The 72089-nt window shown below is 37.8% G+C and overlaps 1 protein-coding gene and 1 pseudogene across 6 annotated transcripts; both read left to right on the top strand.

Moving 5' to 3' along the window:
- Nucleotides 1–14534: 14534 nt before the first annotated feature.
- Nucleotides 14535–63633, top strand: VGLL3 (vestigial like family member 3). 6 transcript variants are annotated; one of them, XR_007125939.1, is made up of 6 exons: nt 14535–15204; nt 28777–29062; nt 36790–37317; nt 55808–55844; nt 61729–61806; nt 63434–63633. XR_007125939.1 is itself a non-coding variant. In XM_047722188.1 (5 exons), coding segments are annotated over exons 1-5 (978 nt in total). In that variant the 5' UTR covers nt 14535–15078; the 3' UTR covers nt 61730–61859. The 6 variants fall into 6 exon arrangements, 5 of the variants coding, with proteins under 5 accessions (XP_047578144.1, XP_047578135.1, XP_047578126.1 ...); XM_047722188.1 differs by lacking the exon at nt 63434–63633 and having other exon boundaries at nt 61729–61859; XM_047722179.1 differs by lacking the exon at nt 63434–63633 and having other exon boundaries at nt 14537–15204; nt 28780–29062; nt 55808–61859.
- On the top strand, nt 61776–64195 carry LOC125094400 (uncharacterized; annotated as a pseudogene).
- The last annotated feature ends 7894 nt before the right edge of the window (nt 64196–72089 follow it).

Raw genomic sequence — 72089 nt, 5'->3', positions numbered from 1 at the left:
AATAACCTAATACTATTTCAGGAGAAGGGGAAAATCTGAAATGTCCACTTTAACCTGAAATCATGAATGTACCCAGAAAAAGTTGAGAAAACCTGTCAGTGACTGAATTTGCTGTATTTGACTGAGATTACCTTTTCTGCCTTTAGGAGGACTGAATGCTGTAATGGGGAATAAGTGGTGTCTTAGAAAAACACTACCATCAACAAAACAAAGAGGCAACCCATGGAATGGGAGAAGATATTTGCAAATGACAGTACAGACAAAAGGTTGATATCCAAGATCTATAAAGAACTTCTCAAACTCAACACACACAAAACAGATAATCATATCAAAAAATGGGCAGAAGATATGAACAGACACTTCTCCAATGAAGACATACAAATGGCTATCAGACACATGAAAAAATGTTCATCATCACTAGCCATCAGGGAGATTCAAATAAAACCACATTGAGATACCACCTTACACCAGTTAGAATGGCCAAGATTAGCAAGACAGGAAACAACATGTGTTGGAGAGGATGTGGAGAAAGGGGAACCCTCTTACACTGTTGGTGGGAATGCAAGTTGGTGCAGCCACTTTGGAGAACAGTGTGGAGATTCCTCAAGAAATTAAAAATAGGGGCGCCTGGGTGGCTCAGTGGGTTAAGCCGCTGCCTTCGGCTCAGGTCATGATCTCAGGGTCCTGGGATCGAGCCCCGCATCGGGCTCTCTGCTCAGCAGGGAGCCTGCTTCCTCCTCTCTCTCTGCCTGCCTCTCTGCCTGCTTGTGATCTCTCTCTGTCAAATAAATAAATAAAATCTTAAAAAAAAAAAAAGAAATTAAAAATAGAGCTTCCCTATGACCCTGCCATTGCACTACTGGGTATTTACCCCAAAGATACAGATGTAGTGAAAAGAAGGGCCATCTGTGCCCCAATGTTTATAGCAGCAATGGTCGCCAAACTGTGGAAAGAACCAAGATGCCCTTCAACGGACGAATGGATAAGGAAGATGTGGTCCATATACACTATGGAGTATTATGCCTCCATCAGAAAGGATGAATACCCAACTTTTGTAGCGACATGGACGGGACTGGAAGAGATTATGCTGAGTGAAATAAGTCAAGCAGAGAGAGTCAATTATCATATGGTTTCACTGATTTGTGGAGCATAACAAATAGCATGGAGGACATGGGGAGATGGAAAGGAGAAGGGAGTTGAGGGAAATTGGAAGGGGAGGAGAACCATGAGAGACTATGGACTCTGAAAAACAATCTGAGGGTTTTGAAGGGGCAGAAGTGGGAGGTTGGGGGCACCAGGTGGTGGGTATTATGGAGGGCACGTATTGCATGGAGCACTGGGTGTGGTGCAAAAAACAATGAATTCTGTTATGCTGAAAATAAATTTAAAAAAATTAAAAAAAAAAAAAAAAGAAAAACACTACCAACTTTTTAGCATTTCCAAGGACAGAACCTAAAAATATTCTGACAACTGCAGATGGTTTGCTTGTGAATGGGAAAGGTACTGGATTTGGATTTAGAAGATCTAAATCACCTCTATGTGTTTGGCCCCTTTATATAAAGCTTTTCTCTTAGCAACAGTTTCATCATGAAAAACATATATTCTGATTTTCTCATAACAGAATGGGGATATTAAGTGAGCTAAACACCTGCAAAATGGTTTTGTAATATTTAAATTTTCAAAAATATATCACCATTAGTCTATTTCTACCAGCTGGTTGTAGGTCTTAAAATTATGCTAAGTTAAATGTAAGTGATTTGACATTACATGTTGATATTGAGCATAGAGAGATACTGTAGTTCAGTGCTTCTCAAATTTTAATGTGCATGGTAATCACCTGGCAGATCTTACCAAAAATGCAGATTCTGTTTCAGCCCCAGGTTTGGGCTGGGGCCTGAGATTTTCTACTTCTAACAAGCTTGTAGACATTATTCTGCTGGACTATAGACCATACTTCAAGGAACAGTGCTTTAGTTAACGACCAGTTTTTGCACATTTCCTGAGCCCAAAGCAACATTCAACAGTACACCTCACACTGCCTCAGAATAGCTCCCAGATTTCTTTATCTCTCCCATCTGTTCATATCAAGTTCTTCATATTCTCAGCGTATCTGAAATTGATGATGTCATGACCTGATTATCAAATACTCTGAAATTTCTTTTAGGGTTTTTTTTTTTAATATTTGTTATTATCCATAAAGAACATGATGTGCTTCCAGGGAATGTCTAAACAAATAGTTCAGTCCTTGAGAATTTATGATATTTAATCTCACAAAGTTGGCAGTAGACATACCATTATTTCAGTTATTCACTTTTAAGAAATGAACAAAATTTATGTTTGAATATTATAAGAAAGAAAATGAAACAAGTGTTAAGGCAATAAAGATACTATTTTTATTTTGTTTGGTGTTACTGTCTCTATCTTTTTGAGATTCCAGGAAGGTGTTATGTGTGGGGACAGGTTGTTTTCACCCATCTTTCTATCCCTCTGGTGAACACCACTCCCGTCTAGAGTACAGAACATCATTGTAAACATTAGGAATGATGTCATTTGTCAACTACAAAGAAAAAGTTGTAGACAAGAGACCATGGCTTCCTAGGATAGAATTGGTAAAATCAACCAGAACTGCCAAAATTCCACTTTTTTTTAACATCCCTTTTGAGATACGGTATGCACACTTGTGAAGAGCTGGACTGTAGAACCAGATTACCTGGCTGAATAATGTTGAGCAAGTCACTTAACCACCTGAAGCCTTGATTTCCTAATCTGTGTAATGGAGATAATTATTGTATTTACCTCATGAAGTTTTTATGAGAATTAAATGAGTCGATATATGTGAAGTGCCAGGCACATAGCAGGTACTATATAAAGGTTAACTATTATTGTTATTATTATTATCATCACTATTATTACTGTTACTTTATTTCCTTATCCTGATCAAATTTCTGTTATGGTTAGATAACTTTAGGGAATCTATCTCTACTTACTACCAGGGTAGACTTTTTTTGGTAATCTTTTTGGACACTAACATATGAAGGATAAATGACTATAATATATTGTCATTGGAGATGACATGAATCTCCTGAAATCTCAGTGGATTTTGTATTTTTCGGTTGTACTACAGTTATACTGTATTAAAGAAACTGCTCACATTAAAATCCTTGGAAAATGAAAAAAAAAGTGTTTTTAAAAGTGTTGAAAATATTCATCACATCCAACATTTTGTCTTTATTCTATAGACAATACAAAAAGAGACATGCATTTAAAGACATTATTGTCAAAGAAGGGACTGAAAATTAGGGTAAACAGTAATTAAAGGTATATTTTCTGGGTAGAGTTCACATAAAATATTCTTAGTGTCCGTGTTCTTCCTATTTGGCGTTGAAAGAGACGAAAACATTGTAGATTAACAATTTCACAACATTCATAGATCACAGAGTGAGTTCAATTCAAATCAACTACAGCAGGCTTACGCTGTACTTACTTTTGATGCTGTGTGAGTCACCAAAGAAACATCTAACTCTGCCATTTCCCCCATGGAATTTATTATTTTATCTTTTCATAAGGGAGGCAGTTATGGTAATTTAAATGATCAGGGCGAAATAAGGAATAACAATAATAATAATTGCATACAATCAAGCCACAAAATATAAGGTGCAGGTAATAAAAATTATAGTGTCAATTTTTAAATGTTAAGATAATGCTTCCTAGAATAGGTGCTACTTCTAATGGGCATTGGAAGTAAGTGGGATTTTGAATATACCCCAGGGATCTAAAGCCACTGGGATAATAATGTTGATATATCTTCTCCAGTCGTTTATTTATATAATAAGAATGAAATAGGCAGTTGAGAGCCAAATAAATCACTTTCAGGATTTGAAGTACCATGCGTACCTCATTTTTGGATCAAACACCACGCAGGAAAATTTGGCAAAACCAAACAAACAACAAACGGTGGAGTAATTTTGTTTGTTTGTTTCACAAAAGTTATGGGCCTTCAAAATGATCCAAAAAGGTTTCCTTAAATGCAAAACCTCTTTTGTGTTTATTAAATATAAATTACTTATAAAACTTGTGATTTACTCTCAAAGTGCCAGGTTGACACCTGTTGTACAAAGTGACAATACAGCCCTTAGTGCCAGTTTGTGCCTGTTGATCATGGAAAGTTGTATGGCATAGCATTTCCTCTCTGCTTTCTCTCTTCTGAATGACAGCAACATGGGACTTTGGCTTCATTAATCCTAAAATATTTAAATCAAATTATAAAACCAATGTATTAAAAATGAGAAATAAATTCAAACCACATTGTTCTGGCTGCTGTGACTTATTAGTCCAATTGGTCTTTGTCTGTGGCTAGTTAGTCCAAGGGGTTAGAACAGAGTGTTAATGATGCCAAGATCAAGGGTTTAATCCTCCCTTGCTTGCTTGCTTTGTTCCATTCCATGGATAGAACCATACCCACACCCAGGCCAGATGCCATGTGATTGTATTCTACTTGTCAGAGGCTGACAGAGACAATGTAGTTAAATTAACCCAGATCTACCATGACTACCAGGAAAACCAACAAAGAAATAGACAAGGAACTCAAGGTACACAATGAACTAATGGTCTGTCATTATCTTCCATGAGGACAAATGATTCTATTTTATGATAAAGTATGTACTCTTTGCTGATTTTTTTAATACAGGCTAAGAAGTGTCTTGATATCTCTTCATCTATTCTGTTTCCTGACTTAAATTCCTCTATTATTAAATCTCTGTAAAATACACTAGATCAGGAGTACCATTTAATACCACAATTCCAACCAAAATCAATTAAAAACAAAACAAAACAAAAAAACTTAGCAAAGAGAACATGTTGACTGTTTACAGAATACATTCTAGGTGGTATGTAGAGGTACTAAGAGAGGGTCATGGCAAACCTCCCATGTCGGAACTTGGGAAGCAGGTGATGCCATTTGCTATGTGTCTCTGCCAGATCAACCAGAGATATTTAAAATACCACTTTTTGTTAAGCAAACCAAACTATAAAGATTAGAAATAGCCTCATTATTAATTGCAAATAGGTGGAACTTTATCCTCAGAATCTTTAGGTGAGGTCTTCAACCTGTAACTAGCACTGCATGCTCTAACCTAAAGACATTATAAGATGAGTAAATATGTCAGAGAAGGGACCACTTTACTAGATGTTGAAAACCATCAGGAAAAAAAAAAGTGCCACCTTGACTCAGATACAAATAATATCTGTAAGAAGCACTAATAAATTCTTACATGGATGTTTTTAAAATACTCAACAGAGAGAACATGCTATTACAAGCTCACCAGGCAAATCTTACCAGGCTGAAAGTGAATAAAATAGTGCAAAACATAAAAGGTATGTGCCGTGCATAACTCTCATGTGTCTTCCACTCTAGATTGTCCTTGAATTTACAGGACTGAATTGTTGGCTTGTGCGTGTTTAGATCAGAACTCTTAAAAAGACTACCACATTAGGTTGTTTTTTAAGTTTTTAATTGTTCTATGATAGGTCTTGTTTTTGATTTTTGTCTGTTCTACTACTTGCCAAGGTAGGTTTGTGACAGGGTAAGTCATTAATATTTTGAAGTTCAGCATGGGTTAGGTTGTACCTTATGAGCTTATTTTTTTTATGATTTTATTTATTTATTTGAGAGAGAGAGAGAGGGAGCACACCCAAGCAGGGGGAGCAGCACAGGGAGAGGAAGAAGAAGGCTCTCTGCCCAGGGATAGGGAGCCAGACTCGGGACTTGATCCTAGGACCCTGGGATCATGGCCTGAGCCAAAGGCAGATGCTTAAACTGACTGAGCCACTCAGGTGCCCCCCTTATGAACCTTATATACATTATTTACTCATCCTCAGAGAAGTCCTATGAATATGGTTATCTTTGCTTGACATGAGAAAACTGAAGTTCAGTGTTTTTTCAGAAGGCAACATTTACAGTCTTTTCAGTCTTCATGTGGATATCTGAGGGCCCAATTGTGATCCTGAATTTTCTAGTCATTTCACAGCATGGCCAGCTTCTTCCCTCCTGATAAGGAGGTCCTCTGCCTGTGACTTCTCTAATCACCGTCTCCTACACATCTTGTTGTCTTGTCCACCTGCCTACTCTGGTCACTCTTCTTTGCTCCATTGAAAGTCCTTGTTTCCTGAAACCATGCCATGTTTCTGAATATCAAAAGCTATTCAATTTTTAATATATTATCAAGGAACCAAAAAAAAGAAAAACTGAGCAAAAAAGTACTTTTGAGATAAAAGTTCTCAATTCTACCCAAAGAGAAAATTTGGAAGTTGCTCCTATAAGCCCTTATAATTAATTCTTCCATTGCACTTGGGAATTTTCTGGAGCTCCTTATACACTTCTTTCCAAACCAGTTCTTAAAGCTGGAAACCCAGAATCAGCAGAAATTTTAATTAAACTGACCCATTAGACAAATAATTGATCTAGAGAGTCTACTCTGAGGCTTGTTAATTCTTTGGTGAATCTATTTTCTTACCTCCTTCATACACATATGTGAAATTTGATTAGACTTAGTGCCCATTCATTATTAGGTAGTACGGGTTTTTTTGTTGTTTTGTTTTTGTTTGTTTGTTTTTGGAGCGTTCTGGAATCAAACACTGCAGTCAAATCCTGGCTCAACAACTCACAAACTAGGTGATATTTAAAATATTTAATTTTTCTTCTTTTCAGCTCTTCCCTATCTAAAATGATGATAACAACTACTGCATAGGATCATTGTGAGAATTAAATGAGTGAGTTAAAAACAATTTTAACATAAATGCCCGACCAACTGCAGAGCCTCATAAGTGTGAGTTCCTTCTGTCACTGTTTTCTCCATGGAAGTACAGAAGTCCTAAATACCTGATCTATATAAACCCCTTCCATTATCCTTCATCCTCTTATAAAAGCCCATGCTTTAAATCATCTAACCAGTCTATAACCTACATCTCAAGTGTTGAAAATTGTCTTTAAAGCTAAGCCTAGGGTGCCAGGGTGGCTCAGTGGGTTAAGCCTCTGCCTTTGGCTCAGGTCATGATCTCAGGATCCTGGGATGGAGTCCCACATCGGGCTCTCTGCTCAGTAGGGAGTCTGCTTCCTCCTCTCTCTCTGCCTGCTGCTCTACCTACTTGTGATCTCTCTCTGTGTGTCAAATAAATAAATAAAATCTTAAAAAAAAAAAAGCTAAGCCCATCCCAACTGTGACTATGTTGAACCCCAAAGGAAATTATCCCTTAATAAAGCATGACATCATTACCTCATCCAATAAATATTTAATGAATATCTATTAGGTACTATGATATAATAGTGAATAAAACATATGTGTTTTATGCCTGTATGAATCACAATGGAGAGACAAGGGGGAAAAAAGTTGAGGAAAAAAACCCATATTTCAAAAGGAAGGTCATAAGCAAGCAGGTATTGGAGAGAATGGTGGGGATGGGATGGGGTGTACATTAAATTGGGAGGTATCTTTGACAAAACAAGTTTAAGCTAATACCTAGATGGCAACTAGACCAAGTGTGGAGGGAGAGAATTTTCCAAATAAATAGTGCACGCAAAGACGAAGGAAGAGGGTTCATTGTACTGAAGCGAATGAATGGATGGCATGTGTTACAATGAAGTCTCAAAGTGGACAAGAGGAAGTGGGTAGGAGGTTATGGAGGTAAGTTGGCAGAGGAAGAGAGACAGGAGAAATGAGAGAGAGAGAGAAAGAGAGAGGAAGAGAGATGGAGAGAGAATTTATAATAAAGAAGCACTGTATCCACGATTCAACTCAGTGGACATTGATCTAGCCCAGAGTAAGAGTAGATGGGGCACAGGAATCTATTATACCTTGAGTTGATCTAAATTCTCATATACCACTCTCACATTAAGTGTATATCTTACGAATTTGAGTATGATTTTAGCATTTAAAAATTAGCATAATTCTTAAGAGACATTACTCCTTAAACATGGGCCATACTTCATCTGGTGTTCAACCCAAGGAAAGCATTTTCAATGCTGACGCTCAAATGATCTGTGTTGAACTTACTGAGACTCAGTACCTGTGTATCCAGTTTATTGTCGGATATTGAAGAAATTTTCAGTTAGAATTTGGGCTGCATATCGTTTCATTTGCTTTATTTATTGCCTTTAGAACTCCAAATAAGATACGTCTCCACTCCATAAGTCTTGGGTTTTGAGAAATGCCCTGGGTTGGAGGCTAATTTTTGTGAGTTATTTGCATATATATAGGTGATTTGAAGATGGATGAGATCTCTTAAGATGAGAGGATAGAGTAAGATAAGAAAAAGGCCTAAGACAAAGCAACCAAGAAACTCAATATTTAGAGTATAAGTGGAGGAAAACTTGACAGAGGATTTTGAGAAAGAATAACCAAAATGTAAGTAGACAGATTAAGACAGGGGGATGTCATGGAAGGATGTCAAGAAGGAGAGAATTTTAAGGAGTGATGAATCCTTGATGTCAAAATTTATGAAGCATCAATTAGGATGCAGTTTAGAAATGAATTTTGAGCTTGTTAACATGATCATTACTGGACTTTAATAAATTTTGGTGGGATTATGAGACAGAAATCTTATTGCAAATAAACTCAATAAGGGAATGGGAAGGGAGAACATGGAGAAAGTGATTTTGAGGGATTTGAGATTGCTGGAGAGAATAGGAGGCAATAATTACAAGAGGACATGGGTAAGCATGTTAGAGAAACATGTAAAGCTGCTGAGCATTGAGGAAGGCCCATTTAAGGCAGGTGATCCTAAAGGACAACTGAATAAAGTGGCTTATTGCTTTACATGTGAGTTTTAACCTTCTGTTTTTACAACCATTCCATTGCTATTACTGGAACCACTCCTAGATCTATGCAACCAGAGCCCCTCTCTGGCCTGTGAGTTTTAGAGGACTCCCCACTGGCCCTCGTCCCAATTATGCCTCTCCTCATAGGAATCTGTAGGGTAAAGGGGGCGTGTTCACCAAAAGCCCTTTCTTCTAGTCCCTCCTTCCCCATTAAACTATTATATTAATTTCCTACTGCTGCTGTAACAGATTGCCACAAATTCAGTGACTTAAAACTATCCAACTTTATTATCTTACAGCTCTGGAGGTCAGAAGTCCAAAATGATATTAACGGGGCTGTGTTCCTTCTGGCAGTCTTAGGGCCCCCGTCTTGCCTTTTTGTAGCTTCTAGAGGCTGCCTGTGTTCCTTGGCTCATTGGTCCTTTTCATTTTCACCGTTATCAATGGCCCATAGGATCTTTCTCACTGAAGATCAATGTGACACTGACTCTTCTGCCTTCTAACTCCTTCTTAAAAAGACCCTTGTGATTATACTGGGTCCACTCACATAATCCAGGATAATTTTCCTGTCTTAAAATCTGCTCATTAGTAGCCTTCATTCTATCAGCAATCTTAGCTCCCTTTTGCCATGTAAAATAAGCATGTTCATAAATTCTAGGGATTAAAGTATAACCTCTTTGGGAGCTGGAGAAACATTATTCTGCCTAGAACCACCATGTTTCCTACTAAAGACCTGGGAAATCCCTGTGCAGATGACCCAAGCCTACTTCCTATGAGCCATAATTTCTAGAATGGACTACATTATTAGGGGGCTCCTATCTATCTCCTATCCTAACCTATCAGGTTAGGCCAGAGGGCGAGTAAAATCAGCTATTTGGGGAACTGAGAGGAGGGTTTGGATACACAGGTTGAGAAAGCCTGGTGTGTGTATTGCAGATTCCATATGTTTTCTTACACTGATACCCCAAGTTAAAGACCAAGCTGGCTGTCATCATTCAAAAAAATAAAAGCTGCTTTCCTTTTTGCCTTATCTTATCCCAAGGGATATTGGGAAAACCCACTTCACGTTACCCCTCTAAATAAAACTGGTTTGGGGAGTTCACATCACCAAATTCCAGCTGAAAATGGGAAACATTCTGGGAAATTTGGTGAGTGGGGCCAAAAATACAGTGAGTATAAACCCCTGACTCAGAAGAACTGGGAACATTTAAGGTAATTTTGGTATTCTTTTGGAACTGCAGTGGCTGGAACAGAAAGGAGTGAGAGTTTAAACACCAATGGGTAATGGATCTAGTTCCACATCAGAACTGAACCCAAAGGGAGATGGGACAATTTGAAAGAAGGGAGAGAAAAGATAAAAGGGTAAAATTTCAGGAACATTAACTCAAAAGTATCAAAAACTTTAACTCCAAATTATCAAGTTCCATCTCATTATTATTTTATTCCAAGTAATTGTGACACCTGCACATACTAGACATGACAATGAGTACACCAGTGATCAGATCACATTCTCTGATCTGAGTGACTCACTACTGTTAAATGCAACTGGCCTACATTTTTTCTTCCCCACCCCTTTTCTGAAACTCCAAGATGACCAAAGAATGATCTAATCTAAAACCTCTTCTTTCATGTATATATATATGCATAAATGGATATATATGAATATGCATGCATACATACGTGTGTGTATGTGTGTTTGTATATATATAGAGAGAGAGGCATAAATAAATGTGGCATGTATGCACATAAAATACATATGTGCTTATTTACATAGACTTAGCATGGGGAGATAGGGAGAGAACTGAATTGATTTTGGTTTTAGTGTGCCTTCTGTAGGAGACATGGATCAGACCACGTGTTTGTGTATCATTGAAAGATGTTGTAGACTAGATGATCTTTTTTATTCTTTTCCACTCTAAAACCCTAAACATCTACCAGGGAAGGCAGGTACTTTCCTGACAGGAATTATCCTACATTCTGTTAATGAGCAAATAAAGCCTCCAGGCCTTAACAAGTTGTCATCCCTCTCTGTCCAGTCCATTCTTCTTCTATATTCTAATTCTGGGCAGAATTTTTCATTAGTCTTTCATTTTTCCCCTATCAGTACAATTTAGAAATGAAGGAGGGTATCAAAATAAAGATACTTCATTATAGAAAGATTTTGCCAAATACCTCCAGACTTTTGGGTCTGTGACTTATTAGTATTCAAGTACTACATCTTCGTCATATAATAAATATTTGCAACATACTAAAGGCCATATGGGGAACAAGGAAGATACAGAAATTGTGGGTATGGCATTTTGGATTTAGTTTTGTTTTATTTTCTGAGTTAACAGATATATACTGAACATCTTCTTAATGTTAAATATATAAGATATAAATGCTCTCTGCAAGTCTAGTAGAGGAAATATATTGAACACATGATTATATTAAAAGCTACAGATAATTAAGTTATTTGAAGATACAGTTGGAACTCTTTAAGTGTTTAAAACAGAAGGCTTTCCGTAGAGGAAAGAGTGCTCTTGCAAACTAGTTTTGTGGCCTAATTTAGTCACTTTCCACTCCAGGTCTAAAAGTTTCTCATATTACAAGGTTCTTCTCATTCTAACATACAGTAGAAATCCTGATACAGGATCTGAAACCACGTTCCATGTTCTAACCTTCACTGATGTGCTTGGATCCTCCATGAATTTGTAAGCTCCTTGAAGAATTTTTTTCTCCTTTTAAAATATTTTATTCAATGAATGCTTATTAAGCCAGGCATTACATGATTGAGATTCACAGATAAAAAAATCACAGTCCTGGGCGCCTGGGTGGCTCAGTGGGTTAAAGCCTCTGCCTTCAGCTGGAGTCATGGTTCCAGGGTTCTGGGATCAAGCCCCGCATCAGGCGTTCTGCTCAGCAGGGAGCCTGCTTCCTCCTCTCTCTCTCTCTCTGCCTGCCTCTCTGCCTACTTGCGATCTCTATCTGTCAAATAAATAAATAAAATCTTAAAAAAAAAAATCACAGTCCCTGCTCTCCAGTGGCCATGGTCACGTTGGGGAAAAAAGCAAATAGACCATTTCAAATCACGTAATCAGTATGGTGATAGCAGGATTCATAGGGTGCTGGAGTTGCAAAGAGTAGAGGCGTCAAAGCTGGTCTTCAGTGGATGTTTTGAAAGATAATCCCCTAAAGAACAAAAAGGAGTTTGCAAGTGAAGAAAGTTGAGTTTGTTGGTACAGAAGTTCAGGTCATACATAAAGAGGGAAGGTCATAGGAGAAACCACATTCTTTCCTGGAAAGGAGGTCTCAATTCATGTGGCTGAATGGATAGTTTATAGAAGAAGATGACAAAGGGACCAGAATTTGAAGGTTAAAGAGTTGAGGTTGTGGAGGCTATTAGGAATGTTTTTTAAAGTTAAACAAAACATTATTACTCTGTTGGATTTGCAGTGGCTAGGACAGAAAACAGTAAGAAGATAAATTGTGGGGATGCCTGGGTGGCTCAGTGGGTTAAAGCCTCTGCCTTTGGCTCAGGTCATGATCCCAGAGTCTTGGGATCAAGCCCCACATCTGGCTCTCTGCTCAGCAGGGAGCCTGCTTCCCTTCCTCTCTCTCTGTCTGCCTCTCTTCCTACTTGTAATCTCTGTCAAATAAATAAAATCTTAAAAAAAAAAAAGAACAGATGACTCAAAAAAAAAAAGAAGATAAATTGTGTGAAGAATGGATCAGAAGACAAGACTATTAGGGCCTGGAAATCAGGTAGAAGCCGCCTTCAGGAGTCTGGGAGAAAGATGCTGCATGAACTAAGGATTATAGCAGGAGAGATAAATGATGAGGGAAGAGAGTCAGTACAAGTGTAAAGTTGGGGTCAAGTGGACTCAGATTGGGACTGTGGGAAAATATCAGTGCTATCATGACTGAGATTCCTATGGAACATCTGTGTGGAACCATCTAGATAGAAGTCAAATAGATGAACCTGGAACACAGGAAAGGATGACCAGAGGATGTCATTTTTTGAAAAGGCAGGGACAACATTTCAAATAAGTTCGTATATGTCTTATTGATAGGAATACTTCTTCATTACAAAAAAGCACAAAACCTGAACTGTGAATGCCCTTAATAAATGTATTTTTAATATTCAGTAGATGAAAGAATGAATGAGTGAATAGGAGCTGTTATGAGTAGCAGAGTTCCTATCAAATACTATAGTTATATATTTGAGTGTGTAAATGTGTATATGAATGATTTATATGCATTTATGTATGTGTGAATGTATAGTTATGTATACACACATACACATTCATATCAAGTTAGCAATATATTAATTCTGTATATCTGTGATATAGTATAAGAATCTGCTAGGGCTGCCATAAAAAAACCGCGAGACTGGGTGCCCTGAACAACAGATATTTACTTTCTGACGTCTTTGGAGGCTAAAATTCCAATATGGGGCTCCTGGGTGGCTCAGTTGGTCTGCCTTAGGCTCTGCTCATGATCCTGGGGTCCTGGGATTGAGCCCCACATGGGGCTCCCTCCTCAGTGGGAAGCCTGCCTCTCCCCCTACTTTTGTGTCCTCTCTCTTTCTCTCTCTCTCATGTACACTATCTTTCTCTGTCAAGGGAATGAATAAAATCTTAAAAAAAAAAATCCAATATCAAGCTGCCCTCAAGGTTAGTTTCTAGTGAGAAGTCTCTTCCTGGCTTGTAGACTGCACCTTCTTACCGGCTGTCCCAAAGCCTTTCCTCTGTGCCAGGGCAGACAGGGATCCCTAGTGTGACTTCCTTTTCTATAAGGATACCAGTCCTAGATTAGGACCCCACTCTTAGGACCTCACTTAATCTGAACTCCCTCCTGATATGTCTTGTCTCCAAATACAGTCACATTGGGGGTCAGACTACAACATATGTATCTGGGGGGAGGGAAACACAATTCAGTCCATGACAACATCAGTACATATGACATTCAGCTTGTCTTTTTCTCAAAGGATAGTCTCTGTGAAAACAAAGAAACTGTTCTGTGTCATAAAAGAGGATACTTAAATAGAAGGGGAGAGATATAGTTAAAGTTCAAAGAGTTTGCTTATTTATAAAATAATTACAATTCTTTTCTACTTCACCTGATTTTATCAAAATAGTTATATTCCCACAAAGAGATTTTTTTTTTTAATTTTGGAAAGGATTATAAACCACTTGCAAGTAGGTAAACCTTAAATAGCTGAATGAGCTTAATCAGTTGTTATTGTCTATTACTCTATGGAAACCAGGCAGGAAGAGCCAGAAAAGGTTGACGTCCCACAAAAATTTCATACTATGAAGGTGTAAATTTAAAGCGAAATTACTTGTAGAAAACTGTGTTGCATTCTTGGCGTGTGCGCGTTTGTGATAAAGTTAACTTTCACTTACGGTTATATTTAACTCAGGGGCTAATCCCAGTTTATTTTGCGCCTGTTCTGTTTAACCTCTTTGCACACTTGGCTTTGGTTTAGCGCTGGTCTCTGCGTTGGTGTTCCCCCCTAAAAGCTCCCTGGGGTTGGGAAGCCCTCGCCGGGACAGCCAGGTGACACAGGGTGCAAAGCCTGAGCTCTCGGGCGCGGAGCCTCTAGCATACCGTTCCCCTCCCACCATCATCCCACCGCCGGGAGGCGGAGAGGGCTTCAAACTTCGCTCCAATCCGCAGCCGGCCCTCTCCGGGGTCCCCCGCTGGGCGACCCGCCCGCCGAGGACCGAGTTGGAGGAACTTTTGCACAGCTCCGCGCCAGAGCCTGGAGCGGCGAAGTGCTCCCCCTCCTCCCCAGGCCCCCCTCTCTCTGCCCCCGCCTCCCGGTCCTCGCCCAGGCGCGAGCTCTGGTGATAGGACGAGCCCCGGGCGTGCATTGTGTATATGCAAACCAGAGCCCCGGCTCCCCAGGGCTGCCCAACCCGGCCGGGGCTGCGGCGGCGGCTGGCGCTGCAGTGGGCGCTGCTGTCCTCGCAGGAGCCGGGCACTGTCATGCCCCCGCCGCGCGGCGGACCCTTGCGTCCCAGAGCCGCTATATAAGCGCAGGCAAGGGGACACTCGGAGGGGCTGAAGATGAAGGTGCCCGCGCATGGGCCCCCACTGATTGCCAACCCCTCCCGAGCCCGCGCCCCGCGCGGAGCCCGCGGCCGCCGAGGACCCGCCTTCGCCGCAGTAGCAGCTGGAGCAGCGACAGAGGAGGCAGCTGCGGCGGTGGCGGCGGCGCCGGTCGCCCGAGTACGCAGAGCGGCGGCGGCAGCTCGGGGGCCGCCGCTGCCCCGGCTGCCATGAGTTGTGCGGAGGTGATGTATCACCCCCAGCCGTATGGAGCGCCCCAGTATCTGCCCAACCCTGTGGCAGCTGCAACCTGCCCCACAGCCTACTACCACCCGGCGCCCCAACCTGGCCAGCAGGTGAGTCACCGACCGGGCAGCCCGCCGGGGGCGGGGGCGGGGGCGAGGGGCACCGAGAGTATCTGTCTGGGACTCGGGCGACGTCCCGCCGGGACGGGTGGCGCGGAGGATGCTCTGGGACCTGGGGGAGCGCCGTTGAGCAGAACGGAGGAAAGGCTTCGGGAAGGGACAAGCAGCCTGGTGGACGGGTGGGGATTCGATGTGAGGCACTACCTGCCTTCATTGAGCTGGTGTCACCGGAGCTCAGAGCTGCTCCGCATAGCCACCTTAGCTCTTTGGGCTCAGTTCTCTGAAACCCACCAAGGGCATCTGTCTTAGGAGTATGTGAGTAAACTTACTTTAAATCAAATATTTTCTTTTCTTTGGAAAGGTGAAGTGTTTTCAGGGTTTTCTTGATTAAGAGGATAAAATTGTGTCACCGACATAGGGGAGGCTACCTGGACAGTGAGCTCATGGAATGACCTTTCTGGAACTTTCATGGAACAGAGGTCTAGTGTAATGTCTGTCAAATGTTACTAGAACTTCTCTGTAGAGTCTGTCTTCTTATGACTGTGACTGAGAGGGCAGGAATTGATCCCAAACTTCCTCATTCATTTTTAATTCCATCAAAGCGCAGAGATGTTATAGTTCAGCCTACTAGAAGTGTGTCCCCACTCAAGAGGTAACCTTGGGTCACTGGATGTTGGGTCTTCACCATGCTGAGAGTGACGGAGAATGCTGTGGATTAAAAAGGGTTCTGGAACCAGGGAGATGATATAGTTCTTTTAAAAGAGAGAGTAGGGTGTGGGGAATTTGGCACTAGGTACCCCTGGACATTCCTCTCTGGACACCTACAGAATGTGTTTCAAGCCTCAGTAGTGCTATAGAGAACACATATGTGAGTATGTGGCACTAGCTTGTACCGAAGTAGGGTCTTCAGACTCTGGGAATTCGGGAATTACGGTTGATTTGGTGAAATTTTTAAAAATACAATTTATGCACTCCGAGGTGGAGACACTTACCAGGGAACCAGATGTGCTTTGGAAATTACCATTCACAGAATTTATTGATTGGGTTTTAAAAAATTTCTTAGGAACCATATGTTTTATTATGGTCTTAAGGGTTTGGCTCTTTATTAAAACTTATATAATTAATTTTGATTTCTGTATTCCCTTTACTTGTTTCTTTGCTAGATTTGTAGGGCTACTCTTTGGAAAGAAATCATAACTTCAGTTTAGAATTTAAGGACTGTAAAACTCAGCTGATTCTGGAGCAGGGTACATGCCCCAGAGTTATCTGCTAAACAATATAAGCTTAACCAGACCAAGTAGGGCAAAAGAGGAAGGAGCCCCATTTTATTGCTACCATTTTATTTTATTTTATTTTATTTTATTTTATTTTATTTTATTTTATTTTTTTAATATTCAGCAGCCTTAGCATTTGAAAGCAAGATTACTTTTAGGAAAGAGAATGGGAAAACATTTTATAATTTGTGGTCGAAGGTGACAGATTTAAACATTTTGGTTATCCTGTTTACTTTTCTTTGATTTTAAACATAAAAGACGTTAAGTAATAGAGAAAACCATTTAGGTACAAATTAGGCAAGTGAGGCAAAGAGATGCTGGATATCACTTTTATGTGTTTTATAAACAGTCAGTCCCAGATGAACCATCCTATTTCCTCCCTTCCCTTCCTTCATCTCAGGGATTGTAGAGGCTCTCAGCTGTCAATTGGAATGTAGACAAGCAACAGACTCAGAATTACTAAGCATACAGAAAAGTGTTTTTCCCCTTAAAAGATAACTTGAACTATGTAAGTTATGAATAGGGTTTTGTTCTATAGAATTGTGAAAATAATTCCATTAATATATGAATCTGTGGTGGAGGTTAGGGATTATAATACTCTTGAACTAGAAAATAAAATTCATGTCGGAAAAATTATAAATTACTATTCATAAAATTAAGTTTTCAGTGAGGAAAACTCCAGTACGCTAACTTTTGTAACAGTGCTACAACTCGATCCCCAAATATCAGTCTTTTGCTGAGACCATCAACTAACTGAAGAATGAATTTTCTTTTTCACCTGAATCGTCCACATTGATAAATTGCGCATATTAGTCTACACTTTAGGGTTCTGTAGGTATCCTTCAAATACATAAGTGGCTGAGTTGACTTTAAGAACTTAGCTGAGAGGTGTGCTTGGAAATTTTCATGTTACTTTTACAAAAATGGCTTGTTAGAGGTTACTTTTTCTGTTGTTGTTAAGTAAGGAAATGGACTATAACTGGCTAGTGAAATAAAGAGACTTGATAGTGTAACTACTATTCTTTTACTGTCAGGAGTTTATTTTGATGACCTATATTTTCTATTTGAAAAAAGAGTAAATCAGGAAATTCTTATCAGGCTGACAACATTTTTAGACTATGCGGTGCGTGGGTGAAGTGGGACTAATATTGACTTGGCCCTAATGCAGTCATCCGAGAATACATATTTTGGTTGTTTTTGCATTCCATAAGGTTTTATCATTATTATCCTTGAAGATTGTTTTCTTCATCCATGGGAAGTGACCCCTAATAGCTTCTTGCCTGGGAGACAAAAATAAAGGCTACCACTCCTACAGCATTTGAAAACTTGATTTGCTGAGCAGAAAAAAGAAAAGCAGAAAAAGTGATAGAGTTATAAAGAAAGTTTCATGGTCACTGATAAAATGTTAGAAAAGAAAGCATTTCAGGTTTGTGTTCCTTCTGTAATCCATTGTAGTGGTGTATCTTTGAGCTTGTTTTTTTCCCTCAAATCCATATAGCTCAGAAGTCCTTGTAAGTTAGTATAGCATAATGGTTTATTTTTTTCAAATATTTTATTTATTCATTTGAGACAGAGAGAGAGAGAGTGTGTAGGAACAGTGGGGAGAGGCAGTGAGAGAAGCAGACTCCCTGCTGAGCAGAGAGCCTGACGCAGGGCTAGATCCCAGGACCTGGAGATCATGACCTGAGCTGAAGGCAGACGCTTAACCATCTGGGCCACCCAGGCTCCCTATAATGGTTTATTATGATGGATTTTATCCACAGGTGTGTTTTTCCTCTTCATGTATGATCATAATGCTGATAATTATTTTTGAAATAATAGAATATCATTCTCCAGGCGTGTGTACTCTGCTTTACCCTTAAAAGCACAGATGTGCACTTGAAATTTTAAGTTCAGATTTTTTTTCATCAAGTATATTATGCATTGTAGGTAGTAATAGGTTGGTCGCTTAAAAACCTAGTGAACTGCATATATCTCAGGTGGCACTGTAATGTGTTACTTAGGCATACAGTAGACTACATGAATCAAAATAATTTGTAAATATGTCTGCAGAGTAAGTTTTATAGTCCCTGACATTGATTCCTAGAAGTTGCATGACTATGAGTAAATCTTACAGTGTGCTTTATCCAGACGGGGTTTGCTAAGAGATGCTAAGCTTTGTGGTCCTCATGCCCACCATCTCTTTAACATCTCCTCAAGAGAACTCTTGACTCAGTCTCTCAGCCCCTGCTCCGGAGGCATGATGACACTGCAGAACGTGTCCAGAAAGGAATGTGCTTGCATTCTAACAGTGACAGTAGGAACTAAGAGAAACAAATTTCCAAATATGTGTCAGGAAAAATTGAGGGAAATGATATGAAATCATAGATTCCCTTCATACCCGGGGGACTTCTCATCTTAAATGTAGACAGCCTGTTATTGTCTAAATCTGCCCCCCCCCATTTATTCATAATGTCAACATTAGAAAGATACGTAAAGCTTTCAGCATCCTGTAGTTTGTTCATGAGGTGGTGAAAGCAGAAAAAAAGATCGCCAGTTTTCTAATTGTGCATAGGGGTTTTTAACAATTATGCTCCGGACTTCATATAAGTTAGAGCATATTTACTTTGTCCACAGCTGTGTGAATCCTCTTGCATGCTTTCACTTAAAAGAATTAAATGCTCCTAGGAGGCAGAACTCCAGTTATAAGTTTATAAGGAGTTCCCCTGCCCCCAAACTATTTCTCTGGACTTTGATACCTTGGTTAGGTCACCACACACACACACACACACACACACACACACACACACACATATGTAGTCAGAAGAAGACACCCTGAAGAAACATACTACACCCCTCCTTTTGCAAACGGGAAAAATGGATGCTCACATGGCTGAACCACCTAGCCAAAGATTTCAGAGTTAATTGGTGACAAAATTAAGACCACCAGATGCCTTGCTCCGCAATGTAGCGTCTTTCTACCACGCCATACAGTCTTCCAAGCCTTTTTATTTTTTATTTTTTGCAATTGCACAATAGGCTTATTTTTGTCTTTAGTGCTCCAAATCAACTTTTTGATAAAGAAGATTAATATGCAGTAGATTCTTTGGCCTTGGAGCTTGAAATTCTTTCCAAGTCCTTGGTAGTGTACTTTTTTAGTTTAGGCATTCCAAAGTCCTTTTGAAAGCATTTATATTATGCTAATGACTTTTGCTATCCATTCTGCATCCTTTGTTGATGAGGCAGAATATCCACTTAGCAAATGAACATTTATTTATTTTAAAATAATCTTCAGGAAGTGGTATTAACAGTCAGCTTTAAGTGCCTCAGATGTTACTGTTATTTCAACGTAAGTTTAAATTCATTAAAAGGAAAGAATACAATTATATCCTAAATAGTCTCAATATACAGCCAACTTATTTAAGGTGGAGGATCCAATTTTCTTGCAACTGTAAGCAAGGACTTAAGTGGACTTATAAGAATTCATACAGGACTTCATTGAGAAAGAACAACCCCCCTAATTCCACACTACACAAATTAACTTGACTGCAGAAACTTAGAAGCTTAAAGTACACAGAGTTTTATGCTCCCAATAACTTTGCAGCCAGAAAATTCAAAGCTGGAAAAAAAAATTAAACTTTAAAATGACTAAACTAACTATTGTCTCTGGCAGTCAACCAGAAGAGAGATTACAATAACGATAGAAAGGGAAGGCTTGGAATCCATACAATCATGCATAGTGAAGATATGTTTAGCAGAAAACCAAATGCCAGGACAAGGTGACAACTTTTTGGAAAGGAAGGGGTATTTTGGACAAATGCAAGTAAGGCCTAATTCACCTTGTACTTTATAAAGTCTCCCATCTCATGCAATTGGGGATGGCAGGGACATGCGCCACAGCGAAGGAAATGAGGGTGTTCAGAGGGAAAAAGCTTGCCATCGTGCTCAGTGACTCTTGGGGCTGTTGCAGCAAAGATGCTGAGCTGATCCCTTTGGATAGTGTATGTATTTCTGTCTTGTATCCTTCTGTGCAAAGGGAATGTTCAACGAGACTAAAAATATTATGCTTAGGATACTCAGGGCAGATCCTAAAGCAGACTTGTGTATTAGACTTTCTGTCTATCATTCTAAAACTTGGGTGCTGAAGTTGGATCCCATTCCCATAGGCCCTACTTCCAGCTAGTGTTTAAAAACAAACAAACAAACAAACAAAAAACCCACAAACCCCCCCCAAAGAATCCCAAACTAATTAATCCAGTAATAGATAATAATTTAAGGTATTATCTCCAGAAAAATATTTTCATTCTTCATTCAAGAAACAAAAGCTTTCTGATACTTGAATTTTAGGTTCTGGCAGACACAGTGAAGGAAATAATTTTGGGCAAAACTCTGCCCCGAATCTTTCAAAAAGCACCTCTTTAAGCAGCTGGTTTTCTGCTTTAACTATTCATTTAGGAAGACCCAACACTGCCCTGAACCAATAGACCCAAACATATGCTGCTAAAAACAAGTAGTCGTATATGCCGCATTTATAGATATCTCAGTGGATACCAGACTTATGCCAGTAATTTAGAAGTGTGGTCTGAAATGGGTTAACCAAACTATTTTTCATTTGCTTTGTGTTTTAGTAGAGAGGAGACAAAGAAAAGAAAGGAAGAATGACCTAAAGTAAACAGGTGTCCCTTTCTCTTAGAACTCTAATGTGGTACTTTGCCAAAACACTTGGCCTTGGCGGATGGAGCGAGGGGCGGGGCAGTTGTAGGATGTATCCTTTCTTCTTACTGTGAAGACAGATAAAGGAGATACCAAAGCTAATTCTTGGGAATTGGGCTAGATGACCCATGTCTAGGAATGAATTAGTCTTCAGTGGTCTGTACGGTATTTTTGGCTGGTGTCCTGCAAAATCAGAAGAGGCAGCCAACGTAAGAAACAAAATTAAGTGTGAATTTGTCTAGAGCTCTAGCATGTTGCTTATTAGGATAGAGAGTTGGACGAGACCTCTGAGATAATCGAGTCTCAAAACTCCTCATTTTCAGAGGAGGAAGCTGAAGGCCAGACAGTTTGGTGACTGACCCAGACTCACGGACTCATTTTGGTCAAATCCTCCTTTCTATTCCGGCTCTCTTTCTATTGTGGTTCCTTCCCATCTGGACTTCTTTGGAAACAAGGAAACAATTAATAATTGACCTAATGTTACCTTCTTACTTTTCTTATTTAAAAATTTTAAAATATTAGCTACTTGGAGAAATTGGACAATTAGCCGTATGGATAAACTGTAAGGTTCTCTTTATTTACCATTGCCCTTACAACGCTCTTCTGACTATGAGCAGCTTGAGTTTAATGATAGGCTATGACTTTCATCTTTGTGATGAATCCATGTCTTTGCACAATTACTGATAGAGAAGAGGAATTAATTGGTGATTAAATGAATAACAGATGAATTTTTAAAGATGAAGTCATACCCTATGTCTAGTAATAGGATTATAAAGGCATATCAGAAAATCACATATTGGAAACTTGTTTCATTCAAAGTAGTCAGTTTGAGAGAGAACACATACCCTTGTGATGTGATCATAGCTTAAAATATTTTGGGAATGCAAATTTTGAAATTCTGTCTAAGTATGTGGCACATTTTTTTGGAACATCCTCGAAACTGGAAACTTTTCATCCTTGGAAGGGATGAGTTTGATTTTTGATAACGACCAGAATCATTGAGACTCAAGTGTGCTCAAAAATAGCTGGTCGAGTTAATAGTATTTTTGGTTTGTTATTCCCAACTCTTAAGAAAAATGAAAACAAAACAAAATAAACAAACAAACACAGAATCTCAAGTTATGACTGTGTCTCACAAAATTGGCTCTGCTCACATTTCCAAAATAGGATTTCCAGAAAAATGGTGGGCAATAACATTATGTATCTGAGTTGCCAAGGGTACAATACCTTTTTTGGATAGAGACTTCAGTTTTATGTGGATGTATATCTATTTTGAAGAGCACTGCATGATTTAATAGCTGTAACTCTGTTATATGTTTACATCTCTTTTTTTTTTTTTTAATGTTATAAGTAACTTTGACTCTCCGTAGTTATGGGATGCATCTGATGCCCTGCTGATTGTGGGCTTCTGTTTATTTATTCGACTAACCTAAATATATAGACACTCTTTTCCTTTAGTCTATTTTCTTGGCTCATGTTTTGTAGTCAGACAGAAATAGGTTCTAATCCTGTCTCTGCCATTTATTAGTTCGATGATCCCAGCCAAGCAAATCAGTTTTTGCATTTGTAAATTGGAAACAGTTATTTGGGCAAAAAATATTTGTGTGCTTGTGTTTGAGAGAGGGAAGCAAAATATGATATGTGAAAGGTCTGTGGCATAGCTCTTCATCCCGACCCACCCTCCCTGAACCTGATTCCTCCTCCTTTTCCAAACAGGCTAAGGATCAAAATTTCAAGTCTCTCTGATATATTTTTAAAACTCTGTTACCGAGTAAATTCAGAAAAATATAATCAAGGAGCAGTCAGTTGCTTTTATGGACTTTACAATTTGAAGCGTAGAGAATTTGAAACATTTATTTCAGCTAGTGGTCCTTTCTTAGAGGCATCAACCATGTTTTTTGAACATAAAAGAATCATTGCATTTAGAGAAGAGAGCCAGTAGAAATTGGGAAAAGAAAGAAAAAGAAAAAAGAATGAAAAAAAAAAAAAGACAAAGCTGTTTCCAAATATCCAATGATTCATTAAAATACTTTTGTTTTTTTAGGAAAAGAAGTTTCCACATATGCACAGTAATCATTTGGCATTTTGTAAGCTTAAGCCTTGGGGAGTTAGTGGTATTTGGCTTCTGACATGGAAGTCTCTCTTGTCAGACAAAATCCTTTCCCCTGCACATTCCTGTGAGAGTTGGTTCCTGTCATGCCTTGTGGCAGGCTGTGAGGTGGCTGGGTATGGTCTGCATTGCCCAGGCTCACTCCTTCCTACACTGCTTTAACCTCTTCTCGTGGGTTAATTTTCACTTTGTGGCTGCTAACTCAGTCATTGTTTCACCTAAGGCAGGGTTATTTTGCCTGGGGGAAAATTGTCATTACTCTGAAATGGGGATGAGCTAGTTCATGTGCACTAAATAAACCAATTTGTAGGTGTTGAAGTCCCTTTTGATGACGTCTTTGTTTTGGTTAACAATTCTTCAGAGTCTTGTAAGAAAAGCATGAACATTTCTGAGACTTGGATATTTTTAGGAAGTATTATGCATCTTGAGGAAAAAAAAACAACATTAACTAGATTGCCTTTTGACCTCAATTCAGGAAATCTAGATTCTGATGATTTGAGATTTATCCTCAACATTTTGAATGTTATATATTATTCTCAAGAAAGAATGTAACACCAGGCAAGTTTCATGCTAAGAAGCAAATACCAAGTGAATACAGAATATGGCAAAAGTGCACATGGATAAATTACTTAGTTCAAAATAGGCAAAGAATTGATTTACTGTCACCAAAGCACAGATATCAGAAAGTAGCTAAGGCTTAAGGGTCTATGGAGGAGAATGTTAAGACAGTATGATTGTCAGCATATGAGTCGGTTACTGTTTAAATTCTGTTCCTGTTTTCTTTGTGCTCACACTTAATATTTTTTAAATGTATGCAAATTGTTCAACGTCATTAGTCATTAGGGAATTGCAAATCAAAACCACGGTGAAGTACCACTTCATACCCACTAGGGAGACTATAGCTGTAATAATAATTTTTTCAAAATCCAGAAAATAACAAGTGTTATTTTTCTACCAAGGGATGTGGACAGATTGGACCCTAAGTACATTGCTGGTGGCAATCTAAAGTGGTTCAGCTGCTGTGGAAACAGTTTGGCAGGTCCCTAATAAGTTAAGTGTAGTGTTACCATATGACCCAACTTACTTATCATACATACTTACCCAAGAGAATTGAAAAGAGGTGTGCAACCAAATACGTGTATACTCATAAGATCACTATCGGCAGTAGGCAGTAGGTAGATATGACTCAAATATCCATCCGTGAATACATGGATAAACAAATTATGCTATATGCATGTAATGGAATACTACTCAGCTATAAAAAAATGAAGTACTGGTTCAGTGTGAATGAACCTTGGAGACATTATGCTAAGAGAAAGAACCTAGAAGCAAAAAAGTCATATATGTATGATTCAGTTTATATGAAATAGCCAAGATAGATTAATCCCTAGAGACAGAATGCGGATCGGTGGTTATCATGGACTGGTGGGGAGGAGTCATAAAATAGGGAGTAAACATTACACAGGTACAGAATTCCCCTTTGGGTTGATGAAATGTTTTGGAGTAGAGAGAGATGGTGGTTATACAGCATTCTCAATGTGCTAAATGCCACAGAATCATTGACTTTCAAAAGGTCAATTTTATGTGAATTACACCTCAAAGAAAAAAAATTTTAAAAAAATTGGGATATCTATCAGGAGAGCAAAACTGAAAAAAGAAATACAGTACCAAGTGTAGAGAGGGATATGGAACAACAGGAACTCTCATAAACAGGCTGTCCGTGTGTAGGTTGGTGAAAATTACTTGAGAAAACCAGCAATATCTGTTAGGGCTGAACCACATCCGTACTTTCCCTTTGACCCAGCAATCTTCCCTTCAGTATATACCCCAAAGAAATGCAGACATATGTTCATTAAAAGACATACTCAGATGTTCATAGGGGTACTATTTGTAATAGCCCAAATCTGGAAACTAGCCAAATGGCTATAAGTGGTAGAACAGATAAATGGATTACTACACAGCAATGAGTATGAGCATTCTATGACTACATGTGACAATATGCAGGAATCTCATGAACATAATATAGAGTGAAAGAAACCAGACACAAAGGGTACATACTGTAGGAGTCCATTTATATAAAGTACAAAAGACTGTTTTGGCAAATCACATTGATAGAAGTCTGGATAGTGGTGGCGGTTCAGGAGGTAGTGTCTTGAAGGAAGCAGTGCCTTCTGGGGGTACTGATGATGTTCTAGTTCTTGATCTGTTGCTCGTTTCATTGATGCACTCAGTTTACGAAGTTTATGAACTAAACATTTATGATATGTAGCCTTTTCTGTTTATATTGTTCTTCAATAAAAACATTAAAAAGTATGCAGATTCATTGCATTCTAGGAAGGTTTCAGGCCATTTGGGTATTTTAGAATTCTTATTTTAACGAGCGGTATCGATGGTGAAGCTAATCGTGTGTTCACGTGTGCGCGTGTGCTTATGCGTGAGTACGTGTGTGTGTGTTTTAAATGTAAGTAGTTAAGTTGGTTCACTATAATTTGTGAAAATCGACTCACCTTTATCAGTAGAAAGTACTAGAGAATGATAGATAATGCCTTATGTTGGCCTATTGGTAGGTGTATCATAGGCTGTATTTTATTTGATATTCTCCAAGCAAATGTATTCACTTAATAGAAGACCTGTCTTAAAGAGCTGGGAGAGGAAAAAAAAACATATCTTATATCCATTCAAAAAATTGTATTTAAGTAGAGTCAATACATATATTTTAATAAAATCACCGGTGTTTGCCTATCAAAAGAAATAAGGTATCATTATATATTTATGTAAATGCGTATGTATATGTCCAGATATATATTACATATATATGAAATGTAAAGGATATAGGGAATAAATGTAACCATAAACAGAAGAATAACTTTTAGAAAATAGACTCGTAAAAGATATTTTGATACAATGGCAGTTCACTTTTTGTTCACTTTTTCCCCATTTCATATTGAATTTTTCATAAGTAAATTTTAGATTAATTTATCTGTATACAACCATTCAACACTTGGTCAAAAAAGTGTAACATGAAATTTTACAACATTTAGAAAATTTTGTAATCTTAAATAAATTGAAAATCTATAGATTAAATTCAACTGCCATTAATTAATAAATTAAGATATTTCATTACTGCTATTACTGGTCATAATACTATGCTATCTTTATATCAGGATTTGTAGTTGTAAATCTTTTCCATATTTATAAAACTTTAATTAATTTTATTTCATCTAAGAATTATTTGCTAATTGGGATAAAATAAAACATTGCCTTTCTTTGCATAATTAGCACAGCCCAGGCTCTTTCCTTTAAAGAATAAATGTTAAAATTGAACAAATGAAACAATTAGATTCAAAACCTGACTCTCACAAACCGATGCTGAACTAGACATTAATAGGAAAAAAAGATCAGTTTCAGGGATAGTAATGAACACCAGTGGACAGTGAAGTCACTCCCTCTAGATCAGTTTAAGCTCCTTTCCTATGTAAAAACAGTGCTTCTTTTTCATATACCAGAGTACTTGGCAGAGAGTGTGCGTATATGCTTAACGGCATAAGTTCAGATAAATACACAGGCACACAGAGAAATTATAGTGTGATTTGGCTAATAAATTGTAATATTTGTTTATTTTTTAATGGAATTTAAAGTCAGAAGTAATTTTAGAGGCCATTTGGTTCAACCCCCTTATTTTATACATAATCTTTGTTACGTGGTATTTTTGCTCTTGAAGTTAAACATAAACATGTTCAAACCTGTGCGACACAGATTGTAGGAAATATAACCGCACCGTCGTTACAACCAGCTATTCATCAGCAAGGCGTGTTCCCTCACAGGAATGAATTATCTATTCATCAACAAACGATAACCACATTGACACAGATTTTAAATATAAAGTAATGCATGTATTTATAAATAACAGCTCCTACATAATAACCAACAGCTCATAATATGCCTGAACATTTCAGGGCCCACCTCCCTCAAGAACAACATATTCATTGCTTGGGGGAAAGGGCTCAATTTATTGAATGATGCATTTATAATTTGGGGCTATAGATTTTTGAAGCTAGTAATTCCATTAGAAACACGAATCTGGGTTACATGTTTTGATAACATTTGCAGAACTATGTGCTTACGGAGTATTCTAGAATGATTTATTTTTTCGACTCACATTCATTTTCCAGCATGCATTTTTTTTTCTGGAATAAAAATAGTATAACAAAGAAACAGGTTTTGCAGGTATACAAATGATAGAGAACTCATTTCATCATTAGGATAGTAAATTTTATAATCTTGAGCATTATCTTATGTATATAACTCACATTGAAGTTGTTGCTTATAAAAATCGTATGTACTCAATGAAAAACATTTGGAAATACTGAAAAGCAGGAATAACAACTAGAGACCTTACCAGCCAGAAAATGATAACATACCATTTTGGTGACTTTTTTTTCCCCTGCGCTAGATCCCCCTCCCCTGTCCTTATAAACACATATAAGTATACCTGCATATTTTTATTATGCATTCTGGCTCCACCACTCTCATCCTCTGTGACCTTTGGCAAGTGACTTCACTTCTCTGTGCTTTTGTTTCTTCACCTTTAAAATATAGATGGTAATAATAACCATGATGTAGAATTATACAAATTAACTGAGGTAATAAGTTCAAAGTTTTATAAGAGTGCTTGGTGTAATATACACTGATTATTATTACAGCTGTGATCATAGGTTTTAAGAATATTTTAAAATTATCAAAATTTTGTCATTTTTATTTGAAAGCCACCCTAGACATTGGTAACACCTTGTATTATTTTCAGTAAGCCATAATATTATCTTTTTTCCCTCCATGATAATGGTGGCAAGTGGAACATCTGCAAAATATGTTCCATGCAAAATGGATCTTCACACAAACTTAGCTTTGTCATTTTTGTTTGATTTTTGAGAAATGAGTTTGGCACATCTGCCAAATCCTTTTATAAGACACTACATTCCTGTTTTTATTTTGGTTTATTTCATTTATGGAAAGCTCTTTTCTTCCCCACCCCTCCTCCCCAGGCACCCCCGCCTGTCCCCTATTCCTCTCTGTCCCAAACTATAATGTTGATGTATGTATATTCAAATTTTAAAATAGAAAATTGATGAAAAACTGGAAAAAAAAACTTCTTTAAAGCCGTTCTACTTTGGTATTTTAGATTGTGAAAAAGAGAAACCAAACAAACCTGTCTTTTACACTCTGAAAATATATTGTCTGATAATGATAATTTACTTTTTTTTTTTTTTTTTTTTGCAAAATTTGAAATACCAGACTTATTTTTTGGGCGGGGGGGGGTGGGGAAGGAGAAGATTGGTTTGGGGAGGGAAAAGATGGAGTAAAGCAGACTAAGAAGAATCAGTTTGCAAACATATGTTAATATTTAGATTTTTTTTAAGTGAAAAGTTAAGTAGTTAATGCTTTTTTACAAACTGTCTTTGATACCGTGTTTTGTTTATTCCATCCCAGAAGAAGTTAGCGGTATACAGCAAGATGCAGGACTCTCTGGAAGTCACCCTTCCCAGCAAACAAGAGGAGGAGGAGGATGAGGAGGAGGAGGAGGAGGAGGAGGAGAAAGACCAGCCTGCCGAGATGGAGTACCTTAACTCTCGCTGTGTCCTTTTCACTTATTTCCAGGGAGACATTGGGTCAGTAGTGGATGAACACTTCTCAAGAGCTTTGGGCCAAGCCAGCACCCTCCATCCAGAATCTGCCATTTCAAAAAGCAAGATGGGGCTAACCCCCCTATGGCGAGGTAAGAATTCAAAAGCAGATGCTCTCCAGGGCTCTGTCTCTGTTTTGCAACTGCCTGTACCAGGTTCCAGCTGGAGATTTGCCCCTGGAGGACGGATATCCACTTGCTTTTTAATTTTTAAGGACAGCAAGGAATTTCTTTCAGACAAACAGCTGGATCAGTTTTGTCACATGTGGAATGCAGGGTTGGAAAGGATGCAGTCACACCCCTTAAATTCCTCATGGAAAGTAGTGATGCAACCGGCCTGAGTTTATAGTGGCAGGACTGAGCTGTGAAGCGCCATTCCTTAAAGCCCCAATGGCCCAGTTTGGATCTCCAAATGATAGGCGTGCCTGGATCAGCTTTTAAAAATTAGCTCTTGCTCATTCCACTAGGTGCTACGTGGTGACATAGCAGAAATCTGAGTCTGACCCAGGAGTCCAAACTTTGAAAGCCTTCTGTGTTCTCTTGATAGTGTTTTCTGTCTTGCTTTGTTGTGGGATGAACTCTTGGAGTTTACAATCCAGACATTATTGACTGTGTCTCTGTGGTTTAGACTATTGTTTTTACCTTGGTAAAAGTAAAGCAGTGGCCTATTTGATAGCATGTGGTAAATACTTTTAATATGTGTTTAAGGTGAAAAGTAGGAAAGCTTCAGTAAATTAGCTGGCTTTAATAAATTAGTCTGATATGTCAATAATGAATCATATTAGGATAATCTATCCTAGCAGAGAATTAAATACAATGCCTCCTTTTTCTTTTCTTTTTTTTTTTTTTTTGGCATAGTGGCATATGCAATCTACTAATCATTTAATTTGTAATATAGAAACAAGAGCCCCAAATTGTAGTTAGAAGTGAGTGATTTTCTATAGCACTATAACCAGGTTAGTTTCAAGTGAGGTGTTGTGCATATGCAAAAGCTCTACAGTCCAGTGTTTTTCCCATTATCTGTGCCACTGCATAGAGACCTTTGGACTGATGTCCAATGTTCGAGTAGAAAGAACGTATAATGGTAATGTTTCTGTAACTGTTGTTATAATTTTCTTGGGATTATTAGAAATTTGGCCTTCAAGTTTACCTCCTGTTTCATTCATTGACATAAGCAGCAAATATTAAGGTCCTACTGTGTTCTAGATAGCGGGAATATATCCTCAAACTTGAGAGTCAAAGCCTCTACATTCGTGAAACTTTTTGGTGGAAGAGACAGGTAGTAAGTAAATAATGAAATGCCTAGGTGTTGTTTTACTTAGGGTGATGATAGATACTCTCTCTGAGTCTGTTACATGTGGGCACGGACCTGAAGGAAATAAGAATGTCCCTCATCATATGAACATCTAGGGGGAAGTTATTTGAGGCAGTGGAGACACCGAGTACCAAGGTCCCGTGGAAGGACTGGACTTAGAGTGTTCAGTGAGAAGCAAGAGTGCTACCGTGAGTGGAATGAAAAGCAGGGCGCTAGCTAGAGACTAGGATTTTTATGACTTTGTCAGTTTAGTGTATCTGGGTAGTGCACCAAACATGGCAGCCTCTTCAATTTTCATACCTCCCTCGGAGACTAAGACTACATATATCGTATCTAGTTTTCTCACGTCATTTTCCCTAATTCTCAAGATAATGCATTTCTGCCTGGAAAATCAAGGATGCATATGAATTGGATGATTGTGACTGAATTAGATGAATCAAGTTCATACCATTTATCCCAGATGAGAAAAAAAAGTTCTCAACGTAGAATTGATGAGCGTTAACTGTGAAATCTTTGCTTAGAGTTTCGTTACTTATAAAATAAGGGGGTTGAATTAAGTGACTGTTAACATCTCTTCTCCGTAGAGTTCTATGATTTCAAGCGTATTATTATAAAGTATTATTTACTCTCCATTATTGATAGAACTTTGCCATAACTGTTTCTAGTTGCGAAATAGTCGGATTTTGATAAATACACATTACTTAGATGTGATTGAAAAGAGATTTACCAAAATGTAATTAAAGATTTAGAAAATAATATCCTTAAGAGAGGTCTGATAAATTGAGATTCCCATGTCTGCTGAAGAGAGTTACTGGTAATTTTGTATTAATTGGCGAAGTAACACAGGTTTGGATAATGCAGTCTTTGGATTCAGTTCATTTTGGGGTTGCAATATAGGCCTCTTACTATGTCTAACTACAACGTGATTTTGGATTGAATACTTAAATCTCTCCGAGCTCAACTTCAACTATAGTATGTGTTTATTGATATATGTTTCTCAGGGTTATTGTAAAGATTCTTTGATAATGTGTATGAATGATTTGTGGCTTTATGCAAGGTGCTAAATGATGAGAGAGACGCCTTTTCTCTCTTCCTTAAGTAAGTTTCCACTCATTTGGCACATAGAAAACCAACCTTGGGTTGTTTGATCCAGAAACACTGTTTTCTGGAGGTTTCTCTTTCTAGCAAACAGTGTCTTGCACAAAGTAGCTACTCAATGCTGTTGACAATGTTGATGGCCATGGTGGTGATGCTTTATTCAGGAGCTGCTAACCAGCTGTATTAAATTAAAGGGTCTAATTTATGGCATGAAGTTTTTACTATGCTGCACAAGTGCTATAGTGCTACAAAGGAATTTAAAACTGAGTTATGTCTGATTGCAGAATGTATTGCCACAGTAAATCTTTAGACAAAGATAGAGTGTCAGCAATAATGGAATAATGGTCATACTTTAAATGTGTGTCTTGACAGAGTTAAGAAAGTCCTCTTTTAGGTGTTTGTAGCTTTTAGGCAAATAATTGATAGGAAGTATTTGTACTTTACTTGGCACAATGTCACATCAATTGCCTCTTACCCCAGTATATATTCTTATAGGGATTGAATAGGGCTTCTCAATTGAGAAAACATAACGAATCTGATTGCCCTTTTATCCCCATCTAAATAGAAATATGGGCTCCAAATATGTCTATGTATTGATCTCAGTGCCCAAGTGTTATTACAAAAACTGTGTGTTTGTGTGTGTGTGTGTGCAGGAAAGTGAAGCAGTTGAGTTAACCAAAGTATCACTCAGGGAAAAACCTTGCTGAGTGGTGAACTTGGTGTTTTGTTGCTGTTACAAAATAAATAGTTATTACTTGGTTTATTTATATAGTGTCTGCTTAGAGCAACTCATTCTCATTGCGAAGACCTCTCACAATGAGCACTAACCTGAAAACAGTAAAAGAGGAGAAAGGGAAGGAGGGCGCATCTCTGAGCTGCGTGAGACTGGGAAAGATGGCTGAGCAGCATCTCCAGGAAGCCCTGGAGGTCATTGCTGCCTGCAAGTTTAGGACGAACACATGGAAGGAAAACGAGGCCTGACTTAACGTCATCATCCTGCCTCCTTGAAACTGCCATTTTAGTCACAGTGTCCATTGTGAGCAACTCTAGAACAAAGTAATCGGAGGACAAACTTTGAACATAATGGTAATACCTAATCCCTGAGTGACAGAAAACATTGGAAAACGTAGCCTTTCCCCTCTGACCCAATAATTTGTTCTCATGGGAACCAGAATAAGAGGGTGGGAAATAAATTACAGTTAGGACCCTTTGGATTAGAGTTGAGTCACATTTCTTTCACTTAAGTTAATAAAAAGGTAAATGTTATCTTTTAATGTTAATGTTTTATATCATTATTCTGAGAATATGTTTCCTGGGGATTTTAAAGGTGACTTAAGGTAGAGGTTTTACAGCATTCTATTGTACCATTTTCCTTTTAACATAGCTTTCATTTTTTTTTTCAAAATTAAGTAGTAAAATGTTTAATTTATGAAAAAATGTTAAAACTGCTCTGGTTTACATTGTTTACCCTTAGAGTTTTTTTTTTTTTCAGAAATATTTAGAGCTAATATAAAAATTATCCCATCTATTATGAAATTGAAAGAATAACTTGATGTTCCATGTTAAACTCTTCTGTGTCTTTAAAGTATATTTCTGTATAATTCACACAGTGAGGTTACTGGGTATGTCTTGGGTGGGTTGTATTAGGCAGCATAACAATTTTGTCATTTTTGTTTTTTAGAAACAAGGATGTGTGTGTGTGTGTGTGTGTGTAATATTTTTTAATTCCCAAATGCAAATTGAACCAAAGTGTATTTAGACTTTTTGTATGTGTCATAATGTCAGTTGGCTGACATCATCCAAATATCAAGTACCACTGAGTCCAAAGTCACCACCGGGTGTTAACATCTGACAGTTCTGAATTGCCTCCACTAACCTGAAAAGTAATATTGCATGGAAATAGCTTGTGCACAAAATTTTCATATGCTTTTTCATCAAACAAATGTGGCTGTGATTAAGTACTCTTAAGCAAAGAGTCATGTAATGAAAAAAATTTACATACATATGAAATAAGTACACTGATTCCCAGGCATGAACCAAAGTATATCATGTTTCTTTGTATTAAGACTTTTTTTAACATCCAAGATACCAAATAGTGGTTTTGAAGTGTAGACTTCCATAAACATATTTTCTCTTCAATATTGTTTCATTTACTTGAAAAATGCAACACTGTCTTTGAAAAGGGCTGCAAAGATCTCTGTAGACTTTATATTAATCTCAGGAGATGTACAGACTGGGAAAATATTAAGTTGCTTCTAATTTTATTTTTCCCTGGGGCATTTTAAAGCTTTGTTCAGCCTTTACCGAGCACGTTTTTAAAAACAGATTTCCACTTCCATTGACAGTGTGCTCACTAATTACAATACAATTATTCATAAATAGGATAATATTTTGGGTAAGGAATTTGTTCATTATTCACATTGGTGCATGCATATCCAAATGCCTAAGCATCTATAAAATAAAATTGGGTCTAAGTATATATAAATGAAAGGAAGTAAAAGGAAAGTATCCAGGAAAATGACATAGACTCTGTAGTTTTGACATTTTAATGGGGTATTTTAATAAGGGGAACTCGGTGTCTCTGGCTCGCACCTGTGGGTTGGGCTTAACCATTTTCATAATGGGATTCTGGCCCCATCAGGAGATGAAAGTTAAGAGCAGAATGAAGGGTTTGCTACCCAAGGATTGAATCTGTGACAGCAAAGTGGCACAGATTCAGGTTGGCAAAGCTGCACTATATAATCTAAGGACCCTCTATAAACTTTTGCATGGGCTTTAATTTTAACATTGATAGCTCTCATTGTGGGTGTGACAGAATAGTCTACAAATGGCCACCATTTAAGGCAAATTTGAATTTTCTTCTCAAGGCTTACACAACTTTTCTTGCAGGTCATTAGCAGCCACTTTTCATAGGTCAAAGGGAGACAATTCTGAAATAAAACAGACTGGCCCAATGCCAGTAAATTTGACCTTAAGTGTTACTTTCTGGTAGATGTGATGGTGACAAAGTGAAGTCATTCGATTAACAGTTTGCCTGGACTGTTGGAAGACTTGAAGAACAATGTGCACTTCTATCCTTTGCCTCTTGGAGAATATCATTATCATTATTTTGTTTAATTTCCCCAAGGGATTTGAGAACCTTGGAGATTCTGTGGGGGTGCGGTGGGAAGTGGGGCGGGGTGGGGAGGGGGAGACTTGAATGTGAGACACCAAATGGCTGTCTGTCCGAAGAATGAATGGGGTGAATGATGGTAGCCTTGGTGTAGGGCTGACAAGGGAGAGAGGGGGAGGGTCTGCAGGGCTAGTGCAACAGCCACTTGGGAAGCTGGAGAAAGGAAACATATGAACACCGTGGTGATATCCTAATTAGTTAATCAAATTATATATACAGTGGCTGGTTCAGGTTATGGAAGCTTTCCTCTGCGGTCAGAAAACTATGACCTGAAAATTTATGAAGTGAGAACATGGCTATGTCAGACTTCTGAATACTTCTGTTTCAGAGTACTTCTTGGGATTTTCTTCACTCAATGAAAAGATCTAGCTAGGTTCTCTTCTGTGGAAGTTTGTATGAAAATAGCATCTTATTATCCACGCATGACTCATGGGCTAAGTAACCTTATCTTCATCTATAGATAGACATCACAGGCCACTTCACAGAATGATAGAAACATAAAGCCAGAAAATATTTGGAATTTTAATTGAGATACCTCATATGGAAGAAACTGAGCCATGGAGAGATCAACAGATCCATTTGAGATCATGAAATCAGATAAGGTAATTGGTAGGTGCTAGCTCTCTGGCTGAGCTCTCTAGACTCCCAGTCCTGAGCTTGCTCTTTTATAACCCCACCGTAGATAGCTGGCCATAGCTGGAGTTGTGGATCTTTCCAGTCATAGATCTGACTGTATTACTCCCTCTGTTAAAACTCTTCAAAGCTCACTGGCACTTACTTAGGACAGTGCCCACATTCATTACATGGCTGGCAAAGCCCATCTCAGTCTTTCTTGGACCCAGTGTGGCTTTGTAGTCTAATTTTTTGCCACCTTCTGCCACCACAATTCTTTTTTTTCCTCATATGCTACTTTGTATGTGCGTGTGTGGTGTGTGTGTGTGTGTGTGTGTGTGTGTGTGTGATGTTTGGCCTTCTACATATACTTCTTTATTTGCCTAAATTACTCTTCCCAACCTCTTCACAAGGCTAGTCCTACCCACCCTTGTAATTTATTTTTTCTTAGGCTGCCTCTGTTCCCACTCTCTGTTCTCCCCGTTATGGGACCCCCTACCAGGTCACAATGACATGTTTACTTATCTGTCCCCCGCTAGATTGTGATCTTTTTGGCCATCCCTGACCTCCCTATGCTTGGCACATAGTAGGTCATCTACAAATACGATGATTGAGTGGAGAAATTTAACTGAATAGTTGTGGGGGTGGTTTCCCTCTTTATTTATCTCTAAGTGGTTTTGTTTTGTTTTGTTTTGTTTTGTTTTGTATTACCCCTCTGCCTAACCCCTTCTCCTACTTGTTCACCCTACTTGAATCTTCCCCACTCATGGTCATCACTGAATGCTAGATGTTCATGTCACATTTGCAATTGTGCCCTCTTATGGCACAAATTATGAAGTGTGCTGGCCACTGAGGCAGGCCACCTGCCTTCAGAGCCCCGTCTCTTACTTGCCAGCTGTGCAATCTTGGTCTTCTTCCCTGCCTCAGTTTCCATCTCTCTAGACGGGGGGTAATAACAATAACTACCTTATTGGCGTGACGATCCAATAGCATCATCCAAGCCCCAGGACTAGGATCGGGCATTTGGTCACTGTTACTAAATATCAACAACTATTATTCTCAATCCGAGACTCCCAGACCTCTACAGAAAAAATAAGCTTGGGCTACACTCTTCTTGATGGGAAATGAGTGTTGGTGAGCGTAATTCAGTGTGATCATATTTCTGTTTATCACTTTCAGCATTAAAATGTGGTTTGAATGAAAATTGCATTTGCATTTATAAGAAGTTTGATAAATATCAGCATTTTCAACCTACTTGACTCACATACGAGGGCATAAGTTTCTTTACCTGTGATGTTTGTACCTGTGACCTCTGCCCAGACCCAATCGCAGCAAGCCACCCAGCAGGAAATGAAGCTTTTCAATCTCAGACTTGGCAAACCACAGCCCAGACTGTGACTGCATAAGCTAAGTGAACAAGGGGTGGGGGGGGCACTCACTCAGCACCTTGCACCGTGTGCATTGACTTGGTATGGGATCTCAGAGACTTGCCTAATATCGGTTTACCTCTGTGTGGGGAGAAAAGAGTGAATACTAATGAGCCAGCTTGTAAAATATGGGACAAGTAGAGGCAAGTCTATCCTGGAACTGAATCTTATGTGAATAATTTTTCTGTCTTCTCAGACAGCTCAGCTCTCTCAAGCCAGCGGAGTAGTTTCCCGACTTCCTTTTGGACCAGCTCTTACCAGCCCCCATCTGCGCCCTGCTTGGGGGGTGTTCATCCTGACTTCCAGGTCACTGCACCCCCTGGCACCTTTACCGCAGCTGACCCCAGCCCCTGGCCAGGACACGGGCTGCATCAGACTGGCCCGGCCCCGCCCCCTCCCGTGTCCGAGCCCTGGCACTATCCTTTGGCATCTCAGGTGAGCCCGTCCTACAGCCACATGCATGACGTATACATGCGACACCACCACCCCAGTGCCCACATGCACCACCGCCATCCCCACCACCACCACCACCCTTCTGCTGGCTCTGCCCTGGATCCGTCCTACGGGCCCCTGCTGATGCCCTCAGTGCGTGCGGCCAGGATTCCTGCTCCCCAGTGTGACATCACAAAGACAGATCCGACTACAGTCACCACTGCTACCTCAGCGTGGGCCGGAGCCTTTCATGGAACCGTGGACTTAGTGCCAAGTGTGGGGTTTGAAACAGGTGAGCTGGGGAATGTCCTCCTTTCCATAAAAAGAAGCCAAAGTAAAGACCTAAATATAGAAACGGGGAGGATGTTTTTAAATATTTTGAAATATTTGTTCTCTTCTATGTAAAACTCAGCATTGGTGATACGTTTATAGAACTAACCACTTTGCAGTAATTCCTGCACTCCTGCAGAAGCAGGGTGACTAGCTTGAGGGAGGTGGCAGAACATTTTTCCTATTTCTTAAACTAGTAGCCTGTGTCTTTGAAGTAGAATCTCTACTACCTTGTGTTTACAAAGAATTGAACACATTTTTAGAATCTCCGCTGTCTCTGTGCTCTGTACCATGTATAATGCCGAATAGAATTCAGAAACAGTATGCTTCGGTAATTTTACCTTCTCTCCTCTTTGTCAGGTCTTACTTAGGATTTATAGAACTGCTTCCTGGAATATAAGCCATGGAATATAATCGTGGTCTTTTGCAAAGAATTAGGGAGCATATGTTAAAGGATTGGAATTCCCTTGTCTTCCCTCCCTGCCCTTCCTTTACCTTCTCCTCCTTCCTCTCTTTCTCTCGCTCTATTTTAAATAGCACAAGGCTTAAAAGACTACTATAAAGTTTGTATTCAACAGATTTCGATAAAATTGGTAGGGCAAATGTTTCTTTTTCTTTTTTTAAAGATTTTTTATTTATTTATTTGACAGAGAGAGAGAGATCACAAGTAGACGGAGAGGCAGGCAGAGAGAGAGAGAGAGAGGGAAGCAGGCTTCTTGCTGAGCAGAGAGCCCGATGCGGGACTCGATCCCAGGACCCTGAGATCATGACCTGAGCCTAAGGCAGCGGCTTAACCCACTGAGCCACCCAGGCACCCCAGGGCAAATGTTTCTTCACAGCGCCTTCAGCTCCTCTCTGGAATTCTGAAAGTCATGGTGTTAAATGTTTGATCTTGGTTTTTAGATCAGACTACTCATCTTAATAGTATTAATGGTTTTGAGTTCACAAAAATCAGATGCATCAGAGGCTAAAACACAAATCAAGTCATTGATTACATCCCCGGAGTTTACATTCCGAAGTCACCCACTGGTCCACCTCCAATCCCAGGTTCTTTTCCTGGAATACTTTGTGATATATTAGGACTTTTTTTTTTTTAAAGATTTTATTTATTTATTTGACAGACTGAGATCACAAGTAGGCAGAGAGGCAGGAGGAAGCAGGCTCCCTGCTGAGCAGAGCACCCAGATGTGGGGCTCGATCCCAGGACCCTGGGATCGTGATCTGAGCCGAAGACAGAGGCTTTAACCCACTGAGCCACCCAGGGGCCCCATATTAGGACTTTCTTTCCAGAAGTTTAAAGAAGCTCATTCCTTTCTTAGTTTTTCTAGTTTTCTTAGTTTTATTCTTAGTGTGCAAGGTCTTTCACCTGAATGCTGGTTTGCAGCAGAGGACTCCCTGGAGTAATCATTGCTTAGCATTAAGTTGCATGTGCCCGACGTACGTAAACATTCTTATTTTGGTAAACTGGTTCTCTGCTGAGCTTTCCAGTGTTGCTTGTTGTTTAAACTGACCTGTTTCAGCTTCATATTAAGTCCCTGAGTTTAAGCTGCTTCTCTAAACAATCAGGGCACTTGATTCTCTCGGTGTAGGAGAAGAGAACGAGATGGGGCTGATCACACACTTCCTTTCATTGCCACATACTATGCAGAATGAAGGCATTTCTTAAGTGGTTTAATGCCTGGGATGGGATCAGATTAGATTCCCAGTTTGGTAACTGCCATCATGGGCAGCCAGTCTCTGGAGGCTCTTCCCTATCTCACTTCTGGGGTATCTGTGTGGCCAGAGCTAACAGCGCTCTTAGCTGGCATAGGAAATATTTTCTCCTTTCATAGTCAGTCCAGGCCGCTATAACAGAATACCATACACTGGGGGGCTTAAACAACAAACATTTCGTTTTCACAGTGCTGGAAGCTGGAAAGTCCGAGATCAAGGTGCCAGCACATTCAGTGTTGGGTAAGGGTCCACTTCCTGCTTCTCGGCACTGTGTCCTCAGCTGGTAGAAGAGACAAGGGAATTCTCAGGACTCTCTTTTGTAAGGGCACTAATCCCATTAAAGAAGGCTTTTCTTTCCGGACCTAATCACTTCCCTAATCATGAGCCGCCTCCTTAATACCATCACTTTGGGGGTTAACATTTAACATATGAAAGCTGGGAGGGTCACAAACACTTGGTGTATATAACTGTGCATTGCGTAATGTAAAGGGGAAAAGGGACTTGATTGCCTTTGCTCTCTGTTTCTACTTCTCTGTCATCTGCTACCTACTTCTGCACTCCTTCTTATTTTGGGTGTGAGCTTTATTCCCCTACTCATAGTTGAGAATTTTTACTTGAAATAGTCTTTTCAGGATGAAAAGTTATGCTGCCTTTTGGAAGTGGAGAAGGGAGGATTTTTGTTCTTTTCGAAAAATCTACAGTGGACCCATTTGGGTCTAATATAAGTAGTTCTTAATACTTACTGAGCTGTGAATTAACATTTATTGAGTACCTACATATAAGGTATTGCCAGAGGTACTTTATTTATATTATTGCTTTTAATTCTTAAACTAAATCTGAGCTAGATGTATCTAGATATTAGCAATAAGGAAACCAAGTCTCAGTTTTCCTATTTGAAAACTGTTTCTTAAATCTAAATGCCCAAGCTGGATTTGAACTAAAACCTACCCCAAATCTAAAAAGTTGCTAAGGTACCATCTCCCCATAAATATAGGTACATTTGACTATTAAGCCTATTACACTGTTAATAATAAGGAATGCAGGTTTGTCTATTGGAGGTACATAGTGTTACTCTTTGCCAGTATGTTTAGGATGATGATAGATTCACCCCTGTCCCATAGCTTTGATCCAACTGAGAAAACAAAGATGAAGAAATAAAGCAGATAAAGATCATATTATTGGCATAATCATTGATCAGCCTGAACTAGAGGTCCTTGATTCGTTTTACTCCCACAATTGGACTTCTAGTGTCTTCCCCTAAGATTAGATTCTGGGAGATTCAATCCTAGAAAATATCTAGACTTCAGAAAAGATTCCCTTAGCCCTCTTCCTTGTCATGTAGTTTAAAGCCTCATTGCTGTGAAAAGAGGTTGATGGTTGCCCAGATTTGCCTTGAAAAGCATGGTCTGTGGCATGAACCTGGTATGCCTACCCTGCAAAAAACAGAAGTAGGAGGAGGGTGTGCCTTTCAAGTGCTGGCCTGAAAAAGAGACTGGGGGAGGGACTGAGCCATATGTACTCATTTTCTTCTCCTAAGGCCAGACATCCTATCAAATATCGCATCTCTCTTTCTCTGGGAAGAGTTATAGCGGAGTGTTTTAGGTCAGTTTCCCCAGGAAAACAGACTCAAAGATGCAGATTTGATTATAGACAATTTATGGGGTAGAGTTCTCAGGAAAACATCTTTGTGCAATGAGAGAATTGGGCAAGCGAAGTCTCACTACGATTACATTCAACTGAGACTCAGTGGATTCTAGAAGAAGCTCTGGAGTTGGGATTGTACTTTTTAATTGTCCTACCTTCAGTTCAAGGTGGATGGGCTTTTATACATCTGCATTGACCAATTACTGGATGTGTTTCTCTGGAAAGGGGACGTGACATAAGGCAAAGTGACTTTATTCTGCTGAAGGCAATTCCCAAGTCTCAACATGGATTAGGGAGGTATCTGATGGCTCACGGCAGTATCCACGGCAGGGGAACAACTGAAGAATGGTAGCTACCTTTCCACTTTTCTAACTATGTAAAAAGAACAGAAGTTTCTGTGTCATATTCCCAAGCCAAGAAGGTAGGATAGTTGAAAAGAATGCGAGGTGGCTTCCTCTGGACAGGTTATGCAGAGTTGTCTAGACCAGGTAGTCCCAAACAGTGGCTTAGCTCAGGACTCAGCAGCAACACTGTGTGGCTCCTGAGCAGTCAAGGGAAGAGCTCATATTCAGGTGATACACGTTTGAAACTCCACAACGTGCAGCTACCAAGGCCACCAAAATAGAGGCCATTTTCACATTCTGTTAGGAGGCAAATAAATTAATCCGACTATGTTGAGAGCAATTTGGTAAAGGATATGACGTTTTCATCAGTAGGGGAAAGGTTTATTAAGTTTAGGTACATTTTTATTTTGCAGCCATTTAAAGAAATTAAGGAAATCTGGAAGATTCAAATGATATAATGCTTAGTGACGAGGGAAGTTTTAGAGTATCATGTATGGTATAATCCAAGAGTCAGCAGAAGTTTTCTATAAAGGGCCTGGTAGAAATAGTCAGTGCTTTGTAGGGTCACACTATCTCTGTTTGTCACCACTACTCAACTCTGTGTTTATAGTGTAGTGTTTATAGCCACAGGCAGAACTTAGAGAAATGAAGATGTCTGTGTCCCATTAAAACTTCAGTGATGGACACTGATATTTGAATTTTATTTGTCATGAAATGCTCTTCATGCATCATGAAATGCTACTCTTCTTTTTGTATTTCCTTCTTTCTCAGTCATGTAAAAACATAAATCCCATTCTTCCACTCTTAGCTCATGGGCTGTGTATAAACAGAAGTGAGCCTGATTTGGCCTGTGGGCTGGAGTTTGCTGGCCTCTGGTATAGTTCCATATGTATCACTCTTATCTGTCTACACCCACACATATGCATGTGTGTGCCTGTACTCCCTCAATAAAAATTATCTAGAAGCATATATCACAACTTTTAATGGTCATTGCTCCTGGCAATTAGTGTGTGGCCTAAGCTTTGAAGCCAGGCTGCATGGTTTTAGAAGCCCCACTCTGTCACTTAGTAGCTACAGGACTTTGTGCAAATTACTTAACCCCCTTGGTGCCTCAAATTCCTTATCTTTAAAAGATGCTTCATAGGGTTGTATTGAGGGTTAAATGAATTGAAGAAGTAAAACATTTACAAATGTGCTCTGAGGATAATAGGTACTCTTTAAATTTTAGCTCTCAAGGGAAGGTGATCAAACCCCTACTTTTTGTAGCTTTAAAAAATATGTTCTTGATGGGGCTCCTGGCTGACTGAGTCAAGTTAAGCCTCTGACTTTTGATTTTGGTTTAGGTCATAATCTCAGGGTCATGGGATCGAGCCCCCCATTGGGCTCTGCACTGGGCATGGAATCTGCTTGGGATTCTCTCCCTCTCTCTCTGCCCATGCCCACTGTGCTCTTTCTCTCTCTCAAATAAATAAATTTTTAAATATATGTTATTGAACTACATTTTATATATCAGATGCTTTACCGTTTTAAAGTGAACCATCCGGTGCTTTTAGTACGTTCATGATGTTGTGCAACCGTTCCCACTATCTAATTCCAGAACATTTCCATCACCTCAACAAGAAATCCCTATATCTTAGGGATATAAAACATCTCCCCATACATATTCCTTCTTCCTTCTGTGCCCTGGCAACCACTAATCTACTTTCTGCCTCCATGGATTTTTCTACTTGGGACATTTCTTATGAATGTAGTCACACGGTATGTGGCCTTTTCTATCTTACTCCTTTCACTTAGCCTGTGTTTTCTAGATTCATCCACATAGCATGTATCAGAACTTCATTCCTTTTTAGGAGTAGGTACTATTCTATTGTATAGATACAGCACATTTTGCTTATCCATTCATTCATTGATTCATTCCTGCTTTTTCACTAATATGAATGATGCTGTTATGAACACCCACGTACTGATACTCTGTGAAGCGATGCTCTCAGTTCTTCTGGGTATGTACGTAGGGGTGAAATTTTGGGGTCGAGAGAGAACTGTACTTTTTCTTTTGCATACTTCTATATTTCTTGATTTTATCTTATTGATTATGATACAACGTATTACTAGCTATGCACATAAAAATAAGATCTATCTCTATCATGCTCAGAAATTTTACAATGACATTAAGTAAATTCTGTTGCAGTATTCATCATTCAGCAACCATAATCATAAAATTTATTTCACTGAAATGCTGTCATTCTTCTTTCCTGTTATTGCCAATAATTTACCTAACATAAAATATACAATGTAATTCATCCCAACCAGTTTGAATTAATTTTTCTAAGCAAAGATTTGTTTATGAGGACTTTTTACTGAAATACAAAGTTTATTTTATTTTTAAGTTCCACTTCATCCACTATATTTAAAGTTACCAAAAGGAAAAAGGGTAGTGCTTTGTAGTATGACTTCTTCTCTATAAACATAAGCTGCTCATGGCTTGAGATTGTTTTTATCTGCACAGCCACAGATTTATTTTTCTTAGGATTCCTTGTGTTTTTTAAGCTACAATTTTGTTACAAATTTATCATTTTTTACCTTGAGGAATGCCACAATAACTAAATATAAAATATACATAAACAGTTTCTTTTTGCTAAAACACATTTCAATAGCCTAACGTCAGAAAACAAAACAAAACAACATTCTCTACTATAACACGGGTTTGGGAAATCTGGGTCTAAAAGGGAATTAATATATGTTGATGTATCTTCTGGCTTCTTAAGAAATTTGTCATATAAGCATTAACCATACATTTGCATAAGTAGTAGATTTTTTAAGAAGATCATTAAATGATTCTGCCCCAAACTATGATTATAGCCAGATATTAAACAGTATCTAGTTTATCTCTCATTAATGAGCATATCTTCAATTATTGAGTGAAATCAAGATTATGTATTACAGCATGGGACATTGACCCTTGTTAGACAGAAAAACAGTAGCTACTAGATCTTAAAATAACTTGCTGGATACAGGCTATGAAATTTTCCATAGGTACAAGAAGCTATGTTTCTAGTATTCCCTCAGATGTTAAGGCATAAACATATTTCTGAAGAGACTTTCACAATAATGGCCTTGATTAACCTGTGAATAGAATTACTCTGTTAAAAGGCCTGGAAAACATTCTTTGAGAACTTAAATTTTGATAATGGGTAGGGAGCACTGGGCACCAATGGGGAAGTTAGGAGTAACTAAATGTCCTTTTTATCTGTTTTTGTCCTCTCTACGGATACTTGGTGTCTGATAATATTATGAAAGAATCAACCTTACATGTTTCTTTGAAAAATTTTTTATGATATAAGTCCCGTATACTACATTTCACAAAATGCATTTAATTTTAATCTTCTTATCTGAAGATTTTACAAAAGGGACCTCATTCACAAAAGGCAGAATTGTATTTTGAAGCAATGTAAACTATTATTGCTCAGAATTGTTATATACTGTTCCCTTTGAAATAGGCTGATTTAGCTGTCAAGACCACGGTGGTCAGTCTTGTTCAATACTATGTGGATGCTTTACGTTGCAATCCATGAGGAGAAACATCTGTCTTTGTTTTATCAAATACAGGAAATAGAAGGCAGGATGGAAAGTAGCTAGTGAACTAGAGCAGCAAATAGGCAGTTCCCCTCCCTGAAAGAGAGGTGGACATCAAGTTACCACTTGCTTTTCCTATCAACCTGTAACTTTGCCATCTCTCTAGATCACATCTCAAGACCTGCACTTTCTTGTAGGTGGTCTGGTGCTGACAAGCCTGGGCAACAAAGACTGTGATTGCATGAAAGTTCTCAAAAATAACCAGGCTAAACTATTTTAACATCCCCTTGTAAAATGTTACTAATTTTTGAATTTCATTGGGGATATCAAAGGGATTCAAATCATAGAGCATTATACCCACTGATCTCTTGGAAATCATTTCTCTCTCTAAACATACACATTTGCAAAAACAAACAAACAAACAAAAACCCTATAGGAAACCAATAGTTATTAACCCAGTACACTTGGATATTTGATATATTAATTAATGCTCCAGTTGCAGGGTTTACAATGAGTGAGAAATATGGTAAGTTTGGACAGAAATTGTCAGAAAACTACAGTAATAGTTGACAGGATAGTATGTCTGTCTATGATAGTATGTCATAATATCTATATAAGATATTAAAGCACTATGGTAGTTCTTGTTCTAGAAAAGAGAGGACACCAAAGTAATATGGTGCTCAATATAATATTGGTTGGTGCTCAACTAAAAGCAGTTTCCTTCCTTTCCTCTTCACGTCTTCTCATGGAGTATATATATTAGTTATCTGAATTCTGGAGGCTATAGGGTTAGGGATTTATTGAAGCCGTTCCTGACATTTTTAGTAATTTTTGTAAGTGATGAGGAAATTAGGAAATTGGCCTTAATCATGTTTTAATATAGGATAGACACAGAAGCTTACTTCTTATAATTTGATTTCAGCAGGTAGACATATTAAATGGCATATTATATAGAAGCCTGCCCTGAGATTATGTGATTTTTCAGTGGCAATTATGCTATTCAATAAAAATTTATAGATTTCTGAATACTTACCTTGAGGACATCATCTAAATTAGGATAGTGAAGATGTCACAAAGCAATAGTTACAGCTGAAAAAGAATGTATATGTTGGGATGTTTTTTGAACTATACTTTCTCTGGACTTTTTCAGAGTTTATTATGATTGGTAACAATACTCTAGTAATTAACAACTAATTGTTAACCCTTTCTGCAGACCTTTTTCTTTTTCTTTGACTTATGTCATAATCCTATTTTCCACTGAGAGAAAAAAAAAATCAAAGGTATGTTAAATTATTTACACACTCCTAAATGGTGTTAGTTGTATAGGGCACATGTCCAGAATGACAGTTTCGTGACCAGAAGGCTAATGGAAACCATCTCTGAGATGCATGCAAAATGCCAGGAGATCCCAGCCAGAGAGTGAGATCTGCATGAAAAGTAACTGGATGGTGAATCAGAGGGAGAAATGCATTCCAGAGTACTGCTGTCAGTTTCAAGTATCCATGGCTGGATTCTGTAGAGCCTTAATGAGTTTCCCCTGCTCTCCCATGTAGATCTTGCCCATGCTGTCTTCTGGGCCTTCCTCCACTGAATGGTGCCATAATGTCACAGTGCCCATGGCATGGGGATTTTGTCTCATAGAGCCTCCTCCTACTTTACAGAGCAAGTGCAGGAGCCTTCTGAGAGGATTCCAGATGTTCTGAGATTATTTGCATAATAATACAAATAATGGTGTGTGTGTGTATATGTGTGTGTAAAAGAGAAAGAGGCAAGGAGAGATGAGATTGATCTAATTGATGATTTACTATCCCTTCCCCCCAATCATTTAGGGGCTCATAAAAATGGTGGTCAGTACAGAGAACTTTAATCTTTGCAGACATGTAGAAATGTGTGTCTAGAGATGTGTATGGGAAAAGCAGAGGACCAAAAAAGTAAACTCCAAGACCCACATTACCACTTAGCTGCATGATGTTGAGCAAGTCTGATAACCTGTATGTTCCTCCCCTTCCTTTGATGCAGAATGGAGATGATACTTCTTACTCTGTCACAGCTGGGAGATTCCAATGAATGATTGTACATGGTTGTGTTTCCTAGACGGTACACATGAGGGAGAACTAAAGCTCTCATTATTCTTACTACATATATTGCATTTCAAACAGAAAAAGAAATCCATACTGGAGATGTGAGACATCATGAATAACTGAGATGCAAGCCTTGAATGCCTGTCACTCCCTGACTCTGTCTACCTTAATTTGCTTCTATTCTTGAAGAATAGCTGTGATCTGTGGCACCTGGGATGGCACACTCCATTGAGCGTCTGGCTCTTGGTTTTAGCTCAGGTCTGATCTTGGGATCATGTGATTGAGCCTTGCATCTGGCTGCACGCTCAGCATAGGATCTGCTTGGGTTTCTGTCTCTTTCTCTACCCCTTTCCCCTGATCGACTGATTGATCGATCGATCGGTCTTTCTTTCTCTCTCTCTCTCTTTCAAATAAATAAATAAATAAAATCTTAAAGAAAAGAATAATTTTGATGTTTACTAGAGCTAAATTTCCTAATACTGCGGTTTGCTGGTATTGGCCATCCAGTGAAAACTGGGTACTTTGTATTGGTCGGGCAGACAATGGGAGAGGTATAATAAAGAACCAAGAAGAAAAGAATTTGAAGGAATATCAGGATGTGCATCTTTAAGACATTTTTAAACAAGTTTTTTGTTTGTTTGTTTTCCTGTCTTTAGCACTCTGCCTTGTGGACTGAGAAGGTACTAGAAAATTGATCCTATCCCCTTGGAATTAAGTACTGCTGAGATATTTGTCCTCATCACTCATGTAGATCAAAAGGAAATTTTATGTGCAGAATGAGGCAGTTAGAGTATAGATAGACTCACCAAACTCCATTAATACATGCTAATCTTTGAAAGTTGTGAACTAAAAACTGATTCATTTTTCCATTGCAATATTAATTTTGTAAACAAGTTTCTATTTATTGCTCTGTAAATGGGGTAGCATCTTTTGGTCTCTGAAATATTTTCCCAAGAACTGCAAGCAAAACTAGGCAATGCCATCAGCTTTTGACTGTTTTCTTAACAGAGACCTCGCAACTAGTTATGGTTGGCAGTTGGGTATTTTTTCAAACTACACCCTGTCTTCCTGAGAGAACCATATGTGCTCTTCTGAGAGGAGAGGTGTAGAGGTTGAAAAAACAAAACAAAACAAAACAAAAAAACCCTCCCAGGATATTCTAGTATGACTCTTAATGGAGAACCACTCAAAGAATTAAAAGTCCTATTTCAGGGTCGGTATTTTGTGTTCACAGGGTATTTATCTTTTCAGTAACACTTTGCTCATATCATATCACATATAGGGGTACCTCTAAAAGAAACAGCTCAAATGAAGAAATCTGTTTCAGAACTTGTTCCCAGTTTCACATCAGTTTTCAAATAGGCTGCAAAGATTCCATACAAAAATTCTATACGGCTTGCGGAATTTACAGATTCTTTTTATTCCCTTCCAGGCTGTCTAATTCTTATTGTTCTATTTATCAACAATATAAGGTTTCACAAACAGTTGTCTGTGGCCAACATGTTGTGAATTCCTTGGCAAAAAGATGACCAAAAAAAAGTCTTATGAGAGATTGTTAGGGGCAAACCATACCATTCTTTGTTTGGATACAGCCTGATATACTATGTATTTACTTTCATAATTTTTGTCAACTCTAAGCATGTGTTATAAGGCTTATTTTCATGGTTGCTTTGCCTGAACTGTATCAGGTGATGCTCGACATCTTCAGAATCTTTGAAGCCCCATTTCTGTTTGCTTGGATTGGACAATCCCTTCTGGAAAATGTCAGAACGAGCTTGTGTTTATATCACATCTAAGTAAGATGAGAAATTACTGGTGTCAGCGTAGATGATTGATACGCAACATACCTTCATTCTTAAACCGAATATTTTCCAATATGTTTTGCTTTAATGGAGAGATTGATTACTTAAATCAAATGGGTAGAAAAAGACATTTATATTTCTGCAGTTCTGAAGTAATTTTTAAAAAATTTGAAGTCTTTTTAAATAACTCATCCTCCTAGGTATGGTGTTTCCTGTGTTGGTGTTGTGTCCCTAATTATGTTTTTATGAGTAAGGAATGAATCCAGATTAGCTCTTCCTCTGGTTGGATTATCTATTTTCTGGATCATAAAGCTGTCACTGCATAACCTAGAAACCTCTTTAAAGATGCATGTTTGGCTGCATTTGTTATAACAGATGTCTGGATAGTTAGAATCTCTTGAGAGTATTATAACTTGTGGTTTCAGTTACAATAAGTGATCCAAGCATTTTTTGGTCTTGCTCCTCTCTAGTTCTGGGAGAAAGTCTGTAGAAGAAATTACAGAGGGTATTTCATTTCGCTCTTCCCCACTCCCTCTTTCCTTTATTCTTTGTCTCTGTCTTCAAAGTTTTGTTTTGTTTTGTTGTGTATATCTGCTTTTGGAATTGGTGAGCAGTGTCTATATTACATATCCTCCCTCCTGATCCCCAGTGTCTCTCACCTAAGAGCTTAATTGATATTCAAGTTTTGAGTGCAGTAAACTGCCACAATGATACAAAACTACCCAACTCTGTAATTGATATTTTGTATTTGTCCATGGGATCGATTTTAAAATGACTCGTTCAGATTTGTAATTCCATATCCTGAGGGTTTGAGTACTTGCCAGTGTCCCTGCTAGCTGGCCATTTTAACCTGCATGAGTCTGAGGAAGTGGACATGGCCAAAGGCAATGGCTGGCGATTGTGTGAGTAGGAGAGTTTGTGGCTTTGGAGGGAGGAAGGTGGTGAGAGGGCAGGCAGCAGGCAGGCTGCAGGGGTGGGGTGGGGGGGCTGTCTGGGAAAACAGGGGCAGCGGAAACACCTGGGCACTGACCCGCTTACCGCCTGCAATGGTTGCCTCAGGTGTGCAGGTGCTGTGCTTCTGACAAAAACGTAGTAAATTATAGTCTATGAGGTTCAGCGGGTTTTCCATTTCTACTCGTTCCTTGAATCTGAACTTAAATATATTTTAGCAAGTATTTAGACAGTTTTCACCTCATTGTTTCTGACAGTACGACTACATGGAAATTTTTCAGTCATTTCTAAATGTGCCTGGAGAAAACATCTTTATATACAGAAAGACATCCCTCTGCTAATAAATTATTTCACTGCCATAGTTAAGTATCTCTTACCATTGTTTTAGTGTGCAAGGGTTGTAATGATAAGAAGGTAATTGTAATTCAAGTGTCATAATAAATTTATTCTTCAGTCTGGTTCAAGAGTACATTTTGTTTGTGATGACTTTAAAAAGAATTATTGTCCAACATTGAAGTGCTAACTGTGAAGATGCTTAATGCTCATCAAACTGGCTAAAATATTTGTAAAATATGAGAAAAATAACCCTTATGTATCTACTATACAAAAAGCACTTAGAAATAAATGAGAAAATTGCTTTCTTAAATGCATAGGAAATTGACCAAAGATAAAACACTGAGGAAGAAATGTCATAGTCACAGAATGTTTACCTTCACTAAGGTGAAAAGAAATGCAAATTGAAATAGATACTTTTAATCTGTAAAAAGTAAGACGAATATTGGTACAAACTTGCTGAAACATGTAGCACCCACAATGAAATATGGAAATATGCAAATTTAAGTGAACATATATGCTGAGGTTCAGCAATTATGCAAACATATTTTCAGGAATTTGTCTTATCTGTCAAAATGTTCACATTAGTAACAAGTATGTTTGTACACGTGTGTGTATCCAAATGATATACATCTATAGAGAATGGGATAATTTACACTACAGGGTAGAATACATATTCTACATCCCTCCAGAAGGGTTCATGTATATGTACTGATGTGGGGTAAAACATTTTCCAAGATAATATTGCAGGTGAAATAAGCATGTTATAGCATAGTATAAATACTGGTATGAGTATGTGTGTACATCTAAAGTTTCTTCGTGAGTTCTATGGTGACAGGGGCTATTAGGTAGAACTTACACTTTCTAAATCCCCTGTAACTGGATATTACGCAAGAAATCTATGATGTTTTGGAATTTGAAAAAAAGATGTTTTTAAAAGGAATGAAGGGAGATGTCCACGGTGGTTAAACATTTTTTAAGTATTTACCTGAAATGAAATCATAGTTTCTGAATTGGATAGCTCTCACTCTTATTTTTCCCCCCACTTTGTCTTTCCTCTACTTTGTGTTTCTCCTACTTAGTGTTAAGGTGCTATCCCCACATAGATTTTATTTAGAAATTCTTAACTAGCATTTAAACTGATTGCCCTGGGGCTCAGACAAACAAATGCAGTTGTATGATCATTACCAATGAAAATTATATAAAGTAGGAGATGATAATACAACTGTCTCTTGCATCACTTTGTGATCATTTGTCAGTGTTTCAGTGTTAGATGTCGAATTGTTGGTAAAGGTTAGATATTTTGATACAGTAGCCAACACAGTGTTGTGTCTACTTATAGTATGTAGTAAGTATGATGTACCTTTATTAAAGCAGGGAAGAAGCAGGAGATTTTTTTTTTTTTAATGTAGGACTAAGCTATCAGCTTCTTTTATTCTAATGGCAAGCATTTTGATCCTAAAAAGTTTCTAGACTCTTAGTATCTATGAAATGAAAAATTTATATTTATGCATCTAAGTATTTCTTGGCTTTCAGGTCATAAAATATTCTACCCACACTTCAAGGTTTTATGTTCTTATGTTTTCTTCTTTTTTTATCAGCAGCATGTTCCCTGGTGTATGGTTACCACATTACCTCTTTTATCTACAGCAATAAAATTAATTGGAAGCATGTTCAACTTACTGAAGAGCTATAGGCAGTGGTGTTGTCAAGTGATTATGCTGACTTAGAAGCAGGGCATGCTTTCCTAATGGGTATAACTCTGACAATCAAACTTTCCCTAAAGCTCAGATGTGCTGGGGTGTAGTTTTTCAGAAACCTAAATTATTATTTATTTCTACCCAATAGCAGAAAACTTAACCTCATTAATGATGAGTATACTTAGTCCAACTTAGTGATATCTCCATTGCTCTCAGTTTAGTACAATGTCCAATTTAGAGTTGGAACCTCTTCTCAGATTCCATCCTCACCCTCTCCTTGGGTTTGCCTCTGTATTCCTAGAATCGTTGTATCATAAAAACTGTTAACTAAGAGGTTGCTGGTTCATGATTTTGTCATTTCCTTCCTATCCTGGCCTTTGTTTCCATACCTATCCCCTCTCCCTCACTCTGTTTCTCAGTGCATTCTCTGTACAGTGCTCTTCCAGGTAATGACCCATTTAAGTCAGGTTCAACTTCTAGCCATTGTGATCCCTCCAACATTCTCAGTTGGGGTGGCTGGTGCCATTTCTTCTGCTGTGGGGTACCCACATCACAGACATCAGACACACTAGCAGGGTCACCAACATTTTCTCTGAGCTCACTCTTGTATCTTTTTGGGGGTCCCATGAAAACTTTAGGATCTTCTCACAAGACACCTAAGAGTGGAGGGAAATGAGAGCGGGAAGTGTCCAGATCTTTCATCCTTAGACACACCCCGTTGCCATCTTTACTTCCTTATTCCAAGAGCCTTTTATAAGAGGTGAACTTCTGGGGCACCTGGGTGGCCCAGTTGGTTGAGCATCTAACTCTTGATTTGGGCTTAGGTCCTGATCTCAGGGTTGTGGGTTGGATCCCTGCCCTCACTGAGTTTCTTTCTCCCTCTGTCCTTCACTGCTTTGAATCGAGGAACTGGTCTGTGGGCTTGTGTTTCCATTCAAGCTTTTCTCCTAACTGAATCCCAGACTCTCAAACTCTGAAGCCAACAATCTGATGTTTTTGTTCTCTGGTCTCATTTCTGAAAACACCTCATGAACCAGATGGCCACCCTGCGCCTTCAGTATTCACACTGGGGAAGGGTTTTTTTTGTGGCTGTGGGGAGGGTTATATATCAAAAACGTTATCAGTCAACGTGGAATATCCTATTATACAACTGAAGTAGTCTTCATCTGAAGTATAATAAACTACTGTGTAATCAATTACTGCACCTTAAAAAGCTAAAAAAAATTACAGATGTATAGTTTAAAAAGGTTACTAAAAGAGCTCTACTTTTAACTCTGACATTGGTTCTGTTGTCAGGTGATTTCTAGCAGTGTGAAAAGGAATATTAAAAAATGTATTTTTTCCTCAGATTGATTTAATGAAAGGATTTTTGACTTGGGGAATTGTGGGTATAGAGGTTAGCGACATAGTCTCTGGCAAATATAGTCCATATGGGGGCAGCCATATACATTGTAGCTGAGACCTTTGACATCAGACCACCTTGTTTTTAATCATAGCTCTGCCACTTAATAGTTTCATAATTTCTCTTAGTCTTAATTTTCTCATTTGTAAAATAAATATTATTGTAGCATGGTTGGGAGCATTACATGAAATCTTTCATGAAAAGTACTTCACACAGTGCCTGTCATATTCAGCCGTAAGAAAATGTTCACTGACATTTTTATGATGTTTATTTTCTTTTTGACTAAAAATCTCACAGACTAAACAATAAAATTAAAACTGAGTTATTGATATCAAGAAGATAAACATGGGTGATTTCAGACAGCCTGTGGGGAGATTTCAGTATATGTTACGAACCAATTTCCTATCAGTTTGAGTTAGGAAAGTGAGAGGCAGAACAAGCCCGAATAGCTATGAGAACATAGCAGAGTAGATTTTGTGTTTTGGTAAGAAAAGCTGGGGAAACCCCAAATGTATGTAGACCACATACAGTCAATGATTTTGTCGTCTTCAACCCTTGCTGAAAAAACTAAACATGCCAGCTGACTCTTAAATATCACGATCTATCCTCATCAGTTGTCTAATAAGAAAAATCCTAGCTGCTTCTCTCCTGCAACTTATTAGTAGTAGGGTGTTTTGTTTGTGGTTGTTCATTTTCTTGTGTTTTACCTATGCCTAACTGTTGAATTTTATGCATATTTTTGAAATACCTGGTAATTAAAGCAAAGGTTTGACAGACTGTACCATCACCAAGAAGCAGCTAAACCACAAGGACCACATTAGCTATTTAATACATTTGAGGCCTTAGACGAATTGATTTTTTTTTTTTTAAGGTTTGCATTAGAGTAATGCAAAGACTTGGAAACAAAAACAATGAGATGAAGTTATAAGGAGAGAATGCTCTCTGTTAATTCTGGTTGGAAAATGTGGAGCTATGATAAGTAATGCAATAGTTGTCTGCAGAAATAGGCTAACATGATTTTGAAGGAGTCATAGGTCTTTGCAAAGCAAACTAGGGATTGCCTTTATCTAAGAGGAAAAAAAAAGACACTCAAACCACTTGATGATTCCAACACTATTCATGACTTGCCGTGCTGACATTCTATAGATTGATGGGGTCTTCAAGTGTTGGAAATACTGAGTCATACAGAAGATGAGACGTTTCAATAATGAAAAAAATGTTTATGCAGTCAGCAAATTGTCAGTTAAGGTGGTTTAGATTATAAGAGTCACCAAACAGAGACTGTGTCAGGTTACAAATTATTCTAACCACAAAATCATTTGAAAATGAGTAGAGAAAATTTAGAGTGAATGGGTATACCCCAAATCCTTTTATTTCTTCCTTCCCTTCTTCCTCCTGTTTCTCCTTCTCCTCCTCTTTTTTTGAAAGGAAAACTGTTGACTCTGTATCTAAGCATAATACTAGTCTCAAGAGAAAACAAAAATTAAGATGAAACTAATCTTTTTTTCAGAAAGTGTTGCTTTTTCCCCCAGTATGCAAGTGCTATAGGATATAGATGGTGACTTGTGGTTCTATGAGGTGCTTTGTCTTTTTCTCTTTGTTCTTTTTCCCTTTATGTAGTCTTTTTGTAGATTGTCTTAATGTCTCCCATCGATGAGTGACTAATTGTGTCTGTTTTGTAATGATATCCATTGTTTTGTAAAATTCTTTGACAAGTTGGAGGGACAAGAAATGAAATCATTGCAGCTGTTTTAGTAACAATTTTAATTTAAAACCCTACTGGCTCATTTAACCATTCCATTTCTGACATCCACCCTAGACTTACAACTGTTTTAGATCAAGGATCAAGAAAACACCCTGTGATCTGAGCACCCGTACAGCAGCAGACATGCTGCTTTTCTACCCACTCCTTAATGTTTTGGTATTTGGTTTTAACCATTGCTTTGTCTGTCCTCTTCTAAATGATTATGCCAAAAATAAAGGAACCTGATGAGGTAAGTGACTTCAAGTAGGTATAAGCTGAAGGTGCTATGCTAATTGTCCACCTAAGAAATCAGTCAACTGACTGTATTGGAACTAAATCAGAATCACAATTTCCATTTTCTGTTTGATAAGCTTCTTAATCACTTTAGCTTTGAGTTGGAATTCATATGTGTTCACTTATTTTCCTTGTTACTATTTTTAAAAACTTATCTGTAAATTTTATTTTCTTGCTATGAAGTATAGATTTTTATACCATCTTAAATATTTTCTGGAGGACAATGTGAAAAAACAAGTACATTTATAAAAATAATATTTTGTGCTGTTAGCTATGAACCAACTGTATCTATTTTACTGAACACTATTAGATCCAGTTTTTAACCATGTCTCATTGCTCACCATATTGGATGGTCACTACATTTCCATGGACTACATTTCCAAAATAGCACCAGACTTGACTCACTCCTTTTGTCCGAAAGTATCATTTTTATTGCTGAAAGGTATTAACCGAAGTGCCCCAAAGATTGGTTAACTTGTTTTCTCCAAATATCAGCTCCTTTTGGAATTAGAAATAAAAAGGTTTTGTTTATATTATTTTATTGTACTTATTATCACTCATACTCTAAGAAAATAAAAAATTACAGTAAGGAATTTCTACTATACCAAAAGAAAAAAAGAAGAACAACTTCTACTATCCAAATAGCACTGCGCTGGTCTAGAGTTTTTGTCCACTGCTGTATTGGTTGGCTTTGTGAAAATTGTGAATTCAAGCATGGAATTTTTTTGAGATCAGGTCATCCTTAGTCCATACCCTACAGTGGCCTAGATTGTCTTTTTGGCTTCTATATCCAATGCCTTGTAGATTATGCCCACTTTTGAGTACTTCCTATATTAAGGCTTTTCGTTTTTCTCACTCTCATCTTTCCCAGGTCTACAGCATCAAGACAAGAGCAAGGAATCACCATGGTACTGAAACACAGTATTAGCAAGTCAGGTTGGAGTGTGACTCCGTGGGCCCACTGGGAAAGATGCTGCCAGGATTTCCCATTCTGCAGTGGGACACGATAGACATGCAAGAAGAGGAAGTATCAGCCAGCTGACTTTGGTTGGAAGCCTTTTCTTGAGAAAGCAGAGTGTGTTGTAGACATTGAAGAAAAGCATTTTTGTTTGTTTTTTTCCCCTCATCTGAGCCTTTGCCAACTGTGCAACTCTCTTTTTTAAGTCTTGCTTTTATGGATACATGGTTTAATTTTTGTTTCCTTTGGATTTTTTTTTTTTTTTTTCCTTTTTGAACCAACCACCTTGTCAGGAAAAGATGAACCACAAATGAAAATGCTCATTCTTTCAGGAATACAATTTTGTAGCTCTATGTGTATCTATTTTTGTAGAAATACGGAAAGTTTGATTTAGCATTGATGGGCTATTTTTGAGGGATGTATTTTTTTTAATATTGTAAAAATTGTTAAGTTCTGTTTAAAGAACTTGCTCTCAGAGAAGCACTGGCAAAAATGTTGAAAAGGCTTGTCTTTAAGATGTCTGTAATATGCTCTGTGCTTTCTAGGTTACCTCAAGTGTTTGACAGTTTCTCCTTTTTTACAAAAGTAGCACCATAGCCAAGCCAATATAGTATTGTTTTACACTAAATCTCAGTGAAGATTTAATGCCATGCTAGCTCACTTAGCTTTGAGTTATATGCATAGCTTGAAAAGGAAGTGTTTTAATGACCACACTTAAGAAAGGATATTTCATTACTTCGATTTGTCCCAAAGAATACTTGGAAGTTGACTAAGTTTTGCAGAAACTTTAAATCAGAGGGAGAGTTTGCCTAGAGTATATAATTGTCTTTTTAGCCCATCCAACTTTGATAAATGGAACCAGTTTATATCAACTACTGGAAAAAAAATGCATTTACCCACGCTACCTTTGATTGCCAGTGGCTTGGTTTCCTTGTTTCTATTTATGCAATCATGGCAATTTTTAAGGTCATATTTTAAGTGGACTTTTTTTCCTAGAGATGTTCAAGGGACAATATTTGGGAAGGTACTAGACGTGTAACAAAGCCTTTAATTCGATGACTATTTCTGATAATTTTACTCATCATTGTAAATTAAAAAATAATATATATGTAATATTTTAAACATCTTTTTTTCAAGACTTTCTTGTTTAAATCTGGTCTTAGTTGACTGAACTCTTTTAAGAAAACTTTTTGGAGCAAAATGAAATTTAAATTGGAATTTATGCCACAGTTACTTAAGTTGGGGTTACAAATTGACTATTCTTTGAAATTTATCCTTGAAAACTCAGGATTCAACTTGGGATGGCCCTCAGGATCTAAATAAGGTGAAGTTGGAATTACCATTAAGACCTTGTTAGGAAAAGATTAGGGTTATAAAAGTAGCAGTTATGAAGAATTTTTGATGCAAAGTCCATTCTCATCTAGCTGCTTCCAGAGATGGGTCACATTAAAAAGTTAGTGTTATATAGAAGTTTTAGTTTGGTAAAAGTTTCTCAAATGTGCCCCATCCTGGTCTTCACCCATATGAAATACAGTGTTTAATGAAATACCACTTTCCACTTTAAATTGTGTATATCTTGTGCATAAACATTTTAGCTATAAGAGCAGCACAACCTCTGCTCAGCTAGGCAGGGTTCTTACAGATAATTTAAAGTAGTTCCCTTATCTCTGTTTTTTGCATTGATTTTCTTTCCTGGTGCTTCTGGTGAGTTATAAATCTATACACTCTCTTACATTGTTATCATAAGTTGCTTCCTCTTAACCAAACTCTCCTTAACACAATGTGCATATTTTTACCGAATGTGAGGTCAAAACTTAAGGAATTTTTGACTTACAAATCATATTACAAATGATATGAACTTAGATTTCTAGGGAGTGGCTTGGTTAAATTATCTATATTTTGATCTATAGTTTGATTTGTTACGGTTATATGTACTTTGCCCTATATGTGGAGCATGAAGTTAAATGAATCTATAAAATTGGTTTCCTCTTGTGTCCTCCTGAGTTTTCAAAGTCAAGTATTCGTGCAGTTCCCATGGGATGACTCCCTGGGAATTATTTATTTTCCTCCCCTTCCCTTGGAACCTATTAATTTCCTTTGCAGTTTCTCTTAGAACAGCATTGTACTCCAGCTCATTCAGGTCATTCAGTTGGATTTTCCCAATTAAGGAAGAAGAAAAGTATTAACTCTCTGCTCCTTTCCTTACTCACCATTGAACTGAATTCAAGGAGAGAGAGACAATTGTATAGCTACACCCTGAATTTGGACTGTGTTCTGTGCCACTCCTGATAACTACAGTATGAAAGGTTCCTTGGCTCTGGGGTCCAAGAAAAGTTGGAGATCTGAATTCTGCTGTATCCAGGAAAGGTTTGTAAGTGAGGTCTCCTGTTAAGAAAAGGCATTGTTGACATACTGCAAGGATTAGATCCTTAAACAAGCAAGGAATGGATCAAAGTCTAAGTAAAAAGAGAGTGCATGTCTCTATCATTGTCTGGCATCCCCTTGGTGTTCTGTTTTGTTTTGTTTTTTTTTGACTGGTACCCCCTTGTTATGATCATATTACCTACACTACCTTAAGTAAAAGAGGATGAGTTGTAATTTAGCATGATATTCTAAATTTAAGTTTAAAATGCTATCACTCTCTGGGTCTGCTCTTTGCACATCAAAATAATGCTATTGAACTTAGAGGCTCCTAACCTGCTTCACTGAGGGCTACCAACTTTCTTCCCCATTCATTTGGAACCACTCCACTTTTGACTACTTTAAAAATTAGACTTCTTTCAAGGTTTTTAAAGGTCTTTGAGCTAGACCCTATTAAATCATCTCATTTATTTGACATTGAGTCAAGGCTTCGACCGCTATAAACCAACATGAGTTAAGGAACAACATAATAGTGTTAAGTTAGATCTCAACAGGCTATTTTGTCCCTCACTGTTTATTTGAAAAGAGCATCTAAATATTTTAAAAACCAGTGTTTCTTCTTAAGAAGGTTAACCATCCCCTCTGAACTTTCATCTGCTTTTTTTTTTCTTTCTCTGTCCTCTTAAAATTATTTACATTATTATTTTAAGCAGAAATGGCCAGTGTTGCTCTACATTTTGCAAATGAGAACCAATGGGTTGCAAATAATTTAAGGAATTAATTCTTTTAACTTTATAAAAAAACTTAAAAAAGACAAATTTTAGTAACTGGCATAAAACATGCCCTTGCAGAGCTCATTATTCATTTTGGAAATCATACTGCCTATTCCTATGCTAAGACCTGCAGAACACACAGGATCTATCTGGTTTTTGCATTGGCTATCTGGTTTAATATTACATTTGTCATTTGAAGTTGCAATCAGAAACAGTATTTCAAGAAACTAAATTCTATTTCTTAACGAGTGTCCCTTTGTTACATAATATTGCCAAATTAAGTCAATGGGGCAATGGCATTAGTGGTGGAAAAGGAAAGTTTATATATTGGAGTGTTGACTGAGGAATGAATAGAGAAGCAAAATGAATTCATGGAAAAGAGCATTGACTTGTGCGTTAGGTCATTGTCTGAATTCTGGCTTGGCCACAGTTAGGTATGTGTGATTTGGGTTTTATTTATCTTATGAGCAAAGTGAGATAACAGTACCTAAGTGGCAGGCTGTGAAGTCTGAAAATCATATCTATCTATCTATGTATCCATCTATCTATCTATCATCAGTCATCTCTGTCTCATAGTAAATGTTCAGTAAGTACCACAGTGTACCACAAATGTCTGTCAATTAAGTAAGTCATAAAATTGAGCTCCCAGATGTCCCTTCTTTATACTTCCCATATCCACTTCTGCAGCAATCAAATAGATATATGGCTGCTTTTTCATCACAAATTGTTGCAAGAGAATCTTGTCCACTACTATTTGTTGAAGATAAAATGTAAATTTCTTAATTATTTCTGTTACTTTAGTGTGTCACTTATGAAGGAAAATAAATTAACCTTTTAGTGGTATGTAGATCCAACTGTATTTTCTCTCATATTAAGGCAACATCTTACTAAATCACCAAAATTTATATTTTTTTCAGTTCTATTTTGGCTTCTTTAGCACCTGGAATAAAAACCTCTCTTTTGAAGTTATTATTATTATTATTTTTTTTACTTGCCTTGGAGGAAAAATTGCAAAATATGATGGAAAAAAATCATTTGCATGAAAAGGGGAGGGAAAAAATCCCTTTACAATCTCAGCAGATTTACTCTGCTTGAGAAAAAAGAAACAATTTTATTGGAAGCAGATGTTGACACTGTGTCAGTTATTGAAGATGGAAAGAGTTCACTTGAACCATTGCAGTTACAAAGGAGTATTGATGGCAGTTAGAATCCCTGTGATTGATCACCTTCACAGCAGACATAAGGACAGCAGAAAAGCAGAAACTGTATGAGACCAAGACTGAAATCAGCCCGCTGATTTTCATGTACAGGATCTTAAGAACCCAGTTTCGCTTCATTTTGTGTTTTCTTTCCTCCAGGATAAAAGACCTGTCTTTCAGAAAATTTAAAGCTTCTTTGAGAAATTAAAATTTATTCTCTGAAAACATGGCCTAAGAGATCTTTAAATCTCTTATTAAAGTATTAAAACTCTTATTAAAGTCATTTTCAAAAAATCGGGTTATAGTTTTAGTTTAAAAATGTGTGTGGAAGACAAATAGATAAGCTGCACAAAAGTGGATGATTGAAGATTGGGGTATGGGTGGGCCCTCTAGGAAGACCTCAGGCTCAAGAGCCTCAAAATGTTAATTTCCTTGGTAACTTGGTCATGGACATTGGGCACAGAACAGACTTTCGGAATTTTTCAGCGGGCTTTTTTCTTTTAGTGCTCTCTGGGAATTTCACCCTATACACTTTGCCAAAATATAGAAATAGCCATTATTATTAAAATATCCTAATTTTCTTATTTCCTTTATTGTCCATTATGCTTTATTTGTTTGTTTGAAAAATATTTGTATAGTTTCAAATAATTGATCAAACAAGTATTCACTTGAAATTGCAAATTAATTAGATCCAATAAATTTATCTGAATCTCCTTTTAAAGTTCTAGGAAATACTAATTGGATTAAGTGTAATTTACCAATTCCATTATATAAGTAAACTATGATACCTTCTAGAAAGGGCAGGTTACTGTCAATTAGCTTCTTTTTTTTAACAATTTCTGGACTACTAAATTTTGACGTAAGAATAGCTCTTTTAGAATATAAGATTCTTTAGGAGATTTTTGTTTGGTGTATGCATAAGATGTGAACTTTTCTAATGATATCTCTTTATACTAATAGAGATGTACATTTTTTTATGCTGTGGCTAGGGCAGAAATTAATAATGATTATTTACACACATGATTTAATTTCTTAGGATATTTACAATCTTGGATATTATATATGATTTAAAAAGACTATTCCATACATTTTTCTGGATATACAGTATAGGGAAGAGTTTCCATGTGAATTCTTTGTATCATTTTAAAATGCATATGTTGAAAGGGAAAACGGATTAATTTTTATCATATAAATCTAGGAAGGTGAAATACTTTTATAAGAAATAATGTGGAAGACTTTATATTTGTCACTTGATTAAGTAAACTGAAAACTATTAATAGAAATATTATCCTGCACCATTGAAGTACAATAAAATTCCAGACTTGATAGTTTTATGAGCAATTTTTTGCTATCTTAATTTTACATTTCCAGAAAGACAAATTAAGTAATCTTGCCTATGTTGTCAGTCTTAATTTACAAAGCTCATAAAACTTTTGGCTTTACAAACTAATTAAAAAATCTTAATTTTTTTTTTCTGTTCTTTTTCTGGGGTTTGGGAAAGAGACATTTTCGTATTTCTGTTCATTCTTCAAATGCAGGTCGCATAATATGTCAGTGATAAAAGATGGTGGAGGACTTTGTAAGTAAAAACAATGTTATCTTCAATATGTTCAATAAATAATTTAATGTGAATTTAATGTTTGTATTTTAAGGTAGCATTTTGGTTTGGTCTGCATTTCTTGACAATTAACTAAAGCTCTGTTTTCTTCTTATCCGATTAAGCAATTTATAAACATCTTTGGAAATTAAAACATTTTAGTGTTTTGTTTGTTTGTTTTTATGAGGTTAATTTCTAAGGCCAGGGAATCTAATTGTTACAGTGAGGAGTGGGTTAGAAGCAAAGTGTTTATAATGGAAGGGCAAGTGAAATGGGCCATGTTAATTATATAACAGCAGGAAGCTTATGAATGAATTTAGTACAATGCTTCTAAAATTATCATTGACTATGAGAAATGCATTTTGTTGCTTTGTTTTTACACTCGTTGGTTACAGAACTTGATATAAGTATTATGAAAAAATCCAAAAAACAAAAAAAAAAACTTTCCTAACAATTCATTGGCACTGAACAACTGCAGCTGGAAAGGAAAATTCTAAGAATTTTTGAAGGAAGCTGGAGTTTTCCTACATTGGACTCTACTTTCTTCTTAAATGGATCTTTCATTTAGAAGTGCAAAAGTCTAGAAATAAGTGTTTGAATCAGTAGGCTCTCCAACATATTAGGTGAGATAATTTTGCATTCTTAACTGTTTGCCATATTTAAACGAGATTAGTGTTATGAGTTTTCTATGGCCACTGTAAAAAATTACCACAAACTTAATGGCTTCAAACAACACATTTATTATCTTAACCACACTGTAGGTCAGACATTCGGCACTGCTCTCAGGCTAAAATCAAAGTGTCAGCTGCATTCCTTCTGGAAGCTCTAAGGGAGAGTCTCTTTCCTTGTTGCAAGCTTCTAGAGTCCTTGACTAATGGCTCCCTTCCTCCATCTTCTAAGCCATCAGCTACTGGTCAAGTCCTTCTCACATAGCATCACTCTGACCCTCTCTTTTGTACCTCTCTCACATGTTTAAAGATCTTTGTAATTACATTGAGTCTGCCTGCGTAGTCTCCTCATCTCAAGGTTCTTAATTTAATTACATCTGCAAAGTTCTTAAATGTAAGGTGACATTCACAGGTCCTAAAGATTAGGATGTGAGTATTTTTTTGAAAGGGGCATTATTCTACCACCAAAATTAGTAGTAGATTTCGATATATTTTTTCATTAGCCCTGTAACCTGAGAGTATTTAATGTATCACTGAAACTAGCAAGGCTTATTCCATGTTTACAATGGTCATTTGTGGAGGATTCATCTTCCTTCACTTAAATAATGGCATATGAAGGGAATTTCTGTTGTTATTTCAAACATTTCACGTGGTTATTATAGTGCCTTGGAATCTAAAGGGCTATGCGGTATTTATGTCAGACAAGCATTCAGGGGGGTGGAGAGCAGGACATCTGGTGCAGATTCTTCCTAGCTGAAGTGTGTTTTCTCTGGGGATAATCAACTACCATTTAATTGTTTTGCTTCCTTTTTTGGGAACGTGTGATCATCCTGTGTTGCCTTAAGTCTCCAACCATCTCATTTGACCTGCTTATACACATGTGACAAAAATATCTATATATGACCACACTGACACAGTAAAGCTTTTACATTTTTGTCCAGATTGAATCATTACATCTGTTATCAGTTAAGCAGTGGAACAACTGTGATGGAAAGCAAACATGTTTTGATGCATTTAATGTGTAAAGTAGGTACCTGTACTCTGGAATGTTGTTGATCAGTAAATGAGCTAGACTGTCTTCGAAACAACACTCAAGTACAACCGTTTTACTTTCCACACCAAGTTTGGCTGTGGCTGAATGAAGGACACCAGCATGGATCTTTGCTTTGCACTTGTAAAACACACTGTTTGCAGAGAGCCAAATATAGCAACAGAGTATTTATTATCTTGCCAAAAAATACAAAATCTGTTCCCCTTTAAACACGACACTCTATCCTTTTCTTGTGGATCTTGCTAAAAGAAAAATAAAGCTTTAAACAACCCCATTCCTTCTGCTGGAAGTTTCTTAATTTTTTTCAAATGGGCTATGTGTGGTGTTGTGTTTTTATATTTCCTAAAGAAAATGGCTATATGAGAAATCCAGCCACTATTAAGCATTTTTCTTACAAAACAGAAAACAAAAGACACACCAAAAAAGTGCCAAGCAAAAAAACCCCTAAAAACAAAATATTTCTAAATCAAAGATTAGAATCAATAGTAATTAAGAATATCACACTTTGGTGACTTCAAGACAATTTAGAGTATCACTGGGTGATGTTCTGTGTTTCATTTTGTATTGAACCAAAAAATAATTAAAAAAAAAAATTGTCTTCAACCAACCAGGTGTTTTCTTTGCCTTAGAACATGGGTGTTTTGCTCTGAATGTTGTCTGATGCATAGATGGATTAGTCTAAATTATAAAGTTGGTAACCACAGTTAACTCTTCTGCTTGGTCTATGATGTATACACAGAATTTTGAAAACAGTTTTGTAAACATCACCAAGAAAATAAGCTTTCGAGTGACAGCTTTACCAGACATCTTCGCGTGGGATTTTAAAACAAACACAAGGCTGTTTGGAAATACTTGGTATATGTAAATATGCAGAATATGCTGAACAGTGCTAACAGCTGTAGGGTGTACTCCCTCATCCTTGAGCAGAATATTTTGGTGGCAGTGGTGGTGGTTTTTTCCTTCTTTGTTTCTCCTCTTCCTCACCAAACCCCCACCTGTCTCCACCCACTCACCCATCCACATACAGAAGCACGTAACTTAACACACACCCCCCCCTTCCACACTGTTTCCAAGAGAATCACTTAAGCAGATTCCCCCTGGAAAAGGTGAGTGGCTCCTTGAAGGACTGTTTGAGTTACACGATGTCATAAAGACTGTGCCTCCCGAACTTGCTTGCACTTGCTCTGACACCAGCCTCGCGCACAGCCCAGACACTCTGCAGGCCAGATTCCATTAAGGCTTGTCATTGCAAGGCGAGGGAATGTCTGGTTGAGCGTGGCCTTCCTGCTCTGATGTTCCCAAAGAACAGAGAGTAATCACTTTAAATGTGTGCTATCAGGTTCTGTAACATCAAGGCACTCATTCATTTATTAAAAAAAAAAATTCCTTTCTGCCTACAGCTTATAAAAAGGAGGGAGGACCCAAGAGAAATTAAAAATGAGTCTCTTCTTAAGACATTTGGACTGGTTTGGAGGCGAGAAGGTGGAAAATGTGAAGTGAGAAACCCTGGGACCTAGGATTAGATCCAGTCATAATTTGTTGATATCATTTAGTCAGTTTCCTTATCAGTAGCATAACAATCAAAATAAATGTGAATTGCTTTGAGAAAATTAATAGTACTGTACAGATACAAAGAGAAGGAACTGATATTTATTAAAACTCCTCTGTATATAATGAGCATTGCATGAATTTATATTAAAGAATTCTCACAAATAGCAACATGTAGACAGCATTATTTGGGAGGCAGTCAGCATTATAAAAACCATGCAGATTTCATTTTTAATGATGCTACTTAGAAGCTGGAAGTCCTTGGACAATTTCCTCAGCCTCTTTAAGTTTCAGTGTGTCCACCTGTCAAATGAAGATATTAAAAGTAACTACTCCAAACAATTGTTACAGCAATTAAATAACATATATAAATCATTTATCACTAAGTAAATAGTATGCTTTCCTTCTTATTAACCTTGTTTTTAGTAATTTAGGGAATTTAGGAAATCAGTTAAGTCCTTGCCCAAGAGAACTTGACTACAAGTGGCAGAACCAGATTCAAACCCAGATTTAACCAAGAAAAGAATCTTAGACCACCACACTACCTTTTAAAGTGAAGGTATTTGCAGTGAGAATATTTTAATAATTTCTTACCAACTGGAATAATTCCCATTTTCTTCTTCCTCCAAATCCTATGAAAATGGAGTGGTAGAAATCTCTTGGCTCCTGGAACCTCAGAAATTAATGTCTCTCGTCTCCTGGAACCTCAGAACTTACTATGTGTGTATGTGTATGTAACCTATTTTTTTCTTCTCCCATCTACTTTTTCTACAGACCACCTATATACGCTAATGACATTCATACAAGCAAAATGAAGTAATGATTCCAATCCCTTGGGGCTATGGTCTTGAAGTCATATGGATTTTAAATTCTTTAGCCTGAATGGTTAACAGTGTATATAGTGTCCATGTTGACTATTTGAGATAAGCCAACTACCTTCCTATTAGGCAGTTCCCATTCATAAAAACAAGTCTTTAAAAAGCCAGCTTTTTCAAGGAAATATTCTTAGATGCAACCACTGCTTCTTGCTCTCTCCCGTATGTTTGGGCCTGCGAAGCTTCTGAACTTGTCTGTTTCCTGGCCCCATGATGATGCCCTTAGACTTATCAGTAGAATTCAACTGCTTTGATGTTGAACTTTTTATTGTGCTTCCCAAAGAAGTTTGTACCTGTTTTGACTTCTTCAGTTCCTCATAATAGGGTCTTTCCTGACCCAGCCCTGCTGATTCTAGCTCCTGGAGTGAGCCAGGATCCAGCTGTCCTGAAGGCAGAAATGATTAACTTTGGCAAGCTGAATACCAAGGGCTGATCTAGGATCTGAATCCTATAAAAGTTGTGCAGAGGGGAGCTTTTTTTTTTTTAATTTTTTATTTTTAAATTTTATTTTTTCAGAGGGGAGCTTTTTAAGAAGATACAAAATCATACTAAATTATGAGAGTGAGTATTTAGAGTATGTATGAGAATTCCCAACAAATTTTGTAAAGGTGATGAACATAAACACAAAATTCAGAAAAATCATGCAAATTTGTATTCACTACCTGTTCAAGCCATATGTATAACATAACATACTACCCTTCCAACAGCTTGCACATTTATCTTTGTTTTATCTTTAGTACATTTCAACCATGTTTCTTTCCTTTCTCATATTTGGTGGTAGAACAGGTAGGTTCTGTTCATAGACTAATATGTTCTCAGCCTCTCTTGACACAACATAGTGAGAGGTTGCAGTATTCCTAGACACCATTTGTTCCCTAGGACATGAATACTTAATTATATATGGAGGTATGAATATATCCCCTAAATGTAAATCCAAACTATCTGGTAGATAGCTTGATTCTTACCAACCCGCAAAGGAAAGTGTGGTGGAGGGGATATCTGAGTGAAGGAGAGAGCATTTTTATATGCTTGTCATTAAAATAGCTTATCTTTTAAAATTTGCAAAAACTTCTGTCAAGATGAATGTTAGGATTCATCTCAGAGCTTTGGAAGGTGGTCCTTGCAAATAAGGCTCCCAGAAGCTTTATTCTCATTAGCTTAGGACAAATCATGCCTCTTAAATGTGTCTCCCATGGTTTTGTTTTTTTGTTTGTTTTTGTTGTTGTTGTTGTTTAAAAAGGTCCTACTTATAAGAGCATTGATATGCGGCTTCACAGTTTTAATTTTCCAGTTCCTGTATGTTATAGTACATTAAACTACAAATCCAAAGATGATAAGAGTTTCATACTGAATAACCAAGATTTAAAAAGGCTTCCATTTGAGAGAGGGAGAGAGAAGAAAAAGCTGAAGTTTTTTGGAAGGAATTTAATATAGACAAGGAGAAAATAGTTTATGAGATGACTGAACTGAAGAATTTATGTGCAAATAACCTGAAGCTGAGAACAGTAAGGAATGAGTTACCTCCTGGAAAAAAGTCTTGTTTTTCTTTTTTTTTTTTTTTGTTTTTGTTTTTAATTTTTAATTTTTTATTAACATATAATGTATTATTAGCCCCAGGGGTACAGGTCTGTGAGTCACCAGGTTTACACACTTCACAGCACAGTCTTGTTTTTCTTAAGGATTTAAAAAAGACTATATGGGGCACCTGGGTGGTTCGGTGGGTTAAGCCTCTGCCTTTGGCCCAGGTCATGATCTTGGGGTCCTGGGATCGAGTCCCACATTGGGCTCTCTGCTCAGCGGGAAGCCTGCTTCCCTCCCTCTCTCTGCCTGCTGCTCTTCCTGCTTGTGATCTCTCTCCCTCTGTCAAATAAATAAAAAATCTTAAAAAAAAGAAGGCTATATGATGTTTGCAGCTATTCATGATCATGAACCAGAATTATATAACATGTTCAAAAAAATGAAGTCTTAATGTATAATGAAACAAAGAATGCTTTCTTAGATTATCTGAAAATAAATGGATTTCTGACCTAGATCTGTCATTAACAACACATGTGCTTCTAGAAAAATCACTAAATGTCCTTGGTGTGTGTTCTCATCTATAAAATAATGACATTAAAATGACAGAATTTTTAAGGCTTCTTCTAATTCTAAAAGGGCTGTGATTCTACATATATTTTTGTAAAATAAGACACATTAACCTATTTAGACAACAGAATTAAAATTTTCCTGGAGCTAAAATACTTTGGAAAGAATAACCTAATTGGAAAAGATTATTTAACAACTTGTTCAGATGTCAATGTAAGTCTGAGCTATAAAAAAAAAATTCAAACATGAATTTTTGCCTGTTGTACTGAGTGTAACAAAGAAAAAGTCCGAAGAATCTCTTTGTAACAAATGCCATTAGTATTTATATAATCTGAAATTTAAAAAAAAAAGCAAGGGAGAGACCATTCCCTTAGAAATTAGGCATTCTGGAATTTGTATTTCTAACACAGTTTATCCCTCAAGGAGCCAATATTCAAACCTGTGTATAATTTAGACTTTTTTGCTCATCCCATGTGTCTCACGTACTGGTTTGAATTAGTCAGTTGTGGAAAATAGAAGTGTACAAATCAAAAAAAATTCGCTTACAGTATTATTACTAATTATGTCCAACACAAGAGAGAAAGTTACAGGCATATACCATTAAAGACATAATAAGTTATCTAGCCTTACCACCTACTCACTTAGCTCTGATTGGTTTAAAAAACAAACTTGTGATGTGTCCAGCTTAATTTTAACAAGCCATGTTGGCTTCTATGATTTCAACTGGAAAACTAATCATTGAGTACATTTCAGTATCAATAAACGTTTGTTGACAAAATCTCCTTGCGTCCAAATTTCATGTAATTACCTACGAGTGCCATTCACTCTTTATCAGGAAGAACAATTTACCAACATAATCTGAAATCATTCACCATCTCCTCATGATGCCATGTCTCATGTCAGGCAAAATGAGTTAAATGGACACAGTCTCTGTGTTCTAAGAATATTTTCAACCTCCTTGGTCTGGAAGTACCATTTGTTTGGATCTCAATCACATTGTGTTCTATCAATAATTTAATGATTTGCCCAATTAATCCTATTTTATTTCCTTCATTTCTATACATAAATGTCTGTTTATCCTCAATTTCTTTGCCCTAGTAAATATCCTAATGCATCGTTGGTCAGTTTTCAACCTCCTAATAGCTTCATCATCGGTAGACTGCCCACATGGAGCCTGAACAAAAGGGCAGTGGCTTTTGTTCTGTGTAGACAGAGCAGTGAGTCTATTCTGAGGTGGAAAGAAAAATGGTTTCTTCTCCGGAGCAAACGACTCAGTTCTAGAAAGGGCAACTACATTTGTTTTTTTGCACGTCTTTTTGCTCTCAGATCTCTTCCTAAATCTTCTGATGTTCCACTCAGTGTTCAATCACAGGAGTATTGGCCTCTGGCACTGGCTGGAGATTAAAGCGTGGAGCCAGGAGGTGGGGATAAGGCAAGACATTTTACTGCCTCCTGCCATATGTGCAGTTTGGGCAGCGTCTCTGGCAGCAGCTATGTCTCCAGCGATGACTATGGCTCCTCTGTGGCTTCAGCTCCTGCCACCCTCCCAGTTCCTGCCAGGTTCCCTGGCCCCAGGTTCCTTTAATCCTGCTTCTCCTTTTTGCCTCTACATGTGGGAGTGACTTCCTGATATTGTTCTTCTGTGGTTTGCTTCTCCATCTCCTTAGCATTTCTATTACTCTGCAACCATGTTCCTAAGTTGAATTTGCTATTTTAAGTACTCGGAGTGGTTTTTATTTACTAGTTGGAATGTGACAGGAATACGTTTGCCTATAAGGAATGGTCCCAGGAAACATTTTCAAGAAAGGTTTGTGGCATAGAGTTTACATGTTAAGAGCATGGGTGTAGGAATAACCCCCAGGCAGGCAGAAAGAGGGATTTTAATAATCCAGTGGCATCACAACCACCTGAAGTATCAGGAGTCTAAGAAATTAAGTCTGCTGAACTTGGCTGCTATGGCAGTGACAATGGTTCCAAGTCTTGTAGAGGTCAGAAAAGTATTTGAGACTATACTGGAGGGCTTCCAAAGGAACGAAAGAAAGGAAAGGAAAAGGAAAGAAAAAAAAAAAGGGAGGAAGGAAGGAAGAAAGGAAAAAAAAAGAAAAAAACAACTCAAAGTTTTGAGCTGTTATATCAAAACACAAATAGAGGGGCGCCTGGGTGGCTCAGTGGGTTAAGCTGCTGCCTTCGACTCAGGTCATGATCTCAGGGTCCTGGGATCGAGCCCTGCATTGGGCTCTTTGCTCAGCAGGGAGCCTGCTTCCCTCTCTCTCTCTGCCTGCCTCTGCCTGCTTGTGATCTCTCTCTCTGTGTCAAATAAATAAATGAAAATCTTTAAAGAAAACACACACAAGTAGAAAACCAGAAAACTTCATGACTACTTTAAATGAATGTTTTTATTCAATATAGACACAAAGGGAAGCATGGTTGATGATCAGGACTAAAATATTATGGTACAGTTTGGATAATTATGAAGCAAAATGGTCAGACAACTTTGACAAGAATGTTCCATTAACCATAGGGGATTTAGTGAAGAAGGAATAATTCCTTTAGATGTCAGCAGAAACATTTAGGTGTTCTCAGATGAAGCTGGAAATTTTGGTCTCCCATAATTAAATAAATTCCATAACTGAATTCCTAAATTCATTTGTTACTTGAAACAACTCCCTTCTTCTTTCTGAGGATACTAGCCTTCTTACACAATATACCTGTATCACACCTCATTGCCTCTAGATAATATTCCAATAAGACCTGGGGGAGAATCACTAGTTATCTTGGGAGAAGAGAGTCTACACCTCACAAGGATTGAAAGAATTTGCGCATGTTTACCATTTGGAAACTGAGAAGCATGCACATGAGTGGATCCTGAGCATGTTAAACCAAGAAGATGGAATAAAAAGTTTGGTTGGCTTGATCTGTTGGATCCCGGATCGAATATACTAACTTGACTGGTGGAAAATGGCTCTAATAATTTGTTTGGTTGACTGACTAAGTCATGGATGCCACAAGGGGCTAAGTTTAATGACATCAAGATGCCAGAACTTCTCTGCAAGTATTCAAAGGAAGGAATCCAACAGAATTACAAATTTGATAATGTTAGAATAAAATTATTACATGCAACTTAATTTCTCTCCTTCTGACCATGTTGCCTAAAAGTTACAGAAAACACTTTTATCCCTGGGGCATTGAGAAATGTGTTATGAGAGAAATAGCAGAATCCTTGAAAATTTGGTGCTGGCTGTCATCTGTAGATTGGGGATGATGGTGGGAGTTGCCACCCTTGACATAGTCTCCATGATTTTAATGGGAATTATAGGATCCCAGAGCAGCAGAGGCCAGGTGGCAGTACTTAACCACCAGAGATAAGGACAGCTCAATAACCATAACTGGCTGTAGGGATGGAATGCCATTCAGAGTGTTTTTTTTTTTTTCTCCATTTTATTTTTTATAAGCATATATTTTTATCCCCAGGGGTACAGGTCTGCGAATCGCCAGGTTTACACACTTCACAGCACTCACCATAGCACATACCCTCCCGAATATCCATAACCCAACCCCCCCTCACAACCCCCCTCCCCCCATCAACCCTCAGTTTGTTTTGTGAGATTAAGAATCACTTATGGTTTGTCTCCCTCCCAATCCCATCTTGTTTCATTTACTCTTCTCCTACCCCCTTAACCCCCCATGTAGCATCTCCTCTCCCTCATATCAGGGAGATCATATGATAGTTGTCTTTCTCTGATTGACTTATTTCGCTAAGCATGATACCCTCTAGTTCTATCCACGTCGTCGCAAATGGCAAGATTTCATTTCTTTTGATGGCTGCATAGTATTCCATTGTGTATATATACCACATCTTCTTTATCCATTCGTCTGTTGATGGACATCTAGGTTCTTTCCATAGTTTGGCTATTGTAGACATTGCTGCTATAAACATTCGGGTGCACGCGCCCCTTCGGATCACTACGCTTGTATCTTTAGAGTAAATACCCAGCAGTGCAATTGTAGGGTCATAGGGTAGTTCTATTTTCAACATTT

This window comes from Lutra lutra, chromosome 1 (genome assembly GCF_902655055.1).
Source record: "Lutra lutra chromosome 1, mLutLut1.2, whole genome shotgun sequence".
NCBI lineage: Eukaryota > Metazoa > Chordata > Mammalia > Carnivora > Mustelidae > Lutra > Lutra lutra.
This window is presented reverse-complemented; position numbering and strand designations above follow the sequence as displayed.

Coding starts and splice junctions, on each gene's coding strand:
- VGLL3 (XM_047722170.1), top strand. CDS start 15,079: ATGAGTTGTGCGGAGGTGATGTATCACCCCCAGCCGTATGGAGCGCCC. Junction 29,063..36,789: donor GCTAACCCCCCTATGGCGAG/GTAAGAATTCAA, acceptor CTGTCTTCTCAG/ACAGCTCAGCTCTCTCAAGC. Junction 37,318..55,807: donor AAGTGTGGGGTTTGAAACAG/GTGAGCTGGGGA, acceptor CATCTTTCCCAG/GTCTACAGCATCAAGACAAG.